The sequence below is a fragment of the Lynx rufus genome, unplaced genomic scaffold, assembly GCF_022079265.1.
Source record: "Lynx rufus isolate CCGP_SWC_20201006 ecotype Redwood Valley unplaced genomic scaffold, mLynRuf1.p SCAF_25, whole genome shotgun sequence".
In the NCBI taxonomy this organism is placed as follows: Eukaryota; Metazoa; Chordata; class Mammalia; order Carnivora; family Felidae; genus Lynx; species Lynx rufus.
Window position 1 is genome coordinate 8,129,121 of NW_025814840.1, and position 71,513 is coordinate 8,200,633.

Genomic DNA, 71,513 nt, shown 5'->3' on the forward strand with positions numbered 1-71,513 from the left:
TTCGTGTCTTTGGACTGTCTTTTTTTCCTCTTTGTCTGCTTTAAGATTTTCTTTTTACCAACAGAGTGTTAGCAATTTGAGTTCATTGAACTCTGAGGTGGTTTTGTTGTGTATTCTGCTTGGAATTCAACTGGCTTCGTGGATCTGCAGATTTACAGTTTTCATCAAATTTAGAAACGTTTTGTTCATCATTTGTCCGAGTATCGTTGGTACCTTCACTTACCTGGGTGTCTAATTTGTATGTTAGACACCTGCTGTTGACCCACAAGTCAATGAAGCTGTGCTTTTTCCCCAGCGTCCTCCCTCTGTGTGCTTCATTTGAAATAGTGTCTGTGGGTGTCCTCATACCCACAAATTCTCTCTTACACAGTGTCTAGTCTGCCATAATCCTGGCTGGTGCATTGTCTATTCTGGAGACTATTATTCTCCATCTGTAGATATCCCATTTGGGTCTCTTTTATATCTTCTGTTTTTCCTTTCTTTATTTTATGTCTTTCTCTTTATTTTAATGTTTATTTATTTTTTTAGAGGGAGAGAGAGACGGAGCATGAGCAGGGGAGGAGCAGAGAGAGAGGGAGACACAAAATGTGAAGCAGGCTCCAGGCTCCGAGCTGTCAGCACAGAGCCCTACGGGGGGTCCAAACTCATGAGCTCTGAGATCATGACCTGAGCCGAAGTCAGACACTCGACCGACCGAGCCACCCAGGCACCCCTTTTTATGTTTTCCTTTAAATCCTTGAACACAGTAAGCATCTTCCAGGACCTATTTCAACATACTTTCTGTTCACGCAATTATCTTTCCTTTTCTAAGTTTGTTTTATGGAATGATTCTCTCCTGGCTGTGGGTTATAGTTTCCTGCCTTATTGCATGCTGAATCATTTGTTATTGGATGCCAGGCTATTGGGTTGCCAGGCACTGAGTGCTAACTTTTATTCCTTTAGACGGGCTTAGCAATTTTTTGGCAGTCAGTTTGTTTGCAGCTAAGTCTGATTATTTCGAGACACGCTTGTTTTTGTTTTTCATCGCCTAAGGGCCAGTCTAGAGCAATCTCTCCTCTAAGGAAATTCTGCCCTGCCACTGACACGTCTATTTTCTGAAGTCTCTACTGAATTCCCGTCCCCCCCCCCCCCCAACCCCCGCGGCGTTCAGAAAGGTCTCTCATGCTGGCCTGCGAGAATTTCAATGAATCCCTACGGGTACTGTGTGCACTCTAGAAGCTGTTTTGCTTATAGTTTCCTGGCACTTGTTCCTTCTCTGAAAGTTTTACTCTGTCCACTCTTGTGGGATTCTGCCTTTAGCATGGGCACATTATTATTCAGCCAGAGCTCCGTGAGATGCCATCCTCTATTTCAGAAGCTCTTTCTCTGCCTTGCACTCACAGGTTTTATTGTCCTTCTCCTTGAATTCCAGTCTCTGCCTCCACTAGTCAGCTAGACCACTGAGTGTTTTGTCTTCTCCTTTCTTTTCTTTTCTTTTCCTTTCCATCTCTTTCTTTCTTTCTTTCTTTCTTTCTTTCTTTCTTTCTTTCTTTCTTCCTTTCCTTTGTTGTTGTTATTGTTGTTGTCGTTGCCAAAGGCGTTACGGTTTCCATTGGGTCCATATCTTGGGAGAGGGCTCCAGGGTGGTGAAAAAGCTGCCCAGTGGCTGCAGGGAGGGGCTCAGGCAGAAGCCCCAGCACCAGGGGGCATCAGAGGGGCCCCTCAAAGGCTACCGGGCTCTGGACTGTCCTACTTGTGCATCAGAGTGAGCCTTCCAAAGAGATACCCATGCAGACGGCCTGGGGCCCCAGGCAGGCTGTGGAGGGGAGTCAGGTGGTCATACATCTTCTTGATGAGTGTCACCTCCTCACCTGGGAAGTGGTTTTCCAGGAAGCCCCAGGGATGAGGGTCTGTGTGAGCAGAACCCAGGGCGTGCAGATCCCCAAGCACCTGGCCCATGTTCTTCTCCAACCACAGTGGCCTCCCTGGCATCCGTGGCTTTACCCCACCCCCACTGAGCTTTCTTGGAGTTCCTCTACCTTTGCTGTGATCTAGAAATGATCAGTAGGCAGAAAAGTAAGGTTTGCATAGAGAATACCTCATCTGTGTCCTTCCCTTCAGTGATAACAGTCCTGTGCGGCCCGATGTCCAGTGTCTCAAAACTGTTATGACTTGGGTTCCAGTGTTCTGGTTTTTTGTGGCAGAATGGTAATTCCAGACGCTGTGGCTAGAAGCAAAAGTCAAGATTCTTTTTAAAGACTGTATCATTCTGCCAATGCATAGCTAGTGTAACCCGACATAAACAAGGTCATTAAGAAAAACCACAACTATTAAAAATTTTACAGTTCCTCCATGTTTTATCTAAAATTGTCTCTTAGGATTCATATGTTGCAGGAAACTAATAGAATCCAGCCCTCTGCTTTCCGCTGTGAGTATTGCGCACAGAGAGAGCTGAAGTGGCGTATCTATGAGTTAGTCTAATCCTAAACTAGGATCAAAACTGTATTTCCAAAACGCTGGTCCAATGTAGTATTTCCTTTTTTTTTTTTTAAGTTTATTTTTTGCGGGGGGGAAGAGAGAGAGAGAGAGCGCGCGCGCTTGCGAGCTCAGGGTAGGGCAGAGAGAGAGGGAGAGACAGAATCCCTCTGTCAGCACAGACCCCCATGAGGGGCTCAATTTCACGAAGCATAGGATCATGACCTGGGCTAAAATCAAGAGTCAGACGCTTAACCGACTGCATCGGCTTTTCTCTGCAAAAGCTTTATTGCTTCCTCCTTAACATCTTCAATTACAAGTTTTCCCACTGATTCATCTTCCCTATTCCTCCCTCCAAGGGTGTTTTCACCGTGAAATACCGCTGCACCAGAACTTACCGTGTCTCTACTGCTTTTTATTTTATTCCACCGAATCCTGACTTCCCTAGCTATAGCTCAGAGTTTCCCATACCTTGCTTTTCCAGCTACATCTGTTTCTGCTTCCCTAATCAAATGCATACCTTTCATTCAAATAAGGGCTCTACACCTACACACATCTTCATTCTCCTCGACAGGATCTGCCCACACTGTTTGCCTTCAGCTGAATGGAATTCTATTAAAATTAAATCACAACGTTGCATTTCCTAATCAGATTGGATTTTCTGGTCCTCGGTGCTTCATTTACAAGCATTCTTTTTTACTTTATAATTTGTTTTTGGTAGAAGCCTCAAGATACGTCACTATCACTCTCATAAATCATGTGAATTTAATATTTTTAGTTTGATTTGGTATTACGTGCTCGGGAATCCAAACACCGGTAGCTTCCAGAGGGGAGACACTTTTAACCTGGAACTTTTCAGTTCCACCTTAAGCCTACTTTGTGCAAGGACTTGGGAACTCAGAGGACTAGACTCTTCTAGGAGTGTCTTTGAGATCCTTGCCAAAGAGGTTTTCGAACGACGCCCTTAAAGTTACAAGGCGTTCATTTACAAAAACGTACCCTGCACCTCTTCTGTGTTAGAGGCAGGAGATAGGCCATGAAACAGGAAAACATGGTCCTCATCCTGTGATTTATACGGAATTTCAAATATGCAGGGGAATCTCAAGCCAATGAGGGTAGTAATAACATCATTGAGCACTTACTAACTTCTGGGGCATTTATCAAAGGCATGGCCCAAGCCGTTTATCCCTGCCCACATCTCTGGGATAAAGGTGCTATGCTTATCTTATTTTATTTTATTTTTTTTTTCAGTGTTTATTTATTTTTGGGACAGAGAGAGACAGAGCATGAACGGGGGAGGGGCAGAGAGAGAGGGAGACACAGAATCGGAAACAGGCTCCAGGCTCTGAGCTATCAGCCCAGAGCCTGACGCGGGGCTCGAACTCACGGACCGTGAGATCGTGACCTGGCTGAAGTCGGACGTTTAACCGACTGCGCCACCCAGGCGCCCCTGCTTATCCTATTTTAAAGAGCCTCCGAAGACGTGCACGCTGGCTCGGGCCAAATATCAAAGAATTAGAAGCAAATCTGGGTCTTGAACCCAGAGTCATCTGAATCCAAAATCCAACTCTTCACACTTCCTTGTGTTATCTCCCTAGAGATACAGATGAGGAAGCCTCAACGAGATTGCCCCGTCAGGGAGACTCCTGATGTCAGGGGATTCTCGGGACTTTGTACAGGGGGCAAGGCCAGAATTGTGTACAGGTTTAAAGTAAGCAGAGAAACTAAAGCAAAAATCTATGCGTCCAGAAGTGCAGAGAGGGAGCGGACGAACCAGCAAGGGGGGTGGGGGGGGGGCAGGGGGTGACCCGGACCATGTCAGGACAGAGCAGGCACGTAGGTGTGTATGTAAAACAGGCTCCCCGAGTTCTGAGTCAAAACCAGACTGGCAGAGAGGAGGGCCAGGTTTGCCAGCCTCGTTGGTATTTGTCTGACAAATCTGTTGACAGGTGTGTTGGCAGGCTGTTCCACAGCCACAGCCCCTTGCGGTAGCATCCTCTTGGCCCTACCCAATCCACTTGGCCCTACGCAATCTAATTCCCCGTCAGCGAAGCCCTGCCCCGCCACGCTGAGTTACCCAAGCCTCAACAAAACACCGCTCCGTCTGTATTTAGGAGAATGGGAAATTTTGAGAAGCTGCCATCCCCTGTAAGGAGAGGCCTTTCCTTTGTCTGCACCTGAGCTTTCTTTCATGAGGCTGACCGGTTTCACACCTTTGGGGGTCCATCGTCCCGGCGCCATCTTGTGGAGCCGGCTGCAACTCACCTACTGCGGTGAACACTGAACAATGTGCAGGATTACCTAATCAGCGTGTTGTGCCTCTGAAACTAATAGACCATCGTATGTCAACCGAACTTCAACAGTAAAAATGAAATAAACTAATGGGGCGCCTGGGGGGCTCAGTCAGTTAAGCATCCGACTCCTGATTTCAGCTCAGGTCCGTGATCTCACGGTAAGCGAGTTCGAGCCCCGCGTGGGGCTTCTCTTTCTCTCCCTCGGTCTCTGCCCCTCCCCTGAGCTCTCTCTCTCAAAATCAATAAATAAACTTAAAAAAATAAAATAAAATAAATTTTAAAGGGCTTTCATAGGTATAATTACCCCTTCTCTTATTGACCGAGCAGTAACGTGGAATTGCTGGGGAGAGAATGCGCATGGTAGCATAAGTCAACAGAAGTTCAGAGCCAGCACCACTACTGATTAACTACGTGATCCTGGGGAAGTCATTTATCGTCGATTCTAGCTATTTCTTTTTCTTTTCTTTTCTTTTCTTTTTTTTTTTTTACAACATGGAGACACTCATTCTTGACTAACCCATATGCTGTCATGAAGACAAAAGCTGTATATGAAGTAGAGTTGTATAGCACAGCCCTTCAGCACGGGCCCTGAAGTCTTTACGTTTGGTTCCTAGCTCTGTTGCTATCATTATGTCCAAAGACAAGTTAACTAATCACTCTGATCCACACTTTGCCCATCTGTAAAATGGAGCTATTGTTAAGTACCTCTGTTATTGAGTTGTGAGATACCATGAAAGACTTTAACTCAATACCAGTCCCAAAGAAAAGGGTTCCAAAGGGAAAGCAGATGTTATTATTTGTAAAGTGCTGGGCACAGATAATGGCTTCATATTTTCAATCATGACCCATATCCTATATGGAAAAGTAGAATTCTTAATTCGCATAGGAATGACATATACCAAGACATTCAATGGCGTGTGTAAAGTCATATTTAATCCCAAGAACTTTTTCCTTGGCCTCCTGAGGCTTGAATACATTTATGTGAGTAACATTAATAGAAATCATCTCTACTTATTTTTTGCCAAGCACTACGCGCAGTGTTTTCTGTATGGTTATCTCACTGGAGTCTCATCATAGCCCTGAAGATGGACTCCACGTTTCCTCTGTTTTACAGATAAGAAGTCCCAATGTTTGAAAAGTTAATAACTTCCTGAGGTCGTGGAGTGATTTTGGGGGGCAGGGGGATGAACCCAAAGCTGTCCAGTACAGGGGCCAGTACTGTCTCATGGTGCAGTATGACCAGCGTAATCGTATTTGTCAATCAATTATTCTCCATTTATTCACACAGTCAATTAAATGATATCTATTATTTTATCTGACGCCGTACTATCCAGTGCTATGGCGGGGAGGTACTGAGTGTGTACATGGGGACGAGGATTAATATTTATTGATTCCCTGCTAGGTGACAAGACATTACTGAACAAGACACACATTATCTCATCTATCCACATAATAGTTTTTCACTTAGATATTAGTATGCCCATTTTGCACATGAAGGAGATCAGTACCAGAAATAATTAACTAAGGTACCCAAGGTCAAATGGCAAATAGCTCACTGGTTATTCTAATTCCCAAGAGCACTTCCGTATGCCTCCACGGTGTGGATATAATCACGTGTACATGGAGGTTGACGGCGTACCGTCACAGACCCTAAGCGCCACATGAATGGTGGGGCACGGTGTTATTGAACCTCAAAGACAGGAACGATCATAGAAAGCTGAGGACAGACAAGACATCCCAGAGGAAGAAGAGAACGACGTGAGTTGTAAAGATAGCCTTGGGGGTATTCACAGAAAGTAAAAGGCACAGAGAATGTGGAGATTAATTTGGTTTCCAAATGAACTTGGGCAGGAGCCCAACTGCCCAACGACAGTGGATTTGTCTCATTGTGCTTACACAGAACCAATACTCAATAAATAGTTGCTGAATGGTTAGGAGTACCTTCTCTGTCCTCCAAGCACTGGAGTAGGTCCTATAGGAATAGGGGTACTTTCAAGACACGCAATTTAATATATTTTGGCTAAGACTCATTTCTCAAGAATTTCTTGTCATATGTAAAGGGGAGGGTATAGAATGGGAAAGGGTGGCTGGCACAGTGCCAGTAGGCTGCATAGAGAGGCACCTCTTTGGTGACTATGGCATCGCAGACTGGCATATCCTGATTCGATACTGTCAGTGTCCCAGAAAATGACTGCACTTACACATGCTGAGTCACATAACTGAAATTTGCAAGGGACAAAGCATAAATCAAAACATGTGTTTGGAATCTGCATTAGACTCCACAGCTGTCACAAGAATCGTATCCATTTTTTGGCCAAAGTAGTGTATTCTTTCCCCGTAATAAAACACATAGGAGATCCTAGGAGTGCAGGGGAAAAAAACCACAGAGGAAGTTTACGATTTGACATAAAATCATCACCTACACATCCTTCAAATACATGGAGACTTTTCCACATGTAACTAACAGTCTAATCAGTATACATGTATGTTTAATCTTCATGATAGTCTTATAAAAGTGGTACTTTTATCATCCCTTCTTTATAGATTAAGGAACTGAAGCTTGTAGATATTTCCCCCAATTTAGCAGTTTTCTAAAATTCGGAATCTCGTCTGTACTGAGCTCTGACTCTTAATGCTACAATGCTGTGAGTGCCTATTGTGATCTAAGTAGGCTTTCAGACCACAAAGAGCAACAAGGTAGAGGCTGTTGTGCCCAAGTGAAATTTATAGACTAAAGAGTAAAAGCAGATGTTTAACAACTGCCCCCTCACAGAATTTAAATCTTTAATCATAATTGTGGTGAAGCCACCAACAAGAAGGGCACCCTCATCAAGGTGGACAGGGAAGGAAGTCTTGTCTGAGCAAATCAAAGTTCATCTCAGATCTGTAAAGTCTTTTGGCCATTCCAGGCAGGGGACTGGCTCGGGTGGCAGGAGCTAGGCTCACTGGAGACAGTTGAAGAAGCACAGAGAGCCAGGGAGAGAGGGGACGAGGTGAGTGCCAGAGGGGCGCAGAGCCTGGGCTCTAGGCTTTCCTGGCCGGTTACAGAACTGTGACTGCAAAGCCATTGCAGAGTGTTAATTTCAAGAGTGCTTAAAGGAGACTTAGACGGTGTCCCTGAGGGCTCAGTCGGTTAGGCATCGGACTCTTGGTTAGGGCTCAGGTCATGATCTCAGGGTTTGTGTGTTCGAGTCCCGTGTGGGGGCTCTGTGCTGACAGTGCAGAGCCTGCTTAGGATTCTCTCTCTCCATCTCTCTCATTGCCCCTCCCCCACTCACACTGTCTCTCTTTCTCAAAATAAATAAATAAACATTAAAGAAAAAAAAACAGACTCAGATGCATGTTTTAAAGCAATGACAGGGGCGCCTGGGTGGCTCAGTCAGTTAAGTATCTGACTTTGGCTCAGGTCATGATCTCGCAGTTTGTGAGTTCGAGCCCCGCGTCAGGCTCTGTGCTGACAGCTCAGATTCTTCGGATTCTGTGTCTGGCCCTCCCCTGCTGGCTCATGCACACTCTCTCTCTTTCTAAAATATAAATAAACATTTAAAAAATAATAAATAAATAAATAAATAAATAAATAAATAAAATAAAAATAAAGTGATGACAGTAGGGTCGCATGGATGGCTCAGTCAGTTGAGTGTCTGACTTTTGGTTTCGGCTCAGGTCACGACATCACGGTTCGTGAGCTTGAGCCCCACATCGGACTCTACACTAACAGTGCGGATCCTGTTTGGGGATTCTCTCTCTCTCCCTCCCTGTCTCTCTGGAGCTCTCTCTCTCCTTCTCTCAAAATAGATAAACTTTAAAATAAGATAATAAAATAAAATAAAATAAAATAAAATAAAATAAAATAAAATAAAATAAAGTGATGACAATAGCCACAACATGGAGAAGGCATTAGGCAGATCCAGGGAATCTAGATAGAAGTTTCCAGAGCTCCAGCTGAGGTAAGGAAGCTTTGGCTACTACATGGCTATTTGGAACCCCAAGGTTAGCCATGGACAAATACTTTCTCAGTTCCATATTAAGGACTCAGTCATCTTTTAGGGACAATCAGTCAAAGTGTGATCTCAAAAGCAAAACCTCTCCAAAAATCCGTACTAATTGCACACATGTCTACCTCTTGTTTGTTTAACCAACACTCTTGGAAGAGGTAAATCCAGGAAGCTGTCGAACTTGTAAATGAATTTAAGTAACAGTATAATCAGGGCACCTGGGTGGCTTAGTCGGTTAAGCATCCAACTTTGGCTCACGTCATGATCTCGCAGTTTGTGAGTTCGAGCCCTGCGTGGGGCTGCCCATGCTGATGGCTCGGAGCCTGGAGCCTGCTTCAGATTCTGTGTCTCCCTCTCTCTCTGCCCCTCCCCATCTCGCTCGAACTCTCTCTCAAAAATAAACACTAGAATAAATAAACAAACAAATAAATGATGCCATAATCATTTCAGTGACATTTTCTTTACCAGGAAATATGATATCATTTAAAAAAAACTTTAAATAATAGTTTGGCGTTTGTTGTTGGAGTAGAGTCAATGTCACAAGCTCTCTAGATTTACTGACCTTGAGAACACTGGTGTCCCTTGTGCTTTTGATAAAGTATTGTCGCTACATATTGGTGAGCAAAACTTTTTGCGGGATAGTAAGACTCAAGTCTCGGTGGGGGAGCAGAGGCCAAGCACTTGAGAAAGGAATTTGACGATGCAGACAGTAAGTAGTTGGATAGGCGGATATTCAACTAAGGTCAAATGTATGATACAAAGTTATGTTTTTGAGGGGAGTCCCTTCAAGTTGGAGGAAAGTTTCAAGACCGATAGGAGACAGATTTAGCCTCTAATACACAGTCACTATGTGGCTAGTAAGCACTTACAATGCGGTTAGTCCTAACGGAGATGTGCTGTGAGTGTCTCAGAATCATCAGGTTTCAAAGACTTAGTGCAAACAAAACAAAACAAACAAGAAATAAAGTCTCACATGAATAATATTGATTGCATGTTGACATGATCATATTTTAGATCTATTAGTTTAAACGAAGTATAATATAAAACTTAATCTCACCCATTTCCTTACCCTTTAAGAGACGTGGCCGTAAGAAACTTTAAATGATATGTGTGGTTTGCATCATGTTTCCATCGGAAAGTGCTGGCTTAGAGAAAAGAGGTTATTATAGCCTAAGAAATCTGGTTATTTGTAGGAAAAAACTTGAATAATTCTGCACTTATAAGGTTGAGAAGAGAGATTGCGTGAAAGATACCAGACTGTGTCCTAATGGGTAGATTTAAGGAGAAATTGGAGGCAGAAAAAGGAATATCAGTAGCAATTTTTTACTGTGTCAGTATGTGCAGCAATCTATAACTAATGGTGGCATTATTCCAACTTAGTACGAAAACAAAGCAAGATTGACTTTCCCTATGAGCTTGCTCTCTTATGAAATTTACCATATAATAATATTAAGAAAAATGTCCTTTGCAGCTTACTGTAATATGCTTTTAAAGCAAAGAGATCCAGCAGAATTTATAGCCAGGCTGGTAGAGTAATAAGGTAAGATGCCTGATGCAAAGTAAATATTCAATAAATAATCAAGGGGCGCCTGGGTGGCGCAGTCGGTTAAGCGTCCGACTTCAGCCAGGTCACGATCTCGCGGTCCGTGGGTTCGAGCCCCTCGTCGGGCTCTGGGCTGATGGCCCAGAGCCTGGAGCCTGTTTCCGATTCTGTGTCTCCCTCTCTCTCTGCCCCTCCCCCGTTCATGCTCTGTCTCGCTCTGTCCCAAAAATAAAAATTAAAAAAAAAAACACGTTAAAAAAAAATAATCAAGAGTTCACTCTTTTTATGGATAACAATAATATTAGTTTTCCTGGGTAACTAAGCAATGTTTTCTGGACTTCCAGATTCATCCATCCATTCATTAATTCACTCACCCGGAGACTATGTTTGATGCCGATGGTGATGAGGGGAGGGATGAAATCAAGATCCTGTGATGCTAAAAGCCATCAACCCATTCTCAGGGGTGCTGGGGAGATTTGAAGGTGATTCAACAGCAGTTTAAAGCAATAAAAAGCTAACTCAGAAAAGAAACAGGACCATGTATCAAAACAACCAACGTTACCCTTACTGCACATTCCATTCATTCACCTACACAAACTGATGAGACTGTATCTCAAACTAGAGTCAACTTGAATTTTTTGGCCAAGTGCTGTGTGTGTGTGTGTGCGTGCGTGTGTGTGTTTAAAAAAGCACCTCCGCTGGGACATACCTCCTACAGGAATTCAAGTACAAAATGACCTGTAGAGAATACCATACATAAGTTCTGCACATTAAGTAAGCAGCTAGCTGGGCAGGTAAACCTACTTGGAGGATCAGATGCTATAAATCTCCTCCTATTAGATGGCATGGCCCCTCCTCTCCATTCTCACAAAGCTTTGACCTTTGCCACGAACACAGTCCTGATCCTGCCTCTCTGGGGACGGGGATGTCATCCCAGACCTGCGCTTTTGGTAATAATGTCTCTTTAAATGGAAGCGGTCTTTCCTTTGCGCATTTTAGATTTTATTTGCCTTTTCTCTCTTCTGTATCTTTACTGTCACCATGCGGTGTGTGAAGGTGGGTGTAGTCTAGTGGAGGTGACATGGAGATTCACGGACAGCAGCATTTACGACAACCTGCTTTAGTCTCACTGACGATCTCAGAAACAGCATTGTATCTTACAGATGTTTATGAGCATGGCCAACTTTGCTTTCTGGGTGAAGAAATAAAATTGCTACACGTAATTTAAAGTGCCTTTCCTAAAGCCAAAGTGTACTAATCAATCACACTGTGTGTGTGTGCAGCTTTATTGAGCCCTATTTGAATTTTAACATGTATAACGAGTTAGATAAATTATCCAGTGAGCAAGCAACAAATTCTGTGTTCCTGTTCATGAAAAGTCTTTTGGAAAAAATTTTAAGTTTTTTTTGTTCTGTTTTGTTTTGTTTGAGAGAGAGAGAGAGAGAGAGAGAGAGCAATCGGGGTAGGGGCAGAGAGAGGGGAGAAAGAGAATCCCAAGCAGGTTCTACACCGTCAGTGCAGAGCCCTACGTGGGGCTCAGATTCACAAACCATGAGATCATGACCTGAGCTGAAACCAAAATTCAGAGGCTTAATCAACTGAGCCACCCAGGTGCCCCATGCAAAGTCTTTTATTCCAGGGCAAAAGTTTCAAATCATTTATTTTTCCAAAATTCTCATTAGCTTCTATTTTGTATCTTGTTAGTTACGACCTAATATTTTTAACCTCCAGTTGTTTTCAGGGGAAAACTATACCCCTTTGATACAAATTTATATATTATGAAAAACCAGCCTTGGGGGAGAAACAAGCAAACAAACAAACAAAAAAAAGATGTGATGTAATAGCAAATGTATTTTGAATGAGAACATCGGAAAATAAGAATTATTTTCACAGATAGACACCAAGATTCCAGGACCTATGTTCTATGCTCAACTGCATATTTTTAGCTACCTGGATATTTGAACCGGCAGCCATCATTTAAAAAATTGCTCATGGGGCACCACAATGGCTCAGTTGGTTAAGCGTCCGACTTTGGCTCAGGTCATGATCTCGTGGTTCGTGGATTCAAGCCCCGTGTTAGGCTCTGTGCCCACAGCTCAGAGCCTGGAGCCTGCTTTGGATTCTGGGCTCCCTCTCTCTCTGCCCCTCCTCCACTTGTGCTCTGTCTTTTTCTGTCTCTCTCTCTATATATCTCTCTCAAAAAATAAACATTACTTTTTTAATGTATAAATAAACATTAAAATAATCTTTTTTTAGTTTGCTCAGACTGCGATATGATCTTTGGATCAAGATATCAGAAATACCACAGAGCTTCAGAAAGGTTGCCCCTCAATCTACATTTTGCCCAAGATCACGTTCCAGTTCTAATAGCGTCTAAAATTATGGGCACAAAAAAAAAAAGGCAGGGAAAATTTGAGCTTCTAGAGAGTAGGCACTATTATTTTGTATTTGTGCTGGGCTACAACCTGTAAAGGCCTGAGACGTTTCACTCCATCCATGCTATTTCCACATGGAGCCATGACCATGAATCAACACTAACAGTACGAACATTGTGCTTCCTAGAACTCTCCCGAGTCCACTAAAGTTCTGTTAGAAGCGCTTTTTCAAGTCAGAAGCCCTGAGCGTTTCCCAGCAAGCCCGCATGCCTCTGCCATTGGGCCATCAAGAACCGGGAGGCGGGGGGGGGGGGTGTCCTTCCTCAAAGGCGGAAGGAGGTTGGAGGGTCCATAATCCTTCCACCTCTTCCAATAAACTGAGTGCTATCTTTGAATTTACACTCGTGTAATTGGCATGAAATTTCCCATTCTAGGGGAGCAGATCTTAGGGTTTGGATACACACAAATAATATCTTTGTTTCTGAGATAATTGGAGAATGAGTCCAAACTAAGAACTGAAATTACTGGATTGTGCCAGGGAAGAGGTAGCTTTCTTCCTGCTTCTTGTCCCCGAGAGATGCGGTGGCTGCTAGGGTCCTACAGGCGTACAGAAGACAGAGTGGGACAGAAAATTGATGCACATGGCCTCCACTATTGTTCCAGGTGGGGTGTAGAGCTCAATTCCGCTCCTTCTCCTCTGGCCTCTGCTTCTACTTTTTTTATTTATAATTTTATAAAATTTTATTTGTGTATTTAGAGAGAGAGAGTGAACGGGGGAGGGGCAGAGAGAGAGAGGGAGAGAGAGAGAGAATCCCAAGCAGGCTCTGCAATGTCAGTGCGAGCCCAGTGTGGGGCTGGAACTCATGAACCAGAAGATCACGACCTCAGCGGAAGTCAAGAGTCAGACGCTCAACAGACTGAACCACGAGGTGCGCTTCCCCTTTGTTTTAAGTAAAGGGGCGTGGTCTATGGTTCAGCACCCACGATGGTCAGTTTCCTCTGGCACAATGCTAGTACTGGGTTCCGCCCGGGGTCCAGGGCCTGGAGTCTGGATGGTCTCACTGCCACAACTTAGCCACAATCAATCACATCCCTCCACGCTGTGTGGTTGACATCAGTGCTTTTACATACATGGCTTCCCGTGACCCCGACAGAAACGCTACGGCATTTGAAAGGTAGGCCTTGTCATGCCTGGTTTTGGCCATTAGGATGATCAGTACATCCTACTTCCCCATCTCATGCAAGACTTTGAAACTGTTGCCGAACCCTCCCTGCCGTGGCAGACACTCAGTGGAAACATGAAGGATTCCGTCAAACTGGTTATTTGGCATCGTGCAGACCACTATTTCCCAATCTACAAGCGAATCATGACATTTGGGGCGTGAGGAAGACGCCCTGGGTGGTGCCTTAGTGCAGGGTTTCTTCATTTCCATGGGCTTCCGGTCTCTCCTCTCTCCAGCTTCTAACTGTCACTGCAACTACATCTCATTCTTCAGCCTGATGTCACATGCAGAAGTCCGGAGGTTCCTAATCGGCACGGAGTCTTCGGGAGCAGGGGAAGCTTCCTTAAGTAGGTAAGATCAAGACGGATCACAACCGGGAGGTGGGTCGGGAATGGTTCTCAGATGTAAGGGTGCTACTGGGAGTTGGCCGGCCTTCCTGGTCCCCCTCTGTCACCTGTTGGCTCTGTGACCTTAGACAGATCTAAAATCTCTCTCTAAGCCTTGGTTTCCTTCATTGTTAAGGTGAGGATGATTGAACCTACTTCATGGAGTTTCTTTGAGATTTAAATAACATACACGAGGCATGTAGAGCTATTCTCCACACGAGCTCAGCGCTGAGTAGACATTAGCTACCACTAGGTTTAAAAACCTTTAAAATTACATAACGTTTGCAGGTAGAAGATTGTCTTCAACCGGACAGCAAATGTATGGAAAGCTATTAACTTCAGAAGGAAGCTCTCAATTTCTAGAAGTCAGTCATTAATTTGTCCCAGTAAAAGCTCTCTGATGTTCCTTTCTGGCTCATGCTCAGATTAGGAAAAATAGTGAAAGGGCTTACACACACTTACTGCGCGGTAAGTCACTTAATCCTTCCTGTAACCCTGTGAGGGACGTTACGTCGTTATCCTCATTTTGCCCACAAGGAAACCAAGAGAGAAAGCTGTTAAATCAGTTGCCCAAAGGTCAGAAATCTTGTCCTCCATACTAAATTAAATTTCCTTCAAGAACTGGACGGGGTCATAGCAGTGTCCATGTGAGCAATGGATTCACATGCTCAGAGGTAGCTTACTGTGTTGGCTCCCTCCCACGCTTTCTCGGTGTTTCTAGAATGCTCGTCTTTCGGTTTTCACCAGGGCATTATTTTCATCCCTTCAACAACGTTGATGTATAAGATTAATCTGTGATTATTAAATGTCTTATGTCAGGCATTCGCACGATGTGGCTGTTTTTCACAACAACCTGTTTGCTCTGTGGAACTTTAAATGCTGGTAGCTTCTTTAATTTGGAAAATGAAGCGAATCCTGAAGTGTGGATGAATATTGTAAGTCATGCGAGGTTCCAAAAGACATCACATAAGGCTGATGCGTGGGTTGTGAGATTAGCAAAGGTCTTGTGATAGCAGAAAAATCTTAGAGAAGGAAACAGATGAAAAAAAGACATAGGTGATTTTAACATTTCTCTGAGTCAAGCTAGGCTGATGTTTTCTTCTGACCGAATAAATAATACTCTCTAGTCACGTCAGGCGAACTCATGTTTGTAGGCAACCTCCTCTTTTGAAATTATATTTTTAAAACATTAGGAATTTATATTTTAAGCCATTTGGATGATAGATATGACAGCCTTCTAGTGGACTGTGGTTTTATTATCTTTAAACCAAGAGGTGTCTGGAGAATCGGCTTGAGAACATGGTTTTGTCGGAAGAATGAGGAGGGCACCTGTTGGGATGAGCACTGGTGTTTTAAGGAAACCAATTTGACAATACATTTTTATATTAAAAAAAAGAATTAGAATGGGTCGATACTAAATAATATCTCCACCCAACCACTAACCCCCAGATTTGCCAATAGTAGACCTTTTCTAATAGTCTGCTTATTCGTTATCAAGACTTTACATAGTAAATTAACCTTACAGTTACCTGGGGCTACAGATTTCAGATCACTCACTCCAATAAACACACACCAGATTCTTTGTTCTAGTTTCTTCTGATGACCTCTGGAGAAGATGTTGAGCTAATACCTGTATTTTCACTGGACAGAGCGAGATCATCACCTATAATGGCTACCCCAGTGAAGAGTATGAAGTCACCACTCAAGACGGGTACATCCTCAGCATCAATAGAATCCCCCACGGGCGAAGAGATGATAGAAGCACAGGTATGAGATGTGTCTCTCCCGCGAAGGAGGACAGCAAATGACTAACATTGAGTGCTGGCTTTCCTTTAAGGGAATGACTGGTTTGCCAAAACTGGATGAGTCTTGAAATAGTCAACAGGGAGCCTCATTCTTTTTCCCATTCTCTGAAGCCAGGCAAGAAGCTAAAAATACAAAGGGCAAGACTGATCTTGTTGAAGGCGGGTGGCTTGGCTTGCGGGCAGGGGTGTAAATGCAAAGGCAAAGCGTGCATTTCGCTGGTTCATTACTGATCTCTCATGCGGAAAATTGTTACATCCCAGGAAAGCAGATTTCCTGGCTGCTGGAAAGACGTTTGCTGGACTGTGTGAGGTTGACTGGGTTGCGTGCAGTCTCTCCTGCCCCTGCAAAGATCAACAGGCCTTTCTCTGTAGGCTACGGGGGGGGAAATCAAGTTAAATGATCGTGACATATCTGCAACTTTTTTTCCGGGAAGGAAAACTGGAACATTCACCTATGTTTTGATTTAAGGGACAGAAGTTTTGTGGAGTGAAAGAACATGGTGTTAGGAAGGTCTGAATTCTGGAATAAAGAGCCAGCCGTGCAAAAGCAGAGGAATTATTCTTTAAATAGGGACACATAACTGCAGATCTCGGGATGAGAAAGAGAGAAGACTGAGCAAAGTATCTGGGGAGGCTCCAGGGCAAAGTGGTTTACTCAGATTGCTGCACAGGCTGTCCTGCCAGTCACATTCAGGGGCAACTAACATCACGCTGTTTAACTTCCTCTGCCTCTAACAAAGAAATGTGTAATTCTAGGGTTTTGGAATGAAAACTGGGAGTGGGGCTAGGTAGGGTTATCAGTTAAAATAGGACACACCCTGTGAAAGGTGAGTTTCAGATCAATGACAGATCGGTTTCTCATACAAGTTCCACTTTAGGATGTACTTATACAAAACGTTTTTTTATTGTTCATCTGAAATTCACATTAACACGGCATCCTGGGTCTTCTGTCCGATACCAGCCCAAGTTGGGTGGGGGGAGGCGAGGGGGGAGATGGCCAGGAAGCATAAAAGGAGAGGATTTCTCCAGGAAAGGTTTTACTTAAGGAGGGAGGATTTGGGGAAGATTTGGAATTAAGAACCATCTATTAAGTGTATTATTCTAAAAGCTTTACATTAATTTATATCAGATAAAGCTCTCAGCATCCGTATGAGGTCTACTATTCATGGTTATCATTTTACAGATGATAAGGCAAAGCAGGTTCTCGAGGTCACACAAATAGCAAGTGATGGAATCAGAATTCAAATCCAGCCTGGCTCCAGAGAGCATATGCTCTTACCCATTGAATGATGGTGACTTTTTGGAACCTTCCACCCTGCAGACCCTCTCCCTCAGGAATTCGGTTGTTGTCAGAGGGGTGTTGAGCTGGTTGTATTGTATTGGGGTTTTCAAATGCTCTCCAGTGAGCAGAGGCGGGGGGGGGGGGTTTGGCTAGAAGCTTGGCAAGGAGCCAGATGCTGTCCATTTACCGTCACATCCCCCTCGTCCCTGGAAGAGGCACGGAACACCATCAAGCATGATCATTTTCACGTCTCTGCCAGCCAGACCCAGGAGATACGCAAAAGTGAGTTCATGGAGCAGTGAGCACCGTTGCAAGCACCCACTTGGTTGTGAAACAGAACCGGGCTTGAGTCCTGGCTCTGCACCCCGTTAATTGGGTGGCCCCTTGAGAAAGTCACCTAACTACCTTCTAAAGCTGCGTCTCCTCTTCTGGGAAATGAGGATCCTTAAAATAGTAGCTACTTTATGGAGTTGTTATGAGAATTTAATAAGCTCATCCGTGGCCATCTGTCAACATATCACTAGGTGCAATGCATGTGCTCAAGAAACTTACACCATGTTAACCAAATGCTCTATATGAAAGGGAAAGGTGAATGCTGATTAGGTTTTTGCTTTTTCTGGGCATGTGTGTGTTTCTATCATGTTCCTGAGATGGTCTACTTATCAGAAGTTATTCTCTCTCTCCTCTCTCTCTTCCTGCCTCCTTCCAGGTCCCCGGCCAGTTGTGTACCTGCAACACGCTTTGTTTGCAGACAATGCCTCTTGGCTTGAGAATTATGCCAATGGCAGCCTTGGATTCCTCCTAGCAGATGCAGGTTACGATGTCTGGATGGGAAACAGTCGGGGAAACACTTGGTCAAGAAGACACAAGACGCTCTCAGTGACTGAAGAAAAATTCTGGGCCTTTAGGTAAACGGTATCTAAGAAAAATCATGAAGAGACTTTGGGACCATTGCTTTGAATATAATAGTGTGGATGATATTAATAATAATCTATAACATTGGGAGTCACGTGGTTCCGTGTAGCTTCTACTAACATCTCAAAGCAGAGAAATAGCAAGGTGTTTGATTTCCACTGATTCTCCCACAAGCAAGTTACATCATTTTCCCAGGATCATTTTAACATCCAGTTCTGTCCAATACTGTACATTATAAACATGTCTCGAGGGGCAGCTCAGGACATTTCTAGGACCGGTGCACACACTCATTCAACCAATGTTTGCGGAGTGTCTCTGCATAGTTCGGGGCCCTGAGCGCTCAACGGTAAGCAAAGTACCGGCCCTCGAGAAGCTTATGTGCATTCCGACACTACGAATACAGGTCTTTCCCCTCGGACGGTCACTCAGTTTTGCAGAGACGATGTGTACCAGTACCCGATTTTATTTACAGAAACTCTGGTTGAGACGGTATTCAATACCATTTTCAGGACAGACCCAATAGGAGGTCTTTAAAACCTTGCTAATGGACAATGGAGAACAATGGTCTAATACGCTGCCTGCTTGTTTTAGGGAAAGCGTTCTCTGCGGGCATCAGAGGACAGGCTGATGCCTGCAAGAGACTTCCCAAGGCTAACCTCCCTGCTGGTTTGCCAGAACAGAAGGTGCATTCCTAGCACACGAATGAAATGGTCAGCACCCACTGTCAGGGGAAGAACAAAGGAAGGATAGAGTAAATTTGGGGCAGGGGCAAACATCAGGATAATATTTTGTGTCCGTGGCCCTTGGTGGGAAGGTGGAGCTTGTTTACTACAAGACGACCTTTAGCAGCCTCGCTACATCCCTGGCATTATGTTGCTTTCCCAGACGAGGAACCTGAAGCTCAGAGCATTTAAGTAATTCATCAAAAGTTACTCAGCCAGAGTCGTGATTTGCAACCACTTCTGTTTCCAAAGCTGGGCATGAATCTTGCAAGCGCCCTGGGGATGTTTGAAGTAGAGGCAGAAAAACCAGATGGAAAAGGGAAGGGGATGAAGGGGAGAAAGGGTAGGACTGACCGTCAGACAGCACACACAAGTCTTGAAATCAGCCCCGTTAAAAGTAACGCATAGAAATGCAGCCAACAAGGCTCCAATAGCCTGCACGTGACCGGATAAATAATGAAATACAAGGCAAATGAGTGAACAGCACAGAATTCTGTGTATAAAAACTAAGTGAGCAGGTGCTCTGCGTCTTAAACTTAGGAGCGAGTGTTTATAAGCCCCTGTTTTATTTTGCAGTTTTGATGAAATGGCCAAATACGATCTTCCAGGAATAATAGACTTCATTGTAAATAAAACTGGTCAGGAGAAGCTGTATTTCATTGGACACTCCCTTGGCACGACAATAGGTATGTTTACAAATGTCCGTGTTTTACAAGGTCGGAGCCTTGCGAGAGTTCACCTTTAAACTGGAACAGAGTAACTGTCATTTATCATGCCCTTAATTCTCTGTCCTGTGCTGGACGTGTTAACCTAGTGCCCTAAGTGGTTGTGAATTTGCCCTTAATTCTCTGTCCTGTGCCGGACATGAAATCCTAGTGCCCTGTGTGGTTGTGAACTTGAATTTCAGAGACTGTGTGTAGGACAAATCTTTCCTCCATGTCTGGTCCCAACAGCACATTTGTAACCGCGATATAATTTCTATGTGCCCCAAATCTAAAGAAGTATTTCCGAAGAGTTAAGCGTCTAGGTCCCCTCTCAGCTGAAAAAGTAAAGCCTGATGCCTTGAAATAACCCTGAAGAATGATAAATATGTATCAATCATACCTGCCTCACAACCCATATGGGATTTTTAAAAAATAGTAAAAGGGTGAGGTTCTATCTCTATATGAATAAACTGAAAACATACAATCACTTTGTTTTAGTTGAAACACAAAAGCATACGTCAACTGGGCCCATTTAGCATGTGACTTAATGTTTATGGCATCGCAATTAAGTGTAAGCACTATGTAGAAAAATTTTGAAAAGCCCAAGATCCTACTCTCTGAAAATGTACTTCTTAATGATTTACTACATCTTTTAGAAAGAAATAAAAAATCCAGTTCCAAGTAAAAATTTAGAGGAAGCCATACTATTAATAATGCCAAGTTGTTAACGATCTTCCATTAATGTTTTCCATTTTAAGAGATTACGTGGAATGCAATATTTTAGCTGGGGTGAAACTATGCAAAAAAATAAATAAATAATCTTACAGTCTCCTTATCACCATTACCATCAACAGCAGATGTATATTTATTGGTGCTTTATATTGATGCGTTTGGAACAGCCAGTGAGCATCCCAGGACGTATTCTAAAAGGATATAAAAAATTTTAATGAGACAAAAACAAAACAAAACAAACAAACAAACAAAAAACCTGCCAAATAATTGCATTATCCTAGCGCACACTTAGCGAGCATTGACTATGTTTAGGGTCTTGTGTTGAGGACCCTTGGTCAGGGTGTCTTAGCAGAAAGAGCACAGATTCAAAGCAGGTCAGTCTGACAGCCCCCAGTGGGGTGTGGGACATGTGGAAGGACCGGAAGGAGAAGGAATGACTCGAGTGGGGTCTGGAAAACTGGGCAGGACGTAGGGATGCTCTTCCATCTGACCCGCAAAGAAAACAAATGATCCCATCAGCAGGGCTCTGCATTGCATTTAGGGCGTGCTCTTTTCCAGGGAGCACTTGCAGCAAAGCAATTTTTGGCCTGTGAGAAGGGCCCGTCCCTGGCAAGGTGTTTAGCAAGCCAGGCTCCAGCTCAAGACTAGTGAGTGTGAGCGTGGAAAAACTCCTCTCCGCACATCTCCAAAGATCTGGGGAGAAGTATCCCCCTACCCGCATTCCCGTTTCAGTCTTTGTAGCAGTTGCTCAGCCCATCAATACAAAGTCAGTTCTTTTTTTGGCCAAGATGGTTTCAATGTTTCAAGAAGAATTTCAGGGGAAAAAATTCTCTGCTACGGCTGTGTCCCCATGCGTTTGCAACACGCGTGCGCGCGTGCGCACACACACACACACACACACACACACACACTGACAGGGTCCCAGGAGGACTAGAAACAGGTGCTATAGTGTTGCAGGAAAATCAGAGCAGGTGGAGACTGCTGGTCTCCCAGGACCACAGTGGACCGAGGGAAAGCAGGGAAGATTCTGGAGGCTGGTAAGCATCCAGTTAAGCACTGGGAGTAGTGAAATCTGGTTGCACTGTGAGAAAGACAAATTGTGGAATGACTGGATGATACTACATAAAGAACTGATTGTTCCACCTCCCATGAACCAATTATTTGCTCCTGGAAGCTCTGTGACTCATCCTGGCATCTCAGAGCTGGTGGTAAATTGACAGCATTGCCCGCACTTAGCCCATGCCTGTGAGCGAAGACGCCCCCGGCCCCTCGGCAGGGGCGGCTCCAACAGCTTATCCCCTCGCTCTCCCCGACCAATAGGTACATTGTTCAGAATCCGAGAAAAATGGACACTTGACAGCAGAGGGACTGAAGGCAGGTTATCTTTGCAGAACATCTCAGAAGTTTCCCAATTCATCCGCAAGATTGTTGCAATAGAAAGACAACCCGTCAAAGCAGAGTCCTACTTTTGTTAGTACAGACATTGCCTCGGTATTTCTAATTTTTACAAGATTGTCTTGTCTTCTGTTCTCTTAGGGTTTGTAGCCTTTTGCACCATGCCTGAACTGGCACAAAGAATCAAAATGAATTTTGCCTTGGGTCCTGTGGTCTCATTCAAATATCCCACGGGCATTTTTACCAGTTTTTTTCTACTTCCAAATTCCGTAATCAAGGTAGGCTCGTTTTCACCGAAATGTCTCTGAGGATCCCATCTCGGATCGTGTGTTACATAAGCCTGAATAATACACCCTTTCTCATAGGGGAGGTTTGTTAAGATGCCCAAACCCAAATGTCCTACAGCCCGATTATTCATTCAGACATTTACTGGTTATTTTCCAAGGGCTGAAAAAACAGTTTGGTGCCCAATGTGGATTTGGGACTTTATCCATCCAAAGATTTTTTTTTTCTGTTTGCTTTTTTATTCTCTAAAAAGTTCACGCCACAAAAAGCATCGCGTTTTGCCAAAATTGGGGTGTCGGCTAAAATGGATTTGGGCCAAAATGAAGTCAAGGAGACCAATTCAGGTTTCATAGTAATTTTTATATAAAATCAAGCCCTGGTTTAGGGCGAAGTGGTGGGAATGGAAAAAAACAATTGTGAACTAATACAAGGAAGAATCTCCATAGTCCCTAATGGCTGGTTTCATAGTGGTTTTATTGTGTTGTTTACTGTAAGCTCAAGTGATGTAAGTTCCCTTTTGTGTGGTTGACAGGTCTGTTGCAAAGGGTGTTGACCTCAGTTCAGTTGGGGACGTTTTCTACATTTGGGCAGAGTTGAGCAGACAGTCTTCCCTCGAGGGAGATGGATTCATGAGTCGTTTCTTTTCCCGGATGACTTGGTCTCCTTGGCGAAAACAGCAAATACAGACACAAACAGATCTCCCGAGAATCCTCATTCCTGGGGATGGAGGGGAACATCAAGGAGTCTGCAAATGGTTCTTGAAAGGATACTTCTTTTTTCTTTTCACAGCGTTTTTTTGGTACCAAAGGTTTCTTTTTAGAAGATAAGATGGGCAAGGCACCGTCTACCAAAATCTGCAACAATAAGATATTATGGGTGATATGTAGTGAAATTATGTCCTTATGGGCTGGAGCCAACAAGAAAAATATGAACGTGGTATGTATGATGATCAGGGGACCATTGGATGCTCTAAGAAATTCCAGCTTTTCTTTGGCTCTCGTTGATGTATCTGTTAAACGGCAAAGGTTGATACGATATTCTTTTTTTTTTTTTTTTAAATTTTTTCAACGTTTATTTATTTTTGGGACAGAGAGAGACAGAGCATGAACAGGGGAGGGGCAGAGAGAGAGGGAGACACAGAATCGGAAACAGGCTCCAGGCTCCGAGCCATCAGCCCAGAGCCCGACGCGGGGCTCGAACTCACGGACCGCGAGATCGTGACCTGGCTGAAGTCGGACGCTTAACCGACTGCGCCACCCAGGCGCCCCTGATACGATATTCTAAAGCATAAGGGCAAAGTTTGGCTAAGCACAGATGAGGTATTCAATGGACCACGACTGTGAAGACCAGGGAAAAGAATAGGCAGTGTCATCCTTCCGTCCCTGGTCACATACAGGAAAATGATGATGTCCCACCATGAGTAGACGGTTCACCTGTTTACTCTCAACCACCATTACTACCGTCCATTTCATTTTACAACCACTCCTGTGCCCTAAATAATAATAATAATAATAATAATAATAATCCCAGAAAAGAAAAGAAGTACATCCAAGCATTGAATTTATCTCCTGTGTGCCTTCATTTGCTGAGTGCCGTTGGCCTCAGATAAAACTCCTCACTTCGCTTGGAAAGCACAAGACACAATGGGATGGAGGTCGAATCCCTTTCCCACAGAAAAGGAACAGTCCTGTTTCATCAACTCTTTGTTTCCTGGTCGGAGAATTCAAGGAGGAGGAGAAGGAGGAGTTTACATTTGCGGACTGACGTGGTTGAATTCCATACGGCGGCCAGTGAGGCTGTGACAGTGAGGCTAGTTCTCAAATAGCTGGTCTCTGCGAGCCCGCTCTACCCCTATTCAAGAGGCTAAGTTGTGCCCAACGGAAATACAATGGGAACCGTTGTTCAAAGCCTGCTTATTCAAAAGTAAATGTATTTTTTAACTTTTTTAAGTGTTTATTTTTGAGAGAGAGAGCGCGAGTGGGGGAGGGACAGAGAGAGAGAGAGGGAGACAGAGCAACCAAAGCAGGCTCCAGACTCCAAGGGGTCAGCACAGGGTCCGAGGTGGGGCTCCAACTCGGGAACTGTGAGATCATGACCTGAGCCAAAGTCGGGCGCTTAACCGACTGAGCCACCCAGGCGCCCCAAAAGTAAATATTTCTGATAGTTCCCTTGATCGCTTTCATCATACGGTATTCTAGGACATAGGATTACAATTACTATTATAGCTCTATAATTTTCATCTCTCTGTTGTTTTGCAAAGGCCAAAGTACAGCACCTAGGGAAGCGATTGTTTTTTGCTTTTCTTTTGCGATACTTTATTTTTATCCTCACAAAAGGCTGGCATGGTAGGATTGTTTAGGATGTTCACTTACTAGGTGAAAATACAGAAACTCGGAAATGTGAAATGACTCGCCCGAAGTCACAAAGCGCCTAATGAACAAAGTTACTTCCTGAAATCCAGGTTTTTTCGGCCTCGTGATCTGTGACCCCTGCACACGCACGCCACATCCCTGCACTCGCACACAGCACCTTCCTAAAGCACACTGCCCCGCGACGACCATTGTTGCTTCTCCTACTTCCAAACCAGCCAGTTAACCCACGGCTTCCAAGCTGATGGCAGTTTGCTCCCAAGCAACGCGGGGTTTACTCACATTCAAGCGCCTGGCATGATTTATTTATCTTACCCGCTTGGTCATTTCCAAAACCCCAGCTTTCATTTGCTAATTCTTAGCACCATTGCTCTCGGCTTCTGGAAGGGGTAGTTTATTTCATTGGGTGAGTTTTGCTGTACCGTGTTTTATTTCCCTTCAGAGTCGAATGGACGTGTATATGTCACACGCTCCCACTGGATCATCAATACAGAACATCTTGCATATAAAACAGGTAGCGTCTTTCTCGTGGAAAACTATTCCAAGCTTATTTCACTACATCCGAAAGGACAAGGTTAGCCGGTCCACCCTAAGAAGCTTCAAAGCTGGTGTCTGCTTTGTCCTTGACACTGCCTTTGCTTTGATTTCCCCAGATTTTTTAAAAAAATTTTTTCGATGTTTATTTTTGAGAGGGAGCGAGAGACAAAGTGTGAGCGGGGGAGGGGCAGAGAGAGAGGGAGACACAGAATCCGAAGCAGGCTCCAGGCTCCGAGTTGTCAGCACAGAGCCTGACGCGGGGCCCAAACCCACAAACCGTGAGATCATGACCTGAGCCGAAGTCGGATGCTTAACCGACTGAGCCACCCACGTGCCCCTGAGTCCCCCGATTTTAAAGGACAGGGCAAGGTATGGTGGAGAGCAAGTAGGTGACATAAGTGAACTCCATCTTAGATCGGAGTTTGTAAAATAGACCCTGAGCTGAAGCGAGAGGTAACCAGGGAAAGCTTGAGGAGACTGAACCTTCCCCCAGAGATTTGACTGCCCCCCTGGGGGGTGTAGATTTTCCATGAGTTCTTCCTTCAAACCAAGGGAGATCCTTGCTTCCCTTTCTGTTGACCTTGTGCTTCTAGTAGTGAAAACGTATTTATATCCTTCTGGTGCTCCAGGAGCCTTTTTTTTCTAACCAGTGCCTAGTGGTTTCCCAAGACTTGCTGTTAACAGTTGTGGCTCTTACTCTAATTACTTTTCCAAAACACATTTATTTCAGCTTTACCGATCAGATGAATTCAGGGCGTATGACTGGGGAAGCGAAGCTGAGAACATGCATCACTACAATCAGGTGAGCTGCTCGGAACTGCCCCAGAAGCCAGCTTTTGAGAAATTATAATAAATTATCAGAGGGGCGCCCAGGGGGCTCAGTCGGTTAAACCTCCGACTTCAGCTCAGGTCATGATCTTGCGGTTGGTGAGTTGGAGCCCCGCGTTGGGCTCGCTGCTGTCAGCACGGAGCCACTTTGGACCCTCTGCCCCCTCTCTCTCTACCCCTCCTCCGCTCACGCTCTGTCTCTCCCTCTCTCTGCCCCTCCCCTGCTCATGCGCACAGGTACACTCACACATTCTCTCTCTCTCTCTCTTTCTCTCTCAAAAAGAAATAAACACTAAAAAAAAGAAAGAAATTATCAGAGAGTGAAAAGAATCTTCCCTGGCCATTGGTGGCATTCTCATCGATAGAGCTTTTTAAGAAACGTCCCATTTAAATATGCATTCATCGCAGAAAGTCTAGAAATAAAAAAAAAGCGTATCTTAAGGAATTCAAATAATTTGTAATCCCTCCACCCAGAGAACACTAGACGTGTCAATATTTTACTGCATTTTTTCCAATCTTCTCACTACCGCTGCTTCTAGACATATTTTTTAAAGTTTTATTTATTTAAGTCATCTCTGCAGCGCACGTGGGGCTCGAATTCATGACCCCAAGATCAAAAGTCGGATGCTATTCCAACTGAGCCACCCAGGCACTCCCCCTGACACAATTTTTAACCTTACTTTTTCATTTACAGTAACGGCAAGATCTAGTCAATGTTACTGAGGTGTTTTCTTTAACATGATTTTGTTGACTGTATATTAATGGCAATTGTTTTATAAAAATCTATGAAAATGGACAGAGTAGATGAATACCCAGTTCCTGATACCAACAGGAAAAAAATAGGATCCCACAAGAACATTGAAGGAATATTATCTACCCATGAAGACTTGAGCCTTTGGTATCTTTTTTCCCTCTGACTTTTCACACTACAATTTGTAGACCCGCTTAACCCTCCGTACTTGGGATTAATCCTCTTGGCATCATTTCTTTCGCTAAATTAAATGTTTCCAATGCTTTCCCAGACTGATATATAGTTAAGGCTATTTATTAGACCAGTCAGTTTCTCACTAATGGATTGAATTGTTAGACAAATTATTCTACCAGACCTTAAGACAACTAAGAGAGGTATGTATGTTTTTACTGTTTTTTAAGCTTGATTAAGGCGTGATTTACATTCAATAAGATTCGCTGATTTTCCAATTCAGTGAGTTTTGACAAATACATTCATTCATGTAACCATGCCACAATCAAGATACCAAACATTTCTGCTACCCCGGAAGTTTTCCCCTGCCCCTCAGAGCATGTATAGTCATAGATGCATATATTTGCAAATTCTTAGAATCGGGCCAGGAAAAAAAAAACAACCACCAACAAATGTTAAAGAGATTACCTTCACAGAGGAGAAGAAAGGTAGAATGAAGGGGAAGAATGTGAAGGAATAAAGGAGGCTCTCATTTGGGATTTTACATATTTCCACTTCCATTATTTTTAATGAGCATGTTATATTTATATATTGTTTCTGTTTATAAGAGAATGAAACAAAAATCTCACACACTCCCTTAAGACCATTGTTAGTCACAGTCCTTTCTTTTTCAGCTTTATTGAGGCAAAATTAACAAATAAAATTGTAAGATTGAAGGGTGCAGTGTGCTGACTTCAGTATGGGAGAGCGTCAACATATTTAGAATTTCTCAGCGGTTCGATAAATGGTCCTACCTTAGTTCAGGCCAATCCTGTTTTATGTGTGTCTGATTTTAGGCCATTTGAAATCAATTTTTATTATATTCTGGTCTCAACACTTTGCCCTCTTAAATTCCCAGCGCAGTCTCTGTGTGCACTGTGTTTGATAGAGAACAAGAGAATTAGCCCGTGTGAGCTCCGTGAGGGCAGAGATTCCCTTCTGTTTTGTTCACCAGTGTTTTCTCACCTGGCAAGATATTGGGCATGTCCTGGGCCCTTAAAACTTATTGGCTGCATACATGAAATTTCTTTTTTTTTTTAATTTTTTTTAAAAATTAAAAAAAAATTTTAATGTTTATTTTTGAGAGGTGGGGGAGGGACAGAGAGAGAGAGAGAGAGAGAGAGACTCAGAAGCAGACTCCAGGTTCTGAGTTGTCATCACAGAACCTGACGTGGGGCTCAAACCCACGAACCGTGAGATCATGACCTGAGCCAAAGTCGGACGCTTAACCTACTGAGCCACCCAGGCGCCCCGTAAATGAAATTTCTCAATGCCCCTCTTATCCACCTTAAAATGTCTCTGTCCCCTTGATTCTCTTCTTCCCTCCTCTCTCCCAAAATGGAGGCCCTCTTCTTTCCCGAGTCTGAGGGCTTGTGCCTTGACCCCATCTCTTCCCACCTCCTCTTCCTCCTGGCTCCTTCTATCGTCTTCAGTAAACTGCTATTCCTTTTGGAAAATGAACAAACAACCTTCTGTCAACCTACCAATTCTATCGCTCACTAATCCATCCCTCTGTTTGCAACCAACATTTTTTAATATTTAAAAAGGCTGAGTTTTTCCACTTCCTCCCCTCTTCCACTCGCTCCTGAACCCCGGGATATGTAGTTTGGGCCTTCATCTTTCTATACAGCTACTTTATGTAAAGTGGCCTGTGGCTTTTCATTACCAAATCCAATGGCCCGTTCTTGCCTTCAGGTAACATGGTCTGTCAGTCACCATGGCCTCCTTGCCATTCACTGCCCCAATGTAGACTTCAATGACGTAATGCTCTTGCGTTTTTCCTTCCCTTTTTAAAAATAAATTTATTTTGACAGACAGACTCCACACTATCAGCAAAGGGCCTGATGCGGGGCTCGAACCCACAAACCATGAGATCATGACCTGAGCCGAAGTCGGCTTCTTAACCGACTGAGCCACCCAGGCGCCCCTTCCTTCCTTTTTTGATTGTTGTCCTCCATCTACACTGGCTACTTGCCATTCCTCGCACTCGCAAACTGTCAACCTCTTCCAAGATTCTTCATACCCCTCTTCCTTTCTCCCTTGGAGAATCAAATCATCCCTGTGGCTTCCATTATCCCTTTCTCTGGACCATCCCTACTGCCTGTCTAGATGGCTTCAGGACCTACCTCCAGCCTATTCCTTCTTCAAGGTCATCCCATACGATGCCCATGCAGTCATCTTAAGACAGAGCTCTGAGAAGTGACGCTGCCTCACTTCCCCCGACTTCTGAAAGATGTCAAGATACCTTAGCCTGGAGTCTGGACCTTGACTGTCTGTCTCCTACCTCATCCACTCACGTATTTTCTTCCCGGGGTTCCCGGGACAGTTTACCATCCTTACCGTGGGGTACGCACTCTTGCCACTTGCTAGAAAGCCCTCCCGCCTTCAGCCCTATCTGTCAAAATCCAATGCTCCCTCAAAAGTCATTTCAAATGACTCGTTTTTCTGTGAAACTCCCAGTCGGAAGTCATTTCTTCTTTACCTTCCCTGCCATTTTTTGGCTTTTGACATACCGTACTTTGTAGGCAAATGCTTATGTACCTATCTTGCCTTGTTCCTTCCCACTCCTTGAAGACAGGGACCACTGCAGGTGATCTTTCTACTTCCCAGAGCCTGAGAGAACTATGATCGTGGCAAATGCTCACTGAGCAGCCTGTCTGCTTATCTGAACCCAGTGGTGGCTATGAGGAGCTTTCTGTCACGAATGCTCTTTCTGTCTCTTCCAGAGCCGCCCCCCACTCTATGACTTGACCACCATGAGAGTGCCTACCGCTATGTGGGTTGGGGGCAATGACGTCCTTGTAACGCCCCAGGATGTGGCCAGGATACTCCCCCAGATCAGGAATCTCCGTTACTTCGACCTGTTGCCTGATTGGAACCACTTTGATTTCATCTGGGGCCTCGACGCTCCTCAGCGTGTGTATAGGAAAATCATAGACTTGATGAAGTCATACTCCTGACGCATGCATTTCTGGGCTCAAAGTTGCGTGTAAGCCTGTGAGAGGCTCTGGAAAAGAGACTAATCATCAGGAAAGTCTTCTCTAGGCTCGTTCGCCTCGTTGCTGTTGCCGAGATGCTCCCCTTAGCTGACATCCAAGCAAGAATTATTTCAACTGTCCTGTTCTTTCTCTAAGAAATGTGCACACCCTCCAAATCCCTTCCCCTCCGTCAAGGGTAGGCCCGATTTTCCATCTCTGCTAACTGTACACTTGGGAGAGTGGTTCAAAGAGGACTTTTTCTTTCCTAGTTAAAGTAAAATTTCCCGAAAGGAAAAGCTCTGTAAAGGCAGCCACTTGGGAATGTACTTGGGGTGACATAGGGCCATACGTTAGGGCCATAGTCATTATGGCTATCTGTAAACAAGCCACGAGATAAGGCCCAGCCCACATCAAGCATGAAAGAAAACAGCAGACTAAGAAAACTAACAAAATTTAAGTATTCTGGGAGCGCATTTTACCATTCCAAGCAAAGAATGAAAAGAGAGGGAGACAAAACTGGGAATGAGCAGGTAAGATAAGCTGAATTACTGATTACTCTTAAGTTAGAACCCATGAGAAAAATTCTCTCTTCTTTTGCTCTAAAGAGAAGCTAAACCGATCACTACTGGTGACTTCATTGTCGTTGTGGACTTTACACTAATGCCTGCTAACAAGAGACATTTAAAGCATCTTCCGGAAAACCTATTTGAGAAGCCCCAAGGGAGGCACAGGAATATTCTAAGTCTTGCTCTCCTTCACTCTCTAAATGATGCCAGACATTGATTCTAGGATTAAGTACAGAGTTCCAACAGTAGCGTGAAGTTCAGTTGCAAAAGTTCTGGACCTTCTATGATAATGTCGTTAACGTAAAACTGTTTACGATCCTCAAGGAATCATAAATAAATGATACACATGCATACCTCCCACGGTTTATTTAAACTTAAAACGGGTAAATGTAGATTAGGTCACTGATATTTGCACGTAGGATCGGGGTTTTGGGGATGTCAAATGCCACATCATCATTCTTCAATAAATAATCCATAATTCATGATTTTTAACCTCAGTTTTAGTGTCTTTAAAAGGAATGACAATTTTAAAACACTTGGGAAGCAATATTATTTTATTTTATTTTATTTTATTTTATTTTAGAGTTATTTCATGTTTGTTTATTTTTGAGAGAGAGAGAGAGAGACAGAGTGCGAGCGGGGGAGGAGAAGAGAGAGGGAGACACAGAATCCGAAGCAGGCTGTAGGCTCTGAGCTGTCAGCACAGAGCCCCACGTGGGGCTTGAACTCACGGACCATGAGATCATGACCTGAGCTGAAGTCAGACACTTAATTCACTGAGCCATCCAGGCACCCCACTTGGGAACCCCAACGTTAAATGCAAATCCTTCCATATTTGTATGATTTTTATTTACCAAGAGTAGACTATTGAATTTTTATCAGTTTCTAGTGACTTTTATTGAGGTCTTCCAAAGAGTAAAATGTAATCTTCATGCAAACAATACAGTCTTTTGAAGTCACATTTAACCAAATTAATCAAAATGCATTAAACAATTAAACTGTTATAACAAACAGAACAGGCATAAGTAAGTCTGAGAACAAATCTCCAACTCTCAGCAAGCATACAGTTCAACTGGAAAGGGTGGAAAGATGCCATAACAAATCAGCCTACTAGTTATGAGCATTTAGGAGTCATTGGATGTCAGTTCAGGTGTCTACGGGAGAAAAGAAGGCATCAGTTGATATAGTAATCTAGTTAAGCAGAGGTTAATTAAGTGAATTCCTATATGGGATTTATCTTATTTGGTTGTTGCTCTAATGGTGTGTAACGAACAATCGTGAATAGCTGTGGACATTTTTTTTTTTTTTGAGACAGAGAGAGACAGAGCATGAGCAGGGGAGGGGCAGAGAGGGAGACACACAATCCGAAGCAGGCTCCAGGCTCTGAGCTGTCAGCACACAGCCCGACGCGGGGCTTGAACCATGAGCCGTGAGATCATGACCTCAGCCGAAGTCGGACGCTTAACCGACTGAGCCACCCAGGCGCCCCAACAGTGAACATTTATTTTCCGTGCTCACAGTCGTGCGGCCTGGCTGGGCTTTGAGCTGGGATCACTTGAGCTTGGCTCAACTCTGTGGGTTGGATCCTGGTCTGCTCCACAGGCCAGTTCATTCTGGAACTAGCAGCTAAGAACACGGGATCGTGTTCTTCACCTGATAGGTCCCAAGAGCACAAGGGGACCACCACCATCACACCGGCACGGTTCAACCTCCGCCTGCTGCCTGTCTGCTAACATACCTTTGGCAGCTGCAGATCACACGGCCAAGGCCGACCCCAGCAGGTGGGGTGGTCTGCTTCTCCTACAAGGAGAGGCTGCAGATCACCTGACAAAGAAAGTGCACACATAATGCAATTAGGCGGGGGTGCAGAATTGGGACAGAATCCGTTGTATCACATGCAGGCACAAAACTCAAAAGGTGAAAATAGGGAATGCGATACAAAGTAAGTCTCTCCCCTCGCCCCAGCTCCTGGTCGCACGGTCTCGCCTTCAAAGACAACCGTCTCTCAGCGGTGGTTTTGACTACCTTCTATGGATCATACATGCCTATCCAAGTAGATCCGTAGATACTCATTTGTTTTTTTCACCTAAATGTACCACATGCTTCCCCATTTTGCTTTGATCGCTTAATATATGTTGGCACGTTATTACAGACAACTTGAAAATCCATTACCAACAGACATGAAGACGGAGTAGGATCTTTTGCAATTACCCACATTGCTCCAAAAAATATTGTACAGAAGTCATTTCGAGTGTTGATACAAATACCCCTTTATACCTACAGGAAATGTCTTTGAACCATAGTTGCTCGTTCAAAGACCACGTAGAATTTTAATGTTGTATGAAAATATTTTTAACTTTGCTGAGTGATCTAAATGGTTTTATTTACTTATTTATTTATTTAAGAGAGAGAGAGCAAGGATGCAAGCTGGGAAGGGGCAGAGAGAGAGAATCCCAAGCAGGCTCGATGTTCAGCTTGGAGCCCACTTTGGGGCTCAATCCCACAACCTGGAATCATGACCCGAGCCCAAGTCAAGAATTGGACACTCAACCAATTGGACACCCCCCAGGTGCTCCCTGCCGAGTGGTGGACAAACCCCGCCACCCGGCAGTCTTCCGTCGGAAACACACAACCATCTTAGAAACTGAGCAGATTGATAAACACACTAATAACATGTCTGTTGACGTTCAAACCATACTAGTGACCAACGACAATAACAACTTTTGTGTAACATTAATCATTAGGTGTCCTAGCAGAAGGGGTCAAACAGAGTTTGCTGCTCTTTTTAAATCAGGCCACATGTCCACGAGGCCATGTGTCCTGTAGGAGTTGAAGAATGGAATGTTCCTGTTGTGTCCTTCCCCAAATGACAGAGAAGTGATCATTACTCTAGAGAATGCCAGGCAAATGCCTGGTAGTCCTTTAAGACAGTCACCCTCCGGCCTTGGCCATGTGTAGTCAACAAGGAAGAACCTTCGGCTTCAGTGTATGTTGCAACCTGTTTTGGGTTTCTATCTGAAGGTCGTAAATATGTCTTTATCGATGTAACACCACCAGAAAGAGAACTCCCTTCATTCACGCTTGGAATCGTTAGACATGTATTACTCCTAGATTAAACTCTCAATAATTTTGCACTCTGATTTTCCAAGAAATCCCCCAATGCCATCATTTCTCATATTCCTCCTATCCCTCTTCCTCCAGTAGAGAAGCTCCCGGACCACGGCTATTATGTCTTAATATATTCTCAGCTTGCACAGAGCTCGTGCCCAGACATAATTTGTTAGAGTATAAAATTGTTGAGGAACAAAATTAGCTATTAAATACACGCCTCGTGGTAAAAAGTGTCTTGGCGTAGCAGTAAGAATGACTTGAGCGGCAGAAAAGCTACTATGTTCAACAACTGTTCCAAACACAGTGTCTCAAAGCAGACAGACTATGAAAGTTCGGAGAGAGGATAGTGGATTTTCTTTTCCAAGCTGATTGCTTTAGTCTTTTATTTATGTGGAGAGGCACCTATGCATGGGGCCATCTGCCCGTCTTTGTGCACAATGAGACAGACTGGGCAAAAAGTAAAGAAAGTTGTTACCCTACTTGATATTTCAGTCAAATTCAATGACAGCTTTTAGCGTATGGCAAGGTCTGAACCTTCAAAGCCCAGTTGAGATTCCTCTAAAGTCTGGACATTTCTCTTATCTTTTTAGTCACGTGGGTTTTCAGGGCGATGGGAAGGGTAGGGATTTGGGAGACAGACTTGCAATTTCTCCGTCAAAGTGTCTTGCCTTTGCTGGGCTTGTGCTAGACATTCCTACGCCTCTATTGCATCAGAGATCCAGGAAGTTCTCTGGGGCAACCTCTTCCTGTAATCCCACCCACGGCTACAGGTTAAGTGAGTCCTTGGACCCATAATAGAATACATGGATAAAACCACCCTCACTGCAACATAAACGAGTTGTATGCCTCTACCAATCAGTTCCCTTTTATAATCAGAGGGAGGCTGCGTTGTTCAGCAAGCAGTGCCCCCTTTACAGGATTGGGGCTTGGTTTTTTGGGTTTTTTTTTTTTTTTAGTGTTTTAATAGTTCATAAACAACTGACAAACGGAAGCACAGTCAGAGATTGAACTGGGGATGGAAACAGAGGCTAGGCGAGGTAGCGTCTAAATGTTAAAGACTTTCATCCTAAGAGCCATGGCAAGCCACCTAAAGGTTCTACCTGAAGGACACTCAGTCCCTGTATTCTGAAAAGATCACTTGAGCTTCTGCATAAAGAATGGGTTAGAAGGGACCAACAAAAGATTCCGGGCAAATCCATACATCTGACCAAGTCTCCTGATGCAGGCTGCGCTTGGGTACGGTGTTCTCCAAAGCGGTGATTCCTGGATAATCTGGAGCCATTCTGCCCCCAAACTAACATTCATCAATCTGATGTATATGTCTCGATGGGGGACAGTGATCACCACGAAAGCCATGCAGTAGTGGGGAAAATATCTACCGTATAATGCTATGTGAAGAGAAGCAAAGTAAAAATGGTACAATTCTATGATGTTAAGTGTATACACATATTAATAAATATATATATAAATATATATATATTTATTAAACATAAAACTGAGGCAATACAATGTCAGGGTAGAAACTTGATGAGTGACTTATTCTTTTTAATTTTTTGTTGTAATGATATAATCGTTACAACTGAAAATCTGCTAAGAGGGTATATCTTGTGTTAAGTGCTCTCACCGCAATCAAAATTATCTAGCTCTATATTCGCAATGTGTGCACATTTTCTGTTATGTGTGTTATATTTCAATAAAAAGGTTTTTTTACTTTTTTAGTATTTTTTTTAATGTGAAATTTATTGTCACATTGGCTTCCATACAACAGCCAGTGCTCATCCCAACAGGTGCCCTCCTTAATGCCCGTCACCCACCCTCCCCTCCTTTCAACCCCCCATCAACTCTCAGTTTGTTCTCAGCCTTTAAGAGTCTCATATGGTTTGCCTTCCTCCCTCTCTAACCATTTTTTTTCCTTCCCCTCCCCCCTGGTCTTCTGTTAAATTTCTCAGGCTCCACATAAGAGTGAAACCATATGGTATCTGTCTTTCTCTGTATGGCTTATTTCACTTAGCATCACACTCTCCAGTTCCATCCACGTTGCTACAAAGGGCCATATTTCATTCTTTCTCATTGCCACGTAGTATTCCATTGTGTATATAAACCACAATTTCTTTATCCATTCATCAGTTGATGGACATTTAAGCTCTTTCCATAATTTGGCTATTGTTGAAAGTGCTGTTATAAACATAGGGGTCCATGTGCCCCTATGCATCAGCACTGCTGTATCCCTTGGGTAAATTCCTAGCAGTGCTATTGCTGGGTCATAGGGTAGATCTATTTTTAATTTTTTGAGGAACCTCCATACAGTTTTCCAGAGTGGCTGCACCAATTTGCATTCCCACCAACAGTATAAGAGGGTTCTCGTTTCTCCACATCCTCTCCAGCATCTATAGTCTCCTGACTTGTTTATTTTAGCCACTCCAACCAGCATGAGGTGGTATCTCAGTGTGTTTTTGATTTGTATTTTCCTAATGAGGAGCGACGTTGAGCATCTTTTCATGTGCCTGTTGGCCATCCAGATGTCTTCTTTAGAGAAGTGTCTATTCATGTTTGCTGACCATTTCTTCACTGGATTATTTGTTTTCGGGTGTGGAGTTTGGTGAGTTCTTTATAGATTTTGGATACTGGCCCTTTGTTTAATATGTCATTTGCAAATATCTTTTCCCATTCCGCAGGTTGCCTAAAACGTATTTTTTAAAAACCCTAAGCTTTTCGGCTTTAAATCGACAAGCTAAAAAGTACAGAAGTATGCCTCACGCTTTTAATATTTTTATATAAATACTTTTTATACCTTAGCACTGCATATGGTAGCAAATATATTGACTATTGTAGTTCTGAGTAACAGTTTATTTTTTGCTAAGAGTTTTACATCAACTATCTCATTTAAAACTTATAAGCTTGTGGGAGAGTACCATGGTCATAATCGTTTTATAGGTGAGAAAATTGAGGCACAGAGCCATAAAAGCCAAATTTTCCTCAGATTGCATAAGTGAAAGAGTCATGATTTTAATCCAGGGAGTCTGACAGCACATATCTGTATAAATATGTTCAAATCATATATAAAAAATTTTAATGCTTATTATTCTTTTGAGAGAGAGAGAGTGGGGGGGGGGGAAGGGGCAGAGAGAGACAGGGACAGAACCCGAAGCAGGCTCCAGGCTCTGAGCCATCAGCACAGAGCCCCATGTGGGGCTCAAACTCATGAACCTTGAGATCATGACCTGAGCCGAAGTCACATGCTTAACCGACTGAGCCACCCAGGTGCCCCCGAAGTGGTATATAAATGACAATGGGACCCCATGGAGAAAACCACGTTTGTATTGCCCTAGACCAAAAAAACTTGAAAAATTAAGGCAGAAGAGGAGAAAATGTTTTGGGTTTCTTGTTTGTTTGTTTGTTTGTTTTGGCAGGGGGTGGATTGCTGTGTTTTTTGCGAACCCTAGCCACCAAATTGAGATGAAAAGATAGAACTACTATATGATCCAGCAAACCTACTTTGGAGTCTATATTCAAGGGAATGGAAATTACTCTCTAAAAAAGATATTCACCTGCGTGTTTGTGGTCTCATTATTCACAGGAGCCGAGACACAAACAACCCAAGTGTCCATTCACAGATGAAGGGATTAACAAAATGTGGTGCGCGCACACACACACACACACACACACATACACTGGAGTAATATTCAGCCATAAAGAAAGAAGGAAATCCTGCCATTTGCAACAACATGGATGGACCTTGAGAGCATCATGCTAAGTGAAATAAGTCACACAGAGAAAGACAAATATTTCATGATCCCAATTATTTGTGGGACCTACGAACATCAAGCTCATAGAAACAGAGTAGAGTGGTGGTTTCTGGGGAGGGGGTTGAGGTGGGGGGCAGGAGATGTCGTCAAAGGGTACGCACTTGTAACTAAGATGAGTAGGTTCTGGGGATTATGACAGCATGGTGACCATAGGTCACGATACTGTATTGTGTACTTAAAAGTTGTTGTGAGAGCTTTAATGTTCTCACCATAACAACAAAATAGTCATTATGTGAGATTAAGGATGTATTAACCAACCTTATTTGCGGTAAGCATTTCACAATATGCAAGTGTATCAAATCATCACGTTATATATCTTAAACTTACACAATGTTATATGTCAGTTATATCTCCATAAAGCTGGATGAAAAATTCAGATCAGTGGGAGATTGCCAATCAGGTCAATCATAACACACATGTCATTCCTTTGTCTGAAATACCAGGATCACTTCCAAGTAAGTGCAGAATCTAGCAATCCACTAGAGTATAGACCTTGTAATGTAAAGTTATCGAAAATCTGACAATGTTTCTCCTTTTCTTTGTCTTACCCTTACATTTACACAAAGGAAGAAACTCATAACCCCCTAACAGGCTCACTAGGGTGCCACAGTTTCTCAAGCCTAAATATCGCATTAATGTTTTGTGTAGAACAAGGTAAATAATAACATTAATTTCTAATACGAATCCATGTCAAATGTAAAGCCTTTGGTGAATTTCTTTCAGGAAGTACAATTAGTTTCGGAGAGGTGAAACCAGACTAAAATAATGGCTTTCTGAGACTCATTAATCCAAGAGCAAGGAAGTTATCTGACCACCCAGGCCTTATTCAGCTCTGACCACTTCCCCATTCTCCTCCTGTGAAACTCACCCACTCCTTTCAGGGTCTGGCCCAAACACCACCATTTTTGACAAGATTTCCCTGAACCTCAGGCCCCCAAATTAATACTTCTTCCAAATCACTTTTTAAAATATCTTTTAATTTTATTTATTTGAGGGGGGGGGCAGAGGATCTGAAGTGGCTCTGCACTGACAGCAGAGAGCCCAAGGTGGGGCTCCAGCTCACAAACCATGAGATCATGAACTGAGCCAAAGTCGGACGCTTAACCGACGGAGCCACCCAGGTGCCCCAAATCACTTTTTATTATGCTTCTGAGTTATCTCTTTAGTCTATCTCCCTAATGCACTTTAAGTGGCTTGAGAATAGATTCTGTGCCTTTCTAACCTTTTAATCTTTTAAAATCTTTATTTTGCAATAATATAGACTGATGTGAAATTGCAAAAACAGTACAGAAAGTTCCCACGTACTCTTCAGTCAGCTTCCCCCAAAGGTAGTATCTTACATAACTCTACTGCACTCTCAAGACCATGAAATTGACCTTGGTACAGTCCACAGAGCTTATTCAGATCTCACAAGGTTTCCATGCACTCCTGTGTGCGTGTGCGTGCGTGCGTGCGTGCATTGCACGCAATGAAATGTTATCACCTGTGTAGATTGTGTAACCAGCACTACAATCAGCATCTAAAACTGTCCATCGTCACGGAAATTTCCTTCATACTTTCCCTGTATACATAAATACCACTGTTAGTGCTCCCCAACCTTCCTTGAACCTAACCACTGACGACCAGGAATCAGTTCCTTCATCTCTGTGACTTTGTGTGAATGGAATCTGCAGTACGTGACCTTTTAGTCCTGGCTTATTTCACTCACTTGAGATCCATCCATACTGTTAACTGTTAACATGTATGAAATTTGTTCCCTTTTGTTGCCAAGTAGCACCCATGATACGGGCCCACCAGTTTATTTAACCATTTACCCACCGAAGGACGTCTGGGTTGTTTCCAAGTTCAGGCTTTTACCTGTTTTTTTTTTTTTTTCAACGTTTATTTATTTTTGAGACAGAGAGAGACAGAGCATGAACTGGGGAGGAGCAGAGAGAGAGGGAGACACAGAATCTGAAACAGGCTCCAGGCTCTGAGCCGTCAGCCCGGAGCCCGACGCGGGGCTCGAACTCACGGACTGCGAGATCATGACCTGAGCCGACGTCGGACGCCCAACAGACCAAGCCACCCAGGCGCCCCGGGCTTTTACCTTTTAACTTGTCAGGGCTTAGCAAGGTGACTTGAAGGAAGAAAACGCTCAAGTTGGAGTCACTAATTTGAATTAATTGCTAGTCCTACCCAAAGCAGGATTCCATGCTGACACCTGCTGTATACGTTGCCCTAAGGAGAAGTGTCAGTTTCTCTGCGTTTCCATTGACTTGACTGCAGAGTCCTTCACGCCTGTCTTAATCTGATATTTAGAGATCACAAAACATTGATGTGGTTCTCATTGCATTTTAGAGTTCGGATGGGATGTCAGGAATGCTCTGGGGGTGTAGTGAAAACAGATCGCTGGTGTTCACACCTTTACGGTTACGAAACACTCCCCCAGCCAGCGTCGGGGTGCGAGGGGACTTCGGTCTCCTCAAAATCTCCATCAGCATCATCCCGTCTCCCACAGAGCCAAGCCAAATGAAAAGAAGAATGGCAATACTACCTAGCAGTCATTAAAAATCTGTGCGAAGCATAAATAAAATACAAACACCGGTGGTTTTTTTTTTTTTCAGCAACTTGCACCTTTGCCATTTCAAAAGAAGTGTTTTATTCAAGCATAGGTGGCACAGCGATCCATTCGTGTCAGCTGCACAACACAATGGTGGGACAACCCTTAGACAAGGGTCTAGACAACCCTAGACAACCCGTGCTCACAAGCGTAGCCCCCATCTGTCTCCTCGCGACGCTATCGCAATACTGTTGACCCGATTCCCTGTGCCGCGTCTTTTGTTCTCGTGACTTATTCATCCTACTCCTGGAAGCCTGTGTCTCCTGCTCCCCGTCACCCATTTTCCCAACTTCCCACCCCCCTCCCCACGGCAAACTGTCAGCTTGCTCTCTGTATTCGTGGGCCCCTGGCTGGGTCCGTTGGTTCGTTTTTGGTTGGTTTGCTTTGGTTTTTCTTTGTCATTTTAATCTGTGCAGATGGCTTTCCTAACCAAACCTCAGTCCACTGGGCTGAGAAAGCTAACTTATTTGGGATACGATGGGTCTTCATAAGCTTCATCAAAGTAAGCACTTTTAGGTGCTCGCGTGAACAGCCCATAAACTAAAGTTGGAATCAGAGAAGATTTGCGTCACTTCTGCACAAGGGTGACTTACAAATTCATGAAGCGTTCCATATTTGTTCGATGTTCCCGTTGCTAATTTGTATTCTCCCTGAATGAAAGAAGACGTCTCTCCCGATTTCCTGGCCCACCCTCTGTCCATGTAGAGAGCACACCGTGAATGAAGCAGAAAGTAAATTGTTTTGTTTTGTTTTTTAAAGATTTTTATTTCTTTTATTTGAAAAAAAAATTTTAATATTCTTACCTTTTTTTTAAAGTTTATTTATTTATTTTGAGTGGGAGAAGGGAGGGAAGGGAGAGGGAGACAGAGCGTTACTCCCCGTGTGGAGCCTGATGCAGGGCTCGAACTCACGAACCGTGAGATCATGACCTGAGCCGAAACCAAGAGCCGGCCACTTAACTGACTGAGTCACCCAGGCGCTCCCTGAAGATTTTTATTTTTAAGTAGTTTCTACACCCAGTGTGGGGCTTGAATTTATAATCTTGAGAGCAAGAGTGATGTGCTCTACCAACCGAGGCAGCCAGATGCCCAGAAAGTGGAAAGAAATTCACTAGGGAGACCGTAGTAGGATGAATCATGGTCCCCAAACATGTCCTTGGCCTAATCTCAGAAACCCATGAATGTGTTTGTTACCTTCTAAGGCAGAAGAGACTTGGTCCATGTCATTATGTTAGGACACTGGGTTACCTGGGTGGGCCCGAGGTAATCACAAAGGTTCCTATAAGAAGGAAGCAAGTGGGGCACCTGGATGGGTCAGTCAGTTAAGCCTGTCACTCTTGATTTCAGCTCAGGTCCTGATCCCAGGGTGGTGGGATTGAGCCCCACATTGGGCTCCCAGCTGAGCATGAAGCCCGCTTGGGATTCTCTCTCTCCCTCTCTCTGCCCCTCTCTCCACTCTCTCTCTCTCTCAAAAAGAAGGAGGAGGAGGAGGAGGGGAAGGAGAGGAAGAAGGAGAGAAGAAAAGGCAGCAGCAAGAAGGTCAAAGTCAGACAGAGTACCTTGGAACGACCAGAAGCGGTGCGAGGTTCTCAGAGTCAGGAAATGCAAGGGAAGCAGATTGTCCCCTGAAGTCTTCAGAAAGAGTGCAGCGATCAACACCTTGATCCTAGCTTTAGCTTTCTGACCCTCAGAACTGCAAGAGAATCAACTTATGTAATTTTATTTCCTTTTTTAATGGTCATTTATTTTTGAGAGAGAGAGACAGAGCACAAGAAGGGGAGGGCACAGAGAGGGAGAGGGAGACACAGAATCCGAAGCAGGCTCCAGGCTCCGAGCTCTGGCACAGAGCCAGACGTGGGCCTCGAACCCGTGAGATCATGAACTGGGCCAGAGTCGGACGCTTAACCCACCGAGCCACCCAGGTGCCCCTAAACTTACGTAATTTTAAACCACGAAATTTGTGGTTCTCGGTTACAGTGGCGATAGGAAACTAACATAGAGACGGACTCTCCCATCCTGTGGTTCAACACGACTTAACACCATTATTTATTTAGTAGCCTGTGCAGCAGCTAAAATCATCCATAGTCCCAGCGGAGGATGGCCTACCTTTGGGGAAACAGGGACCTCCACTGGGTCATCAGGGAGAAGGGTAGCCTTAGATTAAAGCAACTGCGGAAGAATTTACGCCTGAGGCAGCGAAGCTGGTCGCCGAGATGATGGCTGATTATAGGGGAGGCGCATGTGGTCAGTGCCCTGCTTCCTCCCCTCCTTCAGTATCTGAGCTGAGACTACAGCATTCCTGAATTAGCCCTCCTTCAGCAAATGCATCCTGCCCTGAGGTAGGTCATCCTATGATTCTTTCTGTTCCTAAATTGCCCTGCCTTTCTCTGGTTTCAAGTAGGTTTGGGAATCGTCTCTTAAATTAAAAGAAAAAGGTTTATTTTGTTTGTATTCAACTGCAAAAGTAAAATATACTCATCCTAGGTATCTTAGAGAACAGAGACACTAACAAAGAAAATAATAAATAACCAAAATTCTCACCACCCAGAGAAAAACTACTTGGTTAATATTTTGATAGATTTCTTTCTGGTCTTCTTTCTATTCGTGTCTGTTTATCACTTAAAAATATTCAGTAAAGATTATTTAGTAGCCTTCATCCTCCCCTTTGAAACTTATTATGGACACGTTAATACGCTGCTATAATGTATATGTAATGACTGGAGAGTATTGTTCTCAGGATGAACTAGAATTTATGTAACCATTTCCCTCACACGGTACTTATGCCGTTTTTGCTCGCCTGGGATGGCCCCTAGAAATAAATTTCCGAACTAAGAATATTTAGTTTTGGAATTAATTGCAATATTGAATGAGTAAAAGAGAGGGTAATAAGTGGTGACTATCTGGGGGGAAAGAATGAGGAGAACCTTTTCACTTCATGTTACGCGTGTTGAATAAGAGACCATGCTTACCTTCCCCTTGACTTTCTTACTGGAGAAAGAAAAAGGACAGAAAGAGATGTTCTAGAAATGGAGCAATTCCTTAAAGAAAAAAAAAAAAAAACAAGGGAGACGATTTTTCCCTAGAATATCTAGATGAGCTTATAGACGCGTCTCGTGTCGTGTTTTCCCATCACAGAAAGATATGGCACATGGACAGTTCTCACTGCGGCAAATGGGGAAGTTCTTTTCAAAAATCTTCGCCTTTATTAGAAAAGTCCTGTGGGAGGCACCCAGTTGATTTAATCAATGCAATCAGATCAGATCGTATAGCCTTAAAGTGAATTTCTGCTTCAGCTGCCTGTACAGGTTGTTAGACGGAAAACTCCCAGATTTCCTCCTTGCCAAGCGTTGTCGCGGCCAAGCCGGTGGTGAGCAGAGCCTCAGAGCCGGGCCCGGGCGGGTCCGCCTAAACCCGACCTTGCAAACGGGAGCCGCTTAAAAGAGCGCGGTCTGTTGTCAGGATCGCCGGCTTCCAACTCCTCAGATATTTTAACTGAAACGTGAAATAGCACATTTCCAAGTAGTCAGATTTATTTTCAGTCTTCTCCGCCTCAAGCCTACAAATGGTATTCATCCTAGAAGAATGGCAACAATAAATACCAACGACATATTAAGTGGCTTCTAGATGCCAGGCACCATGCTGTGCCCTTTGCCCATGATGGTGTTTCCTAGGCTTTACAGCAATCTTGCAAGGAAGGTGTCATTATTCATTTATAGGTAAGAAAAGGGAAAATCAGAAGATCATCCAAGGGCCCGTAGTTGGCGGGAGCAGAGCCGGGATTTGAACCCAGGTCTATCACATTCCACCATTCTCCGTGTCTCTGATAGGTGGGAGTCCACACTAGGTGAGCCTGTGGCTTGAGCGTTCAGTTGGGATTTCCAGGTTCCACAGCTGAACCGGCACATCCCCGTGCTTACCCCTTAATGGCCCTGGGAGAAAATTTTGAAGCAACTCGGGGATACCTCGAGTCTTTCATGATCCCCAATTTTTCCATCCTTCGCTGGGTATATTACAGGTTTGAAAAAGCAGGAATAAAAATTATTTTGCCTTTATTTTTTTTTTAATTTTTTTTCAACATTTTTATTTATTTTTGGGACAGAGAGAGACAGAGCATGAACGGGGGAGGGGCAGAGAGAGAGGGAGACCAAGAATCGGAAACAGGCTCCAGGCTCTGAGCCATCAGCCCAGACCCTGACGCGGGGCTCGAACTCACGGACCGCGAGATCGTGACCTGGCTGAAGTCGGACGCTTAACCGACTGCACCACCCAGGCGCCCCATATTTTGTCTTTATTTTTAAGGACATTTAAGAACTTATTTATAAAGCTTCTGGATTTTTTGGGGTTTGTTGTTGTTCGTTTTGATCTATTTGGTGTTTATTAATGTGATTAAGGAGTCTGCATATTCCCTGTTGGAAAGATAGACTAGGCTTATAACAGACAACCAAATAAACATCTCAAGGCAGGAACCCTTGGGGAGAATCTTCTAGAATGGAGAGATGTCAACATTAATGACAAGGCCAGGTAGGCTGCTACATCCTGGAAATGGAGAGAATCCCCAAGCAAGAATAAAGAGGAAGGAGAAGCAACTTTTGGACGCAGGGACATTTCCTATTTAGTCCCTTTATAGGGCAACAGGGGATGGTGCTAGGGTGTCCCCTGAAGGCCTGCAGTGTGCCAGGAGGGACCTGGCTCTAGCCTGTTTCCTCTCCCCTCCACCTGTCACCTTTGGTTCCCTGTGCGCCTTGCCTGCCTTAGCCCTTATCACGCTGAAGCTGGTCTTAACCATGTGGGCACGCTGTCTCCCTCTTCTGAGCTGATCTGCAAGGACTTTGTCAGCCTCGATATGTTGTATTCCCATAAAGGTGACCACTTTATTTAAAAAATGTTTTTAATGTTTCATTTTATTTTTGGGAGAGAGACAGAGTGTGAGCATGGGAGGGGCAGAGAGAGAGGGAGACCCAGAATCCCAAGCAGGCTCCGGGCTCCGAGCCGTCGGCACAGAATCACACGTAATCACAAATGTGTATGTTGTATATCAACTGAGTTATTTAAATGAGTAAAATTATCCAAAAAAACAGACTTTTAAAACATGTTATTTTTTCATCCATTTTGACAGGGACAGAGAGAGCAGGGGAGGGGCAGAGAGAATCCCAAGCAGGTTCCGCACTGTCGGCATGGAGCCCGCCGTGGGGCTCGAACTCTCAAACCTTGAAATCATGACCTGATCTGAAATCGAGAGTTGGGCTCTTAACCCACTGAGCCACCCAGGTGCCCCCCAAAAATGGACTCAACCACAGAGAATACACTGATGGTCACCAGAGGGGAGGTGGGAGGTGGGAGGTGGGGTGTGTAAGACAGATGGTGGAGGTTAAGGTGATGTGCACCAGGTGATGTATGGAAGTGTTGAATCACGATATTGTACACCTGAAACTAACATAACACTGTATGTTATGAATTTAAATGAAAACTAAGAATAAATAAATAAATGAGCAGAATTACATTTGAAAACAAAATTGAATGCCCATGTTGGCGGACTCCTTGCAGCCCTTCTACGGAAACCAGACTTCAGCAAACAGTTTGAAAACTGCCAATCTGGTTTCAACTGAATTTTTATAGACTCCAGGGCCTAGCTGGAGGAAGTGAATGCCCCAGGATCACACAACTAGCGACCCGGAGACCCCAGACCTTGACTCCTACTCCAGTGTTCCGTCCCCTTCACTTGAGTGCCCCGCTAACCAAGTTCTTGTTTATTTTGGGACTTCAGGCCTTATGAAAAACAGAGTTATTTCTCATAATTAGGGGAGAAAGGATGTTTGGGGACAAAGGCACTGATTTAGATAGCTCCTGAATTACTTATCTGCCTTCTTGAGTGATTTAATCCCACGTCTGATTGCTACCGGGTTTATTTACCTGTATAGATGCACTCACAAGTCTTAGGTAGTCTTAAGTTCAACATTTACACTTCTTCGTCTGCTGATTTCTTTTTAATTTCTTTTTAAGTTTAGTTACTTGTTTTGAGAGAGAGAGAGAGAGAGAGGAGAGACAGAGGTGCAGGGAGAGGCAGAAAGGGAGGGAGAGAGAGAATCCCAAGCAGACTCTGCACTGTCAGCACGGAGCCCAGTTTGGGACTTGAACCCACAAACCGTGAGATCGTGACCTGAGCCAACATCAAGAGTCAGACGCTCAACCTACTGAGCCACCCAGGCGCCCCTTGCCTGCTGATTTATTACAGACGTGAAAATCCTAAGACCCTCCTTTTTTCGGATGTCATTCTCAAAGTGCCAGACCGCCTGCTCCAGTATCCACACACTCTAGATGTGGCTTCAGAGGGAGTCGTGAGTCAGTACTCAGATCAGGGCTATCGGATGCCCTAATTTTCTCGGTAGATGATGTACATGGGAAGAAATAGCCCTCTTTTGCCCACCATCCCGTCTCTAGCCAGATTTCATATCACCTGGATGACAGATTGACTGTGTATAGATGTCACCAAGTCCCTAGGATTAACAGGGACCTCAGACATGCTCTGGTTTCCACCCTTCACTTTCTTTTGCCAAAATGCTCTCCACCAGGGACCTGGGTCTAGCTAGCTCTCGGATCTTTTTTTAAAATAATTCTTCCACCACAGGTATCTTCCTTTATGAATTGGCAGGCATATATTCAATTTTTGTCAGTTCACTTCGAATTTTTCTTCCTTCTTTGACACACTCCGCAGGAAACCAACTTGATGATAGATAGGACGGATGGGGAATGCTAACATCTAAGGACTTGAAGACAACCGTTGGCTGTTGTTGCTTTCTAACTGCTCAGTGTGCTTGAGAAAATGATTTGGCTCTCGCTGAAGCAATTTTGGAAGTTCAAGCCTTTCACCGCTCTGCTCAGACCTCTTTTATCTCTGGGATTGAGTGGCCCCGGACGCTAAACATCTTGATAAACGTCAAAAGGTCCGTTTGTCAGAACATTTTGCAAAATGCCTCTGTGGGTGGCATTAGGTGACTCACGGCACTTTCTTGGCATCGTGCGGACCAAATCCATGTGATCTCATTCTCTAGGCTTAGCTATATTTGTTTGTTAGACGCAACGCAGACTTATGATACTTAATTAATGTTTCAATCCATTTTGAGATGAAAGAAAACTAAACCCACACAAACTATCATTAGCAGCCATAGAAAATGAGCAACCTGCATACTTGTTTCTTTCAACCCCCTTGGTTTTCCCTTATGATATTTTGAAACCTCAAAGAGATCGTGGTTATTATGAGTCATCTTTTTACTACATCTCTTGATGCTGGTGGATACAGGGAAATCTTTAACCCTAAAAGCCCCGGTCCTACTTTATCCTCGGGGTTAAATTCCCTTCAGGGCAAAGAGCCATTCTGGAGCCTCTGTTCCCGCGGGCAGGATGTCTGTGAGCGTCGCATGCAGCGGTCCCCGCACCCAGCTCGTCCTCACAACCATCCGGTTCACCTGATAAAAATACAAATCCCCGGGTCCCAAACCTCGACATGCTGCTTCCGTCAGTCCGGGGTGGAAACCCACATCAGCATCACCGCTCAGGTGATCCTCCGTCTGGTTTTCGTAAGGGGGTAAAGTCAGCTTTGAAAACTCGCGCCCCACCTGGTCCGCTCATAGCCAGTGCTTTGAAAAGAGCACACAAGGGGCGCCTGGGTGGCGCAGTCGGTTGAGCGTCCGACTTCAGCCCGGTCACGATCTCGCGGTCCGTGAGTTCGAGCCCCGCGTCGGGCTCTGGGCTGATGGCTCGGAGCCTGGAGCCTGTTTCCGATTCTGTGTCTCCCTCTCTCTCTGCCCCTCCCCCGTTCATGCTCTGTCTCTCTCTGTCCCAAAAATAAATTAAAAAAAAATGTTAAAAAAAAAAAAATGAAAAGAGCACACAATTGGTACATGCGTTTGTCATTCAAAGGAACAATGTTGGTGAGAATAAAATATTCCAGTTGTGGAGTGAAGATAGGGAGCATCTTGTAGGATGTCAGTGTGAGGGGCGCCTGGGTGGCTCAGTCGGTTAAGCGTCCGACTTCGGCTCAGGTCATGATCTCACAGCTGGTGGGTTCGAGCCCCACATCGGGCTCTGGGCTGACAGCTCAGAGCCCAGAGCCTACTTCGGATTCTGTGTCTCCCTCTCTCTCCCTGCCCCTCCCCGGCTCACGCTCTGCCTCTCTCTCCTTCAAAAAAAACATTAAAAAAAAAAAAAAGTAAAGAAAAAAAGAATGACAGTGTGAAAAGTCACATCATTCTCACCTGGAAAACAGCCAGCTCCTACGCATCACTACTTTGGGAGGATTTGTCAACAGATACGAAAAGCCAGCAGTTGTAAATACTGATTTTAAAACATGTTCATGTACCTTTGCCAAGTAGAATTTTTTTTTTTTTCTCAGACCTGTAGTCATATGCCGTAATGGCTCTAAGACAAGATTTCACAACCTCGGCATCAATGACATTTTGAACGGGGAAATCCTTTGCAGGGGTGCGGTATGTGAGGGGTGGGGGGGACGACCTCGTGCCATGTTTATTCAGTGGCATCTCTGACCTCTACCACTAGATGCCAGTAGTATCTCCCCTTGCAGTGACAACCGAAAATGTCTCCAGACATTGCCAAAAGTGGAAACAAAATTGCTCTCAGTCGAGAAGCTTTGCTCTAGGAAAACCCTGTAAGTTCTCTGAGGCTTCGGAAGCTTATAATAGAAGATGGTAAAGTAAAGGTCACATGCAGAGCAGTGGAATCTGACAAAAAAGACTACAGGGTAAGTTATACTTGTAAAATGAAATAACTGCTTATTTAAAAAAAAAAATCCAGATTCGACACTCACCCATATAGAACAATGGTCTTCGGTCTTCGGTCTTCGGTCTTCGGTCTTCGGAATTTCAAATGGTCTGCGGTTCTAGATGAAAAGCATGGGGAAAATATTGAGAAACATATATAGAATGTATTTATAGAACTTTGGGGTAAAGAATATTTGTCTTGGAAAAAATCAGAAAACCTAGAAGCCCAAAATGAAAACCTCAAGAGACTTAACTCCGGAGCATGTTAATGCATCTGTAAAATGAGATAAGAACTAAAGAAAGGCACCATAAGCAACATTTTAAAAGGGGGAAAAGAGAAAGTATTTGTAGCACGTATAACCAACTAAAGATCAATGTTCAATAAAAATAAAAAGCCTAGAAAATCACTTTTTAAAAGGCAGAAAAAATAGGCTAATAATTTGAAAGGGCAATTCGTAAAGAAAAATCAGTTAGCCAAAGCACATGAAAATTTCCCAAGTCCATTGTAACTCAGGAAAACGCAAACAAAAATCACAATACCATCTTGATTTCATCAGACTGGAAAAATTAAAAAGACTTATGAAATGGGGCACCTGGGTGGCTTAGTCAGTTAAGCATCTGACTCTTGATTTCGGCCCAGGTGATGATCTCATGGTTTATGGGTTCAAGCCCCATGTTGGGCCCTACACCGGCAATGCGGATCCCGCTAGGGATGCTCTCTCTATTCCTCTCTCTCTCTGTCTCAAAACAATAAAAAAACAAATTTAGGAAATACAGAATGGATAAATGCAGATGCGAATCAAAAATCATGGTCATGCCTTATCATGAGAACTTACATTGGGTCTATCTCTTGGACAATTTAGCAGGAGCTATGACAATGTACAAACTGCACAAACTTTGATCTAGTATTCCCCGTCTTCGGTCTGTCCTACAAAAATACTCTCATATGTGCACACACCATGCAGATATGATGATACTCACGATGGTATTGTTTGTGATAAACACTGCAGACAGACGAGAGCCAGCCATCAGCATAGAATGATTGCTGCCTTTTCATATCCTGATCCCCACCATGTGACTTTTTGCAGTAGTGAAATCGAACGAGGTAGATTTAAAATATTGAAATAAAAAGGCCTTTTCTATGGCAGACATTTTCAAGGCTATATAGAAACATGGAAACATACACATATTTCTACAGATAAATGCATTTTTCATGTAAATAAAGCTGCATGTGTTTGTGTGTATGTATAATTATGCGTATGGAAACATATAAAAAGTATGTTGGAGGTGACATGTGGACCGATCAATGGGGATTATCTCCAGGAAGAAAAGTAGGATGAACATCTTATTCTGTGTGCTTCATGGTGTTTGAGGTTTTACTGCAAATACGTATTCTGCATAACATATAATTTTTGAATACAAGTCAGGAAGTTGAGCTCATTGATTTCAGAAGTCTGTGATTTCAGCTCTAACAAATTGTGGCTTAATTAATCCCGGGTTGGAAATAAATCTGAGAACTTAAGCCACCAAGTTTGTGTCCGTATCACAGGATCCTTCGAGAAGAAAGAGTAACGGGGAGAGAGCTTACTGCTCCTTAAGCAGGCACATGCACTTGGCCCATTGTATATGTTTTCCCATTTATCGTCGTGACGCTGTATTTTCACCAAGGTGCTGAGACGACGAAGGTCACCGGGCCAGGAAGGGACAGAGTCAGGAGGAGTCAGGCTTGGACCAGCCTTCAGTGCATGTGACTGTGGCTCTCCACACTGGATGACTCCTAGTTTTACTGGTTGATAGACAAACTGGTTTATTTTTTTTAATGTTTATTTATTTCTGAGAGAGAGATGGAGCATGAGCGGGGGAGGGGCAGAGAGAGAGGGGGACACAGAATCCGAAGCGGGCTCCAGGCTCTGAGGCATCAGCACAGAGCCCGACGCGGGGCTCGAACTCACGGACTGCGAGATCATGACCTGAGCCGAAGTCAAAAGCTCAACCGACTGAGCCACCCAGGCAACCCCAAACCGATATATCTTATCAAGGTCAAGTCAGCCAGCAGGAGGCCATGGTGCAGAAGCCTGCCGAGCATGACCACCACCACCATCTGCATGACATAAAATTGCTGCGATGGGCTCGGTGCTCACTCTGAACCAAGCATTGCCTTCTTATCTCACACAGAAGTCGAGGAAGGAGGTGCCATTACTGTTCACGTGTCACAAGGGAGACCACCGAGGCTCAGCAAAGGTAAGAAAGTGGCAGAGAGTCAGATGTTCCACAAGCACGGGAGACCCCAGCCTCCAACCCCCCAGCACAAAACTCAACCAGTAGACAATTGCCCGCAAACAACAACAGCTCCGGGAGGGTTCTGGGGTCCACGTAAGGAACCTCAGTAACAAATAACCGGAGGACAACCACACGCGAGAATAAAGGAAGATATCTTGGCTTTGCCCGCATCGCCCCAGCCCCGAAGCCAGCATTGCCCAGGGTGAAAGGGGAGCCCCCCCAGCTAGAGAGAGTCCCCCTGCCTGAGAAAGAAAGAAGGAGCTAAGTGGTGAGCTTCCCCGGCCTTTCAGGACACCACGTGAAAGAACCTGCTTTGGTTTCACCCCACCCAGGCGGCAGAGCTGGGACACTGAGAGACAGGTGGGAACAAAGAAGAGAGCAGGGGCCACCCATACGGCCACGCAGCAGAAGCCATCCCGGTACCCGGGCACCTGCTCTGCAGACAGACCTGGCAACTGTCCCCACGAGAGACACCAGCGGCCAGCACAGAGCCCTGCAGATTTCACCAGCTTTTCCTCCGTGGGTATTCACATCCCCTGACGCAAGCCTCCCGAGTGCCTGGTCTCCTCCACCCCCCGCCTCGGCTGCAACGGCTGCCAGCCCGGACCCTGCAGCTGCATGAGAGCAAGACACCAGGTTAGACCCCCCCGGCTGACCCCCTACTGCCACGCACACACTCAGGGCTAGTCTCTCAGCCGTCCTCTTGCACACCACCTGCCAGACGCCGGTCACTGACCTCCGCTGCTATGCACGTGCCCCACGGGACACAGTGCAGTCAGCAGAGAGCACATGACTGCCCGCAGCAGCCAGCGTGCCCAAAGTTGAGCCTGGTCCTTGCTGCCTGCCCTACCCCCCAACTACTACCCGTGCGTCTGCCGTCGGCCCCTGCCGCTGGCCCCCACGGCCAAGTGCGCGAACTGCACCAGCCCCAGCCATCACTGTTGCCTACGCTGATCCCCAGCCCCTGGACCTACTGAGGACCCCAACTGCCCTTGCAACCCCTGCACACCCTCACAGCGCTCAACCAAGGACCGCACAGTTATCGATGCCATGGACCTCAGCAGCCTGAGCCAAAAGGACATCACTCCCTCCCACACTCAGTGCTGACACATACCTCCCACGTTGGCACCCTGTGCCTCGTGGTCTGCTATCACAGCATGTTCCCCCCACAGGCGAAAGTTTCCCTCACCAACAGCAGTTCACAAAGTCTGAATGAGGTGACAGCTTCTTCAATGAACAGACACCTGTCCAAGGCTACAGCAATCATGAAGAATGAGAGAAACGTGACTCCAGCAAAGGAATATGGTGCCCCTCCAATAACTGGCCCCAACGAAATGGGGATCCAGGAACTGCCTGACAAAGAATTCAAAACTGCTTCTTGTAAAGATACCCAGAGGGCAAAAAGTGAACACACAGGTAACAATTTAATGGTATCAGGAGCTCAATGGGAAGTTCAACAGGTAGAAAACATAACAAAGAACCAAACGGAAATTTGAGTGCTAAAGAACACGATGGCTGTACTGAATAATCCAACAAAGAATTCGAACAAAACTTGAACAACCGAAAGAAAAAAGAGGTGAGCTTGAAAACGGATGAATTGAAATTATCCACTCAGAGGAGCCAAAGCTGAAAAAATAAAAAATAAATAAATACAAAAGAAAGAAGAAAGCCTATAGGACCTTATAAGACACATGAATAGAAACAACATATTCATCACTGGAATCCAGAAAGGAGAAGAAGGGAAGGAGCAGAATGCTTATTTAAAGAAACCCTGGTGGAGGGGGCGCTTGGGTGGCTCAGTCGGTTCAGCCTCCGACGTCAGCTCAGGTCATGATCTCATGGTTTCTGGGTTCAAGCCCCGTGTCGGGCTCTGTGTTGACAGCTCAGAGCCTGGAGCCTGTTTTGGATTCTGTGTCTCCCTCTCTCTCTGCCCCTCCCCCGTTCATGCTCTGTCTCTCTCTGTCTCAAAAATAAATAAACGTTAAAAAAAAATTTTTTTTTAAATAAAAAATAAAAAATAAAGAAACCCTGGTGGAGGGGGCGCCTGGGTGGCTCAGTCGGTTCAGCATCCGACGTCAGCTCAGGTCATGATCTCATGGTTTCTGAGTTCATGCCCCGTGTCGGGCTCTGTGCTGACAGCTCAGAGCCTGGAGCCTGCCTGGGATTCTGTGTTTCCTCTCTCTGCCCCTCCCCCACTCACACTCTGTCCCTGTCTCTGTCTCTCAAAAGTAAATAAACATTAAAAAAAATTTTTTTTTAAAGAAATCCTGGTGGAGGGGCAACTGGGTGGCTTGGTCGGTTAAGCATCCAACTCTTTATCTCAGCTCAGGTAGTGATCTCATGGTTTATGAGTTTGAGCCCCACATCAGGCTTTGTGCTGACAGCACAGAGCCTGCTTGGGATTCTGTCTCTCCCTCTCTCTGCCCCTCCCCTGTTTGCTCTCTCTCTGTCTCTCTCTCTCTCAAAATAAATAAACTTTAAAGAAATCCTGATGGAGAATTTCCCACGTCTGGGGAGAGAGTTGGATGACCAGGTTCATGAAGCTCTTAGGTCACTCCAAGGTTTCAATTCAGAATGATCTTCCCCAAGATACATTATAATAAAACTGCCTAAAATCTAAGGCAATTTTTAAAGCAGTGAGAGGAAAACAATGATCTGATATAAGGGAGCTCCCACAAAGCCATCAGTGGATGTCTTGGCAGAGGTCTTACAGACCAGGAGAGAGCTGGACGAGACATTCAATGCGCTAATGAAAGATACTGCAGACCATGAATGCTTTACCCACAAAGTCGTCCTTCAGAAAGGAAGGCAAGATAAATACTTTCCCGGACAAACAAAAGCTTAGGGAAATTTTTTTAGAGCTTGTATATTTGGTTTTAGAAATTAACCCACTATTTACCCAGCCACCACGATATTGTGCAATTGGTATTTTAAAACTCTGTAGTTTTCCTTGTGTCTCACATAAACCTAAATATATTCTGTTGTCTTGTTTTGCAATCATGTTTTAAATATTTTTCCCAAACTCTAAAAAAAAATTAATGTTTATTTGTTTGTTTTGAGAGAGAGAGAGGCAGCGAGAGAGGGACAGACAGACCCCTAAACAGGCCCCACACTGTCAGCGCAGAGCCCGACTTGGGGCTCAAACTCACAAACCATGAGATCGTGACCTGAGCCCAAATCAAGAGTTGGTGCTTAACCAACTGTGCCACCCAGGTGCCCTGCAAACTCTAAATTTTTTAATTTAACTACAACCTATTTTAGATTTTAATAACTTTATTCTAACTTAAAATAATTTCTATTTTCTTAAAAAAAAAAAAAGGAGCCAACCTATGCTGATTACTATAGCTGAGAGGTATTGGTTGATTTCAAAATGAGAAACATATTTTCGGGCATGTCTGACCCCCCGGGAGAGTAGATAAGCCAAAAGGCCGTTTGCCTGAAGGCCTGGAGTGTCCTTGAAGATAACTCTTGGTGAGAGAGGAAGAGATCAGGCCTGAGTTCAAGGCCTGAGTTCGAAGTTCCGGATGTTTGAACACAGAGAGATTCTGATCAGAGCACAGACTCAGACTTCAGATAGATCCCATAGCCCAGCCTCCACCGGACTCAGGGCTTCAGCTTGTAAAACCCGAAGGAACTGTTGTAACAAGACTCAGTTCAACGTTGGTGGAACACAGCTCTAAGTTGAGAGCCCTTTAACCCACAACTCAAACAGAAAAGAGGATTTCTCTTCCAGTTTGAGGGTTGCTTTTTTTTTTTCATCTTCCCTTTTTTTTTTTTTTTTACTCTTGTGTTCCTGTGTGTTTTCTGTTTTTTTGGGGGGGTTTTCTCCTGTTTTGTATAACTGTTTCCATTTTTACAGTTTTTACACACACGACATCTTCAGGGAAGGCTACATGTTGATTCCTTATTCACTTTTTACTGAATAAGACCCATTGCTTTTATGTAATTTTGATATTTAATTGATTTGCACGTAGTGTATATTGGGAGAGACCCATTTTCTTAGTTTCAAGATGGCAGAGTATTGCAGATGCTCTGTCTTTATGCACTGACACAATAAAAACCCATTTAAAGGATGAAAGGAGGATAGAAACCCTTGAAGATAGATCTCTTGGGATAAATAGTTCCAAGTTGGAGGTCACGTTGGAACAGCTGGACCCCCATCTCTCTTTCTAATGCTTCTGATGCTTTCCACGTTTAAAAGTTGCTCATGGGGTCAAAATTCTGGAATGGGGAAGAACTGAACTTATATCACATTTGTTCAAAATGTAGCTGTTTCAGCTGGATTTAGAATGTCATTTACCTGCTTCCAAAATGACAGTTGTAGGCTCCTAAAAGTCACCCAAGAATTTGGTAGCCAAATTGAACTGTATTTTCTCTGCCTTGTTCACTCACACCCATGGAGGACACAGTGAATAAAGGCTGAAAACAAAACTACCCAAAACATAGGATTCATTCTGAACAGACATCAATTCTTTTATTAATAAATCTGTGTGATATTCACAAGTTAATTAATCCAGGGTGGGAGTTGATCTTACCCGAATATATTGGAGCAAATGGGAGTAGATTTCCCAACTTATAATGAAATCACAGAACAATTTTGAATCTCAAATCTGGGAGAGAATGTTTTTTTTATAAATTTTTTTTTTCAACGTTTATTTATTTTTGGGACAGAGAGAGACAGAGCATGAACGGGGAAGGGGCAGAGAGAGAGGGAGACACAGAATCGGAAACAGGCTCCAGGCTCTGAGCCATCAGCCCAGAGCCTGACGCGGGGCTCGAACTCACGGACCGCGAGATCGTGACCTGGCTGAAGTCGGACGTTTAACCGACTGCGCCACCCAGGCGCCCCGAGAGAATGTTTTCAAGAGACCAGTTACCAATTACCAGCGACTGATGTCATTCCTTCGGATGGTGGTGAGGCTTTGTCTCTGAATGGGCAAGAGGACACTGAAATATGGCACTTCTTTTTTTTTTTTTTTTCCCATGCATCAGGAACACTCACCAATAAATTAAAACGCCTGAATGTCAGTTCTGGTGTCACCACAACCCGCCTAGGTAACGTTGGCCAATCATCTAATGCCTTCGCATTCCTAAAAACAAAAGATTTGCCTTTTTTTCTAGCTATGTGACATCGAGAAGTCCCAAGAGGGCAGCGATGGGAGAGCCAGAGTCTGGCTCTGCAGAACTGGAGAGTGAGTGCCGAGGGTACTGGAGACACGGGGATCCTCAGACCTAGACGGCTGTCCCTGCTGTCCTGAACTAGGTCAAAGGGCCCCTCCTTAGCGAGCATCTGATCGGCCTGGTGGGAATGTTGAGGTGGGTCTGAATAAGAGCCTCCGGCTTCCCCCACAGCACCTGTGCAGCCGGCCCAGCTTGGGTGAGGCCAGACTGTGGGTGGTACTTTCTCACAGACCCATCAGTCCTGTTCTGGCCTGGGCTCCTTGGCCAGCCACATTCCAGAAGGCTGTAAGTTAGTCTGCTTCTCTGCTCCACTCTAAGGAGCTAATGTAGGGGTAAAGAAATATATGACTTTAAATAAGGTGTTTTTTCTGATATGTGAACACATTCTTTCTCAAAACGACAGCACGTCTATCCTCCTGGCCCGTTCAAACAATAGTAAGGTAAGGAGGGGTTCGCGTGACCACACAGTACCTCAAACTGGGACATTTAGCTCATGCAAATAACTAGGCTGCAACTCATTCTAGTTATTGCAGACGATTTAATTACCAGGTATCCATCTGATTAATCTCTCGGCAATTAGCCAGTGGTTACGACCCCACATGAAACTTTTTTCACGTGTCTATTTAATGGAGCCACATTAAAAAAGGGTCGAAACGTGGAAGATGCATTTTCTTCCAACCAATGATCTCACTCATCACTAAAAAAGAGGGAATGTCCTGTAATTTTCTGACATGTTAAATAGAACTCCTTATAAGCTACATTGATCTTCAATAAAAGGACTGATCATTGAAACCCTAGAAGGTGGCTATCGAAACTTGTAATACGTTCTGCAGACTGGATTCCACCCTTGGAAGAGAGATTGAAAACTAGGGGAGAAAAGGGGGGGCAGCTGGGTGGCTCAGTCACTTAAGCGTCCAACTTTGGCTGGGGTCATGATCTCGCGGTTCGTGGGTTCGAGCCCCATGTCAGGCTCTGTGCTGACAGCTCAGAGCCTGGAGCCTGCTTCGGATTCTGTCTCTGTCTCTCTCTGCCCCTTCCCCCACCCCTCTCTCTCTCAAAAATAAATAAACATTAAAAAAAAAACTAAGAATAAAAGAAAAATGATCTTCCCTATGGTTCTTATTTCCTGATGATGAAGAACAGGGGTTTTATGGGCTGTGTCACGTGCACATAATTCCAGGTTGCATCAAAGAAAGTTCCCCACACCTAGAAGGTGAGGATTGGTGAGTTTGAGCCGTGTGAGCGGTAGGAGGAGCCTGGTGGCATTGGGACATCCTCGGCCACGTTGCCAGTCTACTTGGTGTTCTTTCCTTCCTATCAACCAAGCTTGTTGAATCTGTCTCAGAATTTGGGGGAAGCGTCCTAGATGGGACACTCAGGAAACAGTGTTTAAACCTCCAGATCCTTCTGACATTAGAACCGGTTGTTCCATCGCCGGGAAAAAACACACATGCAGATGTTGGATCATGTCAAAACTCTTGTCAAGAGTGTGGATTGTCTCACACAGGACGGAGATGTGGCTTCTGATTGTGGTGGCATATTTGTTCCAAAGAAATGTGAATTCGGGAGGTATGCCGACTAAAGCAGCGGACCCAGAAGCATTCATGAACATTGTAAGTTGGGATTTTCCACGCTTGGGGGGAAATGACGTGGCTCCCACGTTAACTTCTGCACTGCGTATTATCTGCATTATATATTATATTTGTGTGCGGTCGTGACTTTTGCTGGCAAAGCGTAGTCATGGATCAGAACACGGTCCTGGGAAGAAAGCCAGTGAGTGAGTAAGCCTGCATTCTCCTTGAACAAATTCAGTGAATTTGGGCGAGTGGCTTAATCCTTTTGCTTCGAGCGCAACTCAACTCTTTCCTGGATTCTTAGGCTCATCCTAGGAGCGGAGAAACCACTGCGCTATCTTGAGCCACACCCAGACCCTTGATTGTTGCCATCTCGTGTGGATCAGAAGGGTCTCGCTTCTCACTCCTTACTGTCAGGACACCTGCTCCTCGTCACATCCTGTGCCCGTTCTGGTCTATTCTCCTTACCCTCTTTTGGATTGGTCACTCGGTTGGCTGGCCATAAGAGGGCCCGCAGGAAATCTAGAGAGGGGTAGAACTCATGAACGGCGTGACGACTTTTTAAGCATCCCAGAGAAGTTTTCAGCTCTCCCCTCATCAAGTTGTGCGTATCCCGTCGCAGATACTGTCATGAAAACAGCAGAGGGGCCGTGTCCTCCTCACTGCCCCCCTGCAGTAGGTAGGATCATCCCCGTATTTCAAATCAAGAAACAGAATAAAGAGGCTATGAGGAGCATCTGTTGGGCCACACCACTGGCAGGTAGCATAGCTTCAACTTCAGTCCAGGTCTGCCCGAACACAAGCCTCATCACTCTAACCACTGCACAGTGAACCCTCCCAGGTGAGGAGAGGCTCCCTCCTCCCTCTTGGCCCGGCGAAGGTCCCACACACATTCCTCTGAGTAATTAGAGGGAATCTCTCTAGCCAAAGACAGAGCCGGTCTCCCCGGCCTCACCCACTGGGTGTGCCCAGCGCCGGGCGCCCTTGGGACCTTAGGAGCCCTAATACTAAAATCCATTGAACCGACTCTGCCATTGAGAGTTCACGCATGGAGAGGCAAAGTAAAGTAGGAAATTCATATAATTACTGGTTTCGATTCAAAGAAATGAAATATAAGCGGTTCGGAGTCTGAACAGATTTGATTCCGTATACTGATTTACATGGATATAATCTCTCCTATGTTTTGGTAGACAGCTGGCTTCATGTGTGTGGTTTTCTAGCTGGTGTTAAATGAGCACCTATTAGGCCCTTGATATGTGCTAATCACTAGGTTACAGAGATCTAAGGATACCAAAAGACCCTAGTTTATGGAGCTATACCGTCCAGCAGGGAAAATAGACACTCAATTGCTAATGACAAAAGCAGTGAAATCAAAGAAGAAAACATAAAATAGGGGGACCCAATCCAGAGAATTCAGGAAGTTTTTTCTGAAACAAGGTCTCTTAACCTCACGTCTGCAAAATGAATAGTAGTTACTTGAGAGGGTGGGCGTGATGTTTAGTTACAGTAGTTGCTAATGTGCATTAAACACCTACTATGTGCCAGGTAATCTAGTGAGTGTTATATGTGCATTATCTCTTCACATTCCTTGCAAGAACCCCATGGAGTATAAACCATGGGCATACTTCATTTATAGGTTTATAAATTGAGGAACAAGGACAAATTAACTAATTTTCCCAAGATCGTACAGCTGGTTTGTGTATCAGTGTTCAAACCAGGATTAAAAGCCAAGCAGTGGGACCTCAGGGACTTTCTCTCCACTACTAGGCTTTTCCTCAGGTACTACGCTGGGCATTTCAGTCCCGGCTTTCTCCTCTATCGGTCCTTTTAATGTAGCAGCTGATAGAAATAATTCCCTCCTCTGGGTGATGACCGTGGGTAGGAATAGTGAAGATACGGAGGAGATTTCTGAAGCCTCGTATTTCACAAAGACCTTCTACGTGTGATAACTGTGTAGAGTAGGGGTCCTTAAACAGGGGTCCATACACAGGCAACAAGAAATCAGGAACTCCTGAAAGTATACACAAAAACGTGTTTGTGTGTCCCTGTGTGTCTTCCTTTTTATAGTTCTCCTCGAATTCACCGAGGGATCCTTGACCTAAAAATGTTAAGAACTGCTGTTCTTGAGTCTGTGGTTTTTATTGTATTGTATTTATTGTATTTATTGTATTGTATTTTAAAAAGCATGAGCAGGGGAGGGGCAGAGAGAGAGGGAGAGAGAATCTTAAGCAGTCTCGCACCCAGAGCAGAGCCCGACCGAGGTCTCAATCCCGTGACCCTGGGGTCATGACCTGAGCTGAAACCAAGAGTTAGATGCCCAACGGGATGAGCCACCTAGGTGTCCCGAGTCTGTGGTTTTTAGATCTGAAAAGAACCTTAGGAAATTCCATGGTCTAAGGGTTCTCATCAGCTCTCCTGGGACAGATGCCCGCATTGACTGCATTAGAATGACCTGATCCCTAACCTGAAGTGGGCCCAGAGAGCCGTACATTTAAGTGCCCCAGATAATTCTGATGTCCACTCAGGCTTTGGAATCAGTATTCTGGTCCAGTGGTTCTTAAACATCAGGGTGAATCAGAATTTCCGAAGGAGCTCGTTAAACCACAAATCCCTCCCAGTTCCCAATTCAATAGTTGTGGAGGGAAACGGATCACTTGTAACTCTAACAAGTTCCCAAGTGAAGCTGATGCTTTGGGTCCAGGGCCCACACTTTGCGAACCATTGTTCTGGTCCGTTCTCCACATTAAAGGCAAAGAGAGCTGGCGTTAGTGTTGGTGGCTAGTTTTTCTAAGGTAACATGCTTAACTAGGGAACAGAAGGGACGTCTTGTCCACATCTTCCAGGTCAAGGAATCTACTTACTACTTTTGAACTATTGAGAGTATAGCCATAAAGAACTGAACTCGAAAGACACTGTGCTTTTTCCTTAGAGTGAAATCATCCAACATCAAGGCTATCCCTGGGAAGAGTATGAAGTCGTGACAGAAGATGGGTATATCCTTTCTGTTAACAGAATTCCTCAAGGCCTAACGAAACTTAAGAAGACAGGTATGGTTCACCCCATGCCCCTCCAATATGGCAGCCTTCCCTACAGTAATGACTTCCTTGTGATTTGGGTGTGTAGAGGGGAGTCTGTGTTCTTGTTACAGACTGGAGCCCATTGTTCGGGTCAAAAGATAGCTTCACTACCCCCCATAATCTCCATCACAACCACCCCATTAATCCAAATATCTCCAATTATCCCAAAGAAACATAGTGGTTGCTTAAAAAACAAAAACAAAAACAAAAACACCTTCCAGGAAGGTCCATTTCTTGACCCCTTCTAGCATATAACCCATCCCCAAACTCCTTTTATATAGACGTTCTAGAATATTCACCGACAGTCTCTTGACCAGACCACACCAGGCCCTGCTCATGAAGAATGCAAATTTCAATATGGCATCTCACGCCCACCCCTGCACACTCTATTCCCCATCCGAACAGCACTTTAAGTATTTGAGATATTGCCCAACTTCTCACCAAAATTTTTTAAAAATCAGGCAACACGGGTACATTTAAAATTTGTTAGACCTTTCTACAATTCATATAATCCCATTCTTTGTATATGGGATTTTCAGCTCATGCTGGTTTTTAAAAAATTCGCGTTCCTTACCAATGAAAGTGTGCCCCCCCTCTATCTCCATTTGGCTCTGTTCCTTTGAATACTCTAGCTCTGCGTGTATAACAGCAACTACATTATTTGTGATGAGTACAGATAATATAATTTCATATTGTGTTCTTTCTAAACGCCAGGTACAAGGCTACGTGTTTTATTTGCATTCGTCTCATTTAACTTTCACAATACTCCTAAGAAACTGCCACTCACAGAGGTTAAGTAACTTGTCCAGAAAGCCTGTGCTAGCACTTGCTAGAATGTTGCAAAACCCACACTCAAATCAAGATCCGTCTGCCGCTCTAGCCCACGTTCTTAACTAGAACCAGGGAAGGCTGGGTGAATGCTATTGTCTTTGGTGTGAACAGGCTTTAGGGTTCGGTTTTATTGCAACTTACACTTGTGCAGCTTTTTGAAAACCAACCTGTTTTATGCCAGCTGCACCACCCTGCCTGATATATCTTCAGCATGCCCCAACCTCGGTGCCTTTGAACTTAACCGTGCTCCCTCTGGACCGCTAATTCATCAGATAGCTACACAGTCTGCCCGGGCCTTCATTTAGGTCCTCTCAATCACCTTCTTTCCCTAACCACCCTTTTCAAAATAGCAGCCCTTTGCCACCTAGCAGGCTCTCGCCGCTTTATCCTGCTTCCTTTTCCCTATCGCACCTGTCACCTGGTGGGATAGATATTTACTTATTCACGATCTGTCTCCCCCAACCAGAATGTAAACTCATGGGGAACTGGGACTTTATTCTGTTGAAGGCTACACAGCCGGTGCCTAAAAGAGTGCCACACACGTTCTAGATGCCAATAAACATACGTGGACTGAGTGAATGGATTTTAATGAATTTTATACAAATAAACAAGTAGCCGGGAGTTGCAGAAAGAACTTCTCACCACGCCCCGCTAATCCCAGGACGTAAACCAGGCACAGCTCTTCTGAGCGATCGAGTGACTGTGGCAGTTCCTAAGCTCACGAATCACCTGCAGCCCCCATTCTTGAATGGAATTTGTTTCCTCACATCCTGTTTACTTAGACTGTTCACTCGTCACACGCGAGTTTGGAGTTCAGTGTATCTACCTACCTTTTGGGTCCTGTTGACGCAGAATACTCCCCTCTCGTGGCCAGTGTTGTTTCTGCAGCTTCTATTGGCCTCTTCGAGGAGAAAATCCCCTGGGAGGCTAGGTGGTATCCTGATCGCCTTCACTAAAAATGTTCTTTTCTTTCATCACAGCACATTTCTCAAAAGGTAGGAAATTGAATGATTGATGTTATTACCTACTGCATATCCCATATTACAACTATGTAAGTTATACCAAAGTCCTTTATATTTGCTTTTATCCCTGGTCAGTAATCTAATCCAGGGTCGTATGCCAGTTAGTTGTCATGTTTTGTGGGTTTTTTTTTTTTGGGGGGGGGGGCGGTTCTCCTTTATAAACTGAACCAATTTCTCAGGTTTTGTCTCTTTGCCTTTGACATTTTTTAAAAGCGTTTTGGACAGTTATTACAGAACGCTCTCCAATTTGTTTTGTCTGGTGTTTCTTCATGATGGGATGCAGGTTATACATTTTGGCGGGAATGCCACAGAAGCAGAGGCGTGCCCTCAATGTGTCATATTTTGGAGCACATGATAACGGCTTGTCCCGATACTGGTGATACTCTCTTTACTAAAAAATATTCTTCTTTTCTCCCCAGCTTTATGGATGCATAATTGACAAATAAAATTGTATATATTTAAAGTGCACACTGTGATGGTTTGCTCTGATACATTATGCACTGATCACCACAAGCAGGTTGATTAGCAAGCACATCCATCACCCCCAAGAGTTACCATTTTATTTTACTTATTTTTTTTTGAGTGAGAATGCTTAAGATCTATTCTATCAGCAAATGCAATATTATTAGCTTGATATTACCTATTATTGATAATATTATTGATATAACCTATTACCTATTGATAATATTATTGACATTACCTATTATTACCTTCATATTAATATTACTATTAATATTATAGCCACCCTGCTATACATTAGCTACCCAGGAATTGCTCGTTTTATAGATGAAGACTTGTACCCTTTAACCAATATTAGCCCATTTCCCCCACCCCTCAGTCCCTGGTAACCACTGTTGTATTCTTTGTTTCTAGGAGTTCAACTCTTTTTTTTTTTTTTTAGATGCCACATATATGTGAGATTATACAGTATGTTTTTCCCTGCCTGACTTATTTTGCTTAGCATAATGTCCTCCAGTTTCATCCATGTTTGTCAAAAATGGCTAAATTATACACACACACACACACACACAAACACACAGACACCACATCTTTATGCATTCCTCAGTCAACAGATACTTAGGTTGTTTCCAATCTTTTAATGCTGCAATGGACATGAAAATGTAGATATCTCTTTGAGATTGCACTGGTTTTATTTCCTTTGAACATATGCCCAGAAGTGTAGTTGCTGGTTTATCTGGTAGTTCTATTTCTAATCTGTTGAGGAACCTCCATATTGTTTTCCCTAATGGCGGTAGCAATTTATGTTACCACCCAAGTGTACAAGGGTTCCCTTTTCCCCAATATTCTCAACGTCCTGGTTACTCCTTCTTTTCTATAACAGCCATTCGAACAGTTGTGAGGTGATAGCTCATTGTGGTTTTGATTTGCATTTCCCTGACGATGAGTGATGTTGAGCACCTTTTCATGTGCTTGTTGAACATTCGTATGTCGCCTTTGGCAAAATGCCCTTTCAGATCATTTGCCCATTTTTCAATCAGATTGGCTTTTTTTTGCTATTGAGTAGTACAAGTTCTTTTTATTCGGGAATATTAACCGCTTATCAGATACACGGTTTGCAAATATTAGCTCCCATTCTGTGAGTTATCTTTTCACTATGAGGGCGTTTCCTTTGCTCTGCAGGGGATTTTTAGTTTGACTCAGTCGCACTTGTTCATTTTTGGTTTTGTTGCTTGTGATTTTGGTGTCTTATCCAAAAACATCCGCGCCAAGACTAATGTCAAGGAGATTTTTCCCTATGTTTAGTTCTAGGCATTTCATGGTTTCAGGCTTCACGTTTAAGTCTTAATACATTTTGAGTTAATGTTTGTGAATGGCATAAATGACCGGTCCTGTTCCCTTTAGCGATATTAGCTTTCTAACAATTTTGTTAAGGTAGAGTCTGTCAGGTTTTCTACTCTGAATCCAACATTTTCCCCTTTGTAACTAACAAATAATTTTTGAGGAGATACTTTCAGATAATGTAAATATACTATATCTCTCTGAACTTTTACCCACTGATTTTAGCATCCCCTGATGATTTTATAAGGCCATCAATCTTTCCATATTTACTGATATTTTACCGTAGGTAAGAGCTTTTCTTTCCCTCTCTAATTATTTGTTTATTCTTTTATTGATGGGTATCAATATAGTCTTATGCATTCTTAATGTATTCACTGGGATATAACTTATTGCTATCATTATTTATTTTGAGTCTCAAATGTTCCCATATTTGAGAAGTGGGAACCTCTTCAAGCTGGCTAATGAATCCTTTTGACATGAAGGGCCCATAATCATTAAACCATTACATATATGGTATATGCGAAACATACATCTATATATAATTTTATAATAATACATTATATATACATTTAAAAGTAGATGATAGATCATTATATTTGTCATTACATAATTATCTTAATCATGATACTATACTGCCTCCAGGACACTTCCAATGTCCTCTGTGGTGCCCAGACACATCTAGTGATAGTAAAAACTACACAAAGACCACAATGGACGCTGAGCTTTATTGATCTCTTCTCTGTGCCCGGCATGGCCCCATCTGCCCCTCGTGCACTATTTTACTTAATCATAACAAAAATCCTGCTCTTCTGATGGGGAAATCAAAAAGCAGAGAGGTTGAGTGACCAACCAACACAATCCATCTAGCAAGCAGCTAAATCAAAATTTGAACACAGGTCCTTTGGCCTTGAAAGCCCTTGCACCTTAGAGGGTACCGAGAAAGGTGGAGAACATTTCACGCGGCTGAAATTCTCTCCCGTGTAGGTTCCAAGCCTGTGGTGTTCCTGCAGCACGGCCTGCTTGGAGACGCCAGCAACTGGATTTCCAACCTTCCCAACAACAGCCTGGGCTTCATTCTGGCCGATGCTGGTTTTGACGTGTGGCTGGGGAACAGCCGGGGAAACACCTGGTCTCGGAGACACAAGACCCTCTCCATTGACCAAGATGAGTTCTGGGCTTTCAGGTATATGACAGTGTTGAGAGTGGAGGCGGACGTGGATGTCTTTGGGAGAACTGGATAAAGAATACGGCTTCTAGCATTTGGATAATTTACCTTGGTTGGCTCATCAATATCCTACCGTGATGTCCCTCGATTGTTTTAATTTCACGAGGGGTTCTTTGGGGGGAGGAGTGGGGAAGATCGGGTTTCCCAAGTAGAAGGTGGGTCTGGCTAAAAGTGGTGGTTGTTGTCAGGTGGTTGAGGCTGGGGGGAGAGAAGATGTAGGTCCATTTCCTTGTAGATGCACATCCTGGGGCTAACTCCCCCCTGAGTAATGACAAGGACTGATACCCAGAAAGTGATGAGATCAGGCAACATTAAAGACATAAGGGAAACGCGGGGTGCCTGGGTGGCTCAGTCCGTTAAGTATCCAACTCTTTGTTTCAGTTCAGGTCATGATCTCACAGTTTGAGAGTTCGAGCCCCGCACTGGGTTCTGTGCTGACAGCACGGAGCCTGCTTGGGATTCTTTCTCTCCTTCTCTCTATGCTTCTCCCCACTCATGCTCTCTCGCTCTGTCGCTCTCTCTCAAAGAAAAAAAAAAAAGATATGAGGGAAATCATGAAGTCTGAGGGACCATCAATTTAACTAATACATATCTCACACGCTTACGAAAGGTTTTTAATGTTTTTAGTTAAAGTACCTATTGGCATTCAACCTGCTCTTTATCCATGTGATCAGAGAAGGGCCCCGCAGCGTTTTCAATTCTTTCCATACAAATGAATCTGCACGGCCCTGTGCTGTTCTACTAACCGGGTAATAGGACACCTCCACTGGGAGGTAAGTCATATGCTCAGTAAACATCCACGGAAGATGATTACCGCTCTGCGATCACATCTGGAGAAAACAGCAGTGTGCAAATAGCTGGTGGCCCCAGAGGCCCCCATGTGTCCCGGGTGTGAAACAAGTCCACTCTGAGGGTTGTGAGGGGCACAGTAACAGGCCGGTGGGGATGACGCCTCGGGGGCCTGTTTGTAAACCCCGGGGCTGCTTTTGTCGTTTCTGATTATAATTTTTCACGTAACTTTGTCTTTTCCCCCCTTATAGTTATGATGAGATGGCTAGGTTTGACCTTCCTGCAGTCATAAACTTTATTTTGCAGAAAACCGGCCAGGAAAAGATCTATTATGTCGGCTATTCACAGGGCACTACCATGGGTAGGTTCGAAGGAAAGCAGGTTTGTACAGTCAGAAATGCGGGCATGCGGTGCGCGTGGCTATGCCTGGGATCTGTCATCCGACATGCGTCTCAAAACTGACCCCATCCTCTTCCCACTCCGAGGGCTGTGGGAAACCAGGGATTGAGCCGAGAGAAGCTTGTGGTGTGGTAGAAGGAGCGAGGGCTTTCGAGGCGGACAGATGTGGAGTTAGATGACATCTGGCTCTGGGGCCTCGTAGCTGAATGTCCTTGAGCCAATTATCCAGCCCCTCGGGTCTCGGTTTCCTCATCTGTAAGATGGTGATAATCACTCCTTCTTAGCAGAGTTAGAGGTAGTTTGGACTATTCAATGGTAATGTATACAAGGTCTGGGAAGGCAGGGATTTCGTCTCAGAGCCCGGAGCGTACCTGCAATTCAATACACAGCAAGCATTGTCGTCCCGCTACGGACAGCAGTGATGGGGGATTTTATCCAGGTCTTTTTCCTTTCCTTCGAAGGACAACGCCTGGAATTTTGTGCTGTTGTCCTTTTGCATTCGCTGCACTTGCGAGAGACCGTAACGCACGGCCCCTGCGGGATACAGGTCATCTACTGGGGAGACGGGAGTGCAGTCTGCGGCCTCCCGCCTCATCTCAGACCGAAACCAGTAGGAAAAGTGTGTTTGGCTTAGATCAGGACAAGGGGAGAGCAGGAGGGGCCCAGCGCAGGCCCTGAGGGGAAGGCTGTCCCGGGAGGGCTGAGAGAGCTCTGCCTTCACCCGGAGCCAAACCCGAAGGTGACGGCCAGGGTATGGGGCTCTGAGAAGGCAGGTAAGCGCACCTCCTGGAATTCGGGGCAGGAGTTCAGTGGGCTTCTTTTTATTTGGTGTTCTCTGGCCAATGAAGAGTCTGACTTCCACGTTTTCTCCTCTGGATTTTTCAACAACATTAACCGGTTGCGGTGACGCTCCCGTCTCCCCACACACTTCTCAGAAAGGAAGTTGGGGTGTTAGTGCCTGCCTTTGCTCTAATGTCCAGAGGCCCTTGAGATTTTCTCTTCTCTACACACAAATTGTCCAGCGTGACATTAAGACCAAGGTGCTACTGATGAGGCCAAACACTATTTCGAGAAGAAAAAGGGGGCCAAAAAAGCACAGGACTCTTCCAGTGGTCAACCATGGAGCTGTTCCTACGGAAAACTTGTACTTGCTTTGCAGAAAGAGAAGTATCACTGGGGGAAGTTAGCGGGAGTTCTCAAACTTGACATTCGAGGGAGTTCAGAGAGGGTCACAGTGAAGCTGGACTACAGTTTAATGGCGTTCCAGCTCCGTCCTGCGATAGGACCTACAGCTGGGAGGGCAAAAGCTACGAGTGAGTTACTCTTGAACCTGCCTTGGCCTGTGGCTGGCAAACGTAATCACAGGGAGGGAGAAGTTGAGAAGGAAGTGCTCTTCGTGAATACTCACCTTCTGGGGACGGGAGGAAGTCACGTGATACTGGTTTCCGTCTGCTCTGCCCCCTACCGCTCAAGCTGCAAATATCTGAGTGCACAGAGTATTTCAAACTCAATGACCTTGCCCTGGCTTTAAAAGCCCCCTTCTTCTCCCCAAGGCTCCACAGAGATCTCCCCTACACGGTGGTAATTTGGACTGTTTCATAGATACCGAAACCGAGGCACGGACTGGCTAGCCAGGGTCCCGGACCTAGTCTACGACAAAAATAAGAGTTGAAACCCAGTTCACGAGACAACTTAGATTACATTACAGTTTGGGCTCCAGAAGAGGTAGGAGTCAAGGAGACCAGAGTAAACCCTGCTCTCCCAACACCCATTATATTACGGAACATGCTCGTTACCAATAAACAAGGTGATTTCTCTAACGCTCAACCTCTTTCACCGTAAAGCAGAGATTTGCCTCAATACCTCCCTCGCAAGAGTCAGAATTAAATGAAGGAAGAGCTACAAAAGTCCCCTGAAAAGTGTCTAGCACACAGTTACTTCCCTCTACGTATATATGTTCTCGGAGTCCGTACTATTGGACTCAATAGGTCCATTCGGTAATGTAATGAGAACCTACTAGCTGGAAAGTGTTTGCAAGATGTCTTAGGGGACACAGAGGTGTTTTGGCGGCTGGCGTTTTCCCCTTTTAAGGAGCTTGTATTTCCCTGGGACGGTTAAGACACCGTGGCACGGAGTTCCTGAAATAGCTTGACCAGAGTGAAATCAGTATTTTACGGGTTTTAGGAGATTCAATATCCACGCTGACGTATCTCTTCTTTTGTAGGCTTTATTGCTTTTTCCACCATGCCAGAACTAGCTCAGAAAATCAAAATGTATTTTGCGTTAGCACCCATAGCCACTGTCAAACACGCCAAAAGTCCTGGCACCAAATTTTTGCTGCTGCCGGATGTGATGATCAAGGTACGTGAGTCCTCAGAGAACTTCCTGTCTGTGTAGAAGGGTCTCCGACCCGATTTGCCACGACACGCAGAATGTAAGATCGCCATAATGATCTTTCGACTTTATGACGGCGCGAAAGCATTCACTAGAAACCATACTTTGAATTCTGAATGTTGATCTCTTCCTGGGCTGGTGACATTTGGTACGATCCTTTCTCGGCAGCCACAGCTCCTGGGCAACCACAGGGTCACGAGGGTCAACGAATGATACACTTACCACCCTTCTGTCCCCACACAGCCACAGTTTGTCACTTTCGGCGCTGTACCCAATAAATTACACTTTATCGTAAAATAGGTGTTGGGGCGCCTGGGTGGCTCAGTCAGTTAAGCGTCCGACTCTTGATTTCCACTCAGGTCTTGATCTCACGGTTCATGGGTTTGAGCCACACATTGGGCTCCATGTGGACAGTGCGGAGCCTGCTTGGGATTCTCTCTCTCTCTCTCTCTCTCTCCCCCTTCCCTGCTTGTGTGCACTCTCTCTCTCTCTCAAAATAAATACATAAATAGTTTTAAATCTCCTTTAAAATAAATAGATAAATAAAATAGACTTTGTGTTAGGTGACTTTGCCCAACCGTAGGCTAATGTAGGCGTTCTGATCATGTTCAAGGTCTGCTGGGCTGAGCTATGATGTCAGTAGGTTAAGTGTATTAAGTGCATTGCTGACTTTGGACATTTTCAGCTTATGATGGGGTATTATTGGGGACATAACTCCATCGTAAGCTGAGGAAGATCTGTATGCTTTTAAATTAGACTCACTTCTTTTGAACTCTAATGTAATAACTACTACCCCATTTCATATTTTTACAGGGGCTGTTTGGCAAAAAAGAATTTCTGTACCAGACCAGATTCTTCAGACAGTTTGTTATTTACCTGTGTGGTCAGATGATTATTGATCAGATTTGTAGCAACGTCATGTTACTTCTGGGAGGATTTAACGCCAACAATATGAACATGGTAAGTGGGAGCCTAATAAATCCTGTTTCCACTAGGAGTGATCGGTCTCAGTCCCTGAAAGTGAGCTACTACAGGGCAGGCTTAGAGAAATGACATACACCAACTAATTCGGTTTGCTTCAAATCATACTAACACGCAGAAAATACTTCCACACGGGCTGAGTCAAGGTTGACGTGAGGGCATTGCTAGATATTAACTTCGTAGATTATGGGTGGAACAGGTGTGAGAGCAGCTCTACTGCGGTGAGTTAACTGCCAGACATCACACACCTCTTCTTTCTCCGTAGGTCCTTCCAGTTTGTAGTTTAAGGGGACGTCTCGGAATCTCAGTTCAGCTTAGGCATAGCCACCGTTGGTGGGGTCGCTGGCGGGCTTCCTCAGAAAGCACCATCTGAGTTGGAGATTAGTGTGCAGAATGATTTGGGGTGAGACCCTTGGGATGGCACCCAGGGCAGGGAAGGAAGCAGGATTCAGTAGACTGAAAGCGTCAAGTCGCTATGGGGTCTCGGTGGGAACCTCAGTTGATGTGAATATCAGATGACCCTTCCAAGCTGTCCCAAGTCAGAGTGAAGGGGTTGGTCTTTATAATCCCGCTTCAACCCGTCACTTACTACAGATGTCACCAGGGGAGACGTTGGGCAGGACAGCTCTCTGCAACTGGGACCCCCCCTCCCCCAACTCCAAGGAAGTCCAAAAGTCTGCCAGCCACGCTCCCAGCAGCCGGGAGCACACGTCTTTCACTCCTAAAGATTTTTTTCCCTTTTTTATTAATAATATGATTAATAGCTACCATGTATTATATGCCAGGCTAAGTGATTCCCTATAACAACCCTATGAGACAGGTATTATCAATACGTCCATTTATAGACTAGTATCCTGAGACTTAATGCATTAAATACCTAAAGAATTAACTAATCAAATATATAATGCATTAAAGAACTCCCAAATTGAATGACAGAGGTGGGATTTGAATACAGACCCAGTTCTAGAGCCCTCATGCTTAATTATCTTAGTCAAGCTTTTAGAAGAAGTCAGATGTCTAAAGAGAAGCTGTTCTCAGATGAAAAAATACAGGTGCCTGAGAATACATTTAGTGGCATTTTTAAAAGTTATGTGCATGTGTATATGTCTGTTTCGTAGATAATTGCTGCTAAACTAACGATATTCCCATGTCTCACTCTGACCCCCTGGAGATGTGGTCTTGTCAAGGTGCACATCTCGTGAGTTTTCCCACGCCCCACAAACCACTCGTGCTTTGTTACAGAGCCGAGCAAACGTGTATGTGGCGCATACGCCCGCCGGGACGTCTGTGCAAAATATCCTACACTGGAGCCAGGTAGG

General features: G+C 44.4%; 2 protein-coding genes and 1 non-coding gene across 4 annotated transcripts in view; all 3 read left to right on the plus strand.

The window, feature by feature from the left end:
• The first annotated feature begins 13,687 nt into the window (after nucleotides 1-13,687).
• On the plus strand, nucleotides 13,688-30,841 carry LIPN (lipase family member N). Of its 2 annotated transcripts, XM_047088560.1 has the most exons (11): nucleotides 13,688-13,836; nucleotides 14,158-14,235; nucleotides 15,090-15,205; nucleotides 15,920-16,037; nucleotides 18,067-18,265; nucleotides 19,571-19,680; nucleotides 21,967-22,103; nucleotides 22,900-23,046; nucleotides 24,922-24,993; nucleotides 25,747-25,818; nucleotides 29,532-30,841. In XM_047088560.1, the coding sequence occupies exons 3-11, from the start codon at nucleotides 15,101-15,103 to the stop codon at nucleotides 29,763-29,765; spliced, it is 1,194 nt and encodes a 397-aa protein (XP_046944516.1). In that variant the 5' UTR covers nucleotides 13,688-13,836; nucleotides 14,158-14,235; nucleotides 15,090-15,100; the 3' UTR covers nucleotides 29,766-30,841. The 2 variants fall into 2 exon arrangements, with proteins under 2 accessions (XP_046944516.1, XP_046944517.1); XM_047088561.1 differs by lacking the exons at nucleotides 13,688-13,836; nucleotides 24,922-24,993 and having other exon boundaries at nucleotides 13,850-14,235.
• A 9,543-nt stretch (nucleotides 30,842-40,384) lies between these two features.
• Nucleotides 40,385-40,487, plus strand: LOC124518921 (U6 spliceosomal RNA). Its single transcript, XR_006963934.1, has one exon. It is a non-coding gene; the product is annotated as a U6 spliceosomal RNA (small nuclear RNA).
• A 17,081-nt stretch (nucleotides 40,488-57,568) lies between these two features.
• LIPM (lipase family member M) overlaps nucleotides 57,569-71,513 on the plus strand; it is a 19,930-nt gene continuing 5,985 nt past the window's right edge. Inside the window, exons 1-7 of the mRNA XM_047088562.1 lie at nucleotides 57,569-57,715; nucleotides 60,606-60,723; nucleotides 65,391-65,589; nucleotides 66,672-66,781; nucleotides 69,044-69,180; nucleotides 70,027-70,173; nucleotides 71,437-71,508. Of these exons, the coding sequence (XP_046944518.1) occupies nucleotides 57,569-57,715; nucleotides 60,606-60,723; nucleotides 65,391-65,589; nucleotides 66,672-66,781; nucleotides 69,044-69,180; nucleotides 70,027-70,173; nucleotides 71,437-71,508 (930 nt within the window). The remainder of the gene's footprint in view (nucleotides 57,716-60,605; nucleotides 60,724-65,390; nucleotides 65,590-66,671; nucleotides 66,782-69,043; nucleotides 69,181-70,026; nucleotides 70,174-71,436; nucleotides 71,509-71,513) is intronic.

Bases quoted from the DNA above. Each gene is read 5' to 3' on its own strand.
- LIPN (XM_047088560.1), top strand. From the start codon at position 15,101: ATGTGGCTGTTTTTCACAACAACCTGTTTGCTCTGTGGAACTTTAAAT. The intron at 15,206-15,919 runs GTAAGTCATGCG...TTCACTGGACAG, and splicing joins CTGAAGTGTGGATGAATATT to AGCGAGATCATCACCTATAA. The intron at 24,994-25,746 runs GTAGCGTCTTTC...CATTTATTTCAG, and splicing joins ACATCTTGCATATAAAACAG to CTTTACCGATCAGATGAATT.